The sequence below is a fragment of the Balaenoptera acutorostrata genome, chromosome 6, assembly GCF_949987535.1.
Source record: "Balaenoptera acutorostrata chromosome 6, mBalAcu1.1, whole genome shotgun sequence".
Taxonomy (NCBI): domain Eukaryota; kingdom Metazoa; phylum Chordata; class Mammalia; order Artiodactyla; family Balaenopteridae; genus Balaenoptera; species Balaenoptera acutorostrata.
The window spans coordinates 6,484,019-6,556,107 of record NC_080069.1 but is presented as its reverse complement, the minus strand read 5'-3'; the positions used below and the strand labels follow the sequence as shown (position 1 = coordinate 6,556,107).

The following is a 72,089-nucleotide window of genomic DNA, read 5'->3' as shown; positions in this document are numbered from 1 at the left end:
ACTTCTGGAAAGCTCTACCCTTCATAATTAACCACTAATGAAATTTTACTAGGAAAAAAAATTACAAGCTCTAGTCAGAATCTGTTTAAGTCTGAGGGAGCAAATTCCATGAGAATGATCGCCTTCCTATATGAGAGACTGCCACAGAAAGGCTCTGAAACAAATCTGTCCCCAACAGCTAATAATTCACCTATTATCAAACCCTCTAGAATCATAATACCTCAGTCCCAACTGTATGCCTGCAAATTTGTGACAAAACAATTGATGAATTGCAGTGACCGGCCAAATTGGTGATGTGTCCTGGGGTTTGGGAACTCCACCCACCCTACGTGTGAGAAGAATTTATGAAGATAACATGACACGCTAATATATTTTTACAGCTTAAACAAGATATTCCATGCCATTTTTGAGCACCACACGTAGTTTATCAATATAAATCCTAAGACCTTTATCCCCTTTTGTTTCTTTGCTGCTACACATGATATAATTATCAAAAAGGTTAAGACTGACGAGTGGGGGCTTCCCTGGTGGCGCAGTGGTTGAGAATCTGCCTGCTAATGCAGGGGACACGGGTTCGAGCCCTGGTCTGGGAAGATCCCACATGCCACGGAGCAGCTGGGCCCGTGAGCCACAATTGCTGAGCCTGCGCGTCTGGAGCCTGTGCCCCGCGACGGGAGGGGCCGCGATAGAGAAAGGCCCGCGCACCGCGATGAAGAGCGGTCCCCGCACCGCGATGAAGAGTGGCCCCCGCTTGCCGCAACTGGAGAAAGCCCTCGCACGAACCGAAGACCCAACACAGCCAAAAATAAATAAATAAATAAATAAATAAATAAGAAAATCCTTAAAAAAAAAAAAAAAGACTGACGAGTGGAAGAATTTCAATCCTGGACAGAAGCTCTCTTTTCCCTTTCTTTTTCTATTTTCGTTCATCGGTTCATTTCGACTTTTGTTGTTTTTGTCACAGTTGTCTTAATACAATCTTCAGCCATAGCAAAAACACGTAAAACACTTTGAATGGCTTCAATGTGACCTTTGAAAAACCTTATTCCTCTATCTGCATTTAGATGGGTCAGGTGGTGTGTCAGATCCTAAAGCAGCATTGGCTGGCATTCAGGTATCTTTCAGAGAGAAATCAGGGTCACCACCTCTGTCGGATAAAACTCTTAGTTCGTAGGTAGAAGGACATCAGCACTGTCCTCTGCACCAGCTGTTGGTGAATGTCAGGTCTGCGTCAGAGGGCTGTTCTCATTCTCTAAGATGGTTTGAGCAGTTAATTATGGAAAAGTACTCCAGGCGTCTCTGCTTAATCAAATTTTGTATATAAATATATAATGTATATGAGTAGTGGAGAAAATTCCTGTAAATTGAAAGAGTTAACATGTACCAGGCCTGTCACTGCTTATGATAAAAAAAGAACAAGCAGCTAACATTTGGTGAGTCATTAGCCCACGCCTGGCACTGTGTACTTTCCCTGCATTAGCTCACTCAGCCCTAATACAACCCTACGAGATAGGAACTATTACAATGCCCATTTTCTAAAAGAGGAAACAGGCTTCTGGGGTTTAAATAAGGTTTAAAAAATAAAAAAACTTCTAAGTGGAAGAGGAGGAACTTGAACTTGAGTCCAGCCTACTTCAAAATCCGTGCCCTTGAGAGCTAGGCTTAATGGTTTCTGTAAAATTCATACACACGTCACGTTACTTTGAAATTTCTCAAATAGAAAACATGCACTGGAATAAGATTTAACCATCTCACGAATCTTTTAAAATCAAATATGGATGAGCGACATCACCAGTTGTGAACAAAGTGATCTTGGAAAATTTACTTAAAACCTCCAAGCTTCAGCTGACTCATTTGTATAAAGCTCCCAAGATTATGAAGGGATATATGAGATTGTGTATGAGAGAACAGAGGAAAAAACCACAAATGGAAGCATTTTCCCCTTTAATCCATTTACAGAGTTTCAATATTTAAGATAACTCAATTTGAAAACTAACGAGTTTTCTCTCTTACACATATTTTCTCTCCTAATACCTCGCTTGTAGTGGGCAATTTCATAAATATTTATTGAAGGGAATGGAATGTTTCCAGTAACCCCTCCTAGGAAAACGTAGCCTGATTGGAACTTTGGTGATGGCTTCCTCCTATTGCATTTTGTCCATAGGCATCTGTACACCGAACTCCAAGTGTATGCTCTCATGTAAGAGCACATCGCATTCTGAAATTGAAACTGAAAAAAAACCAACATACCACAGGTAACCTCAGGCACCTGCAGAAGCACTGCCTGAAAAAGATGTGCAAATATAATACACTGCTTTCGGAGAAAGGTGTCTCTGAAATTCTCAACAGTTGGTCTAGAGCTGTCCCATCCACTAGCCACACTGACTACTGAGCATTTGAAATGTGGTCCAAAATGAGATCTGCTCTTGACCTTGAGCCCAAGCTCACTCTGCTCATCAAATGCAGGCTAATAAATCGGGAGAGGAGGCGTTGGGGCAAGGAAGAACGACTCTAATCGGAAAGCCCGCAGACTGAGAAGATGGCAGACAGGTGTGTCAAAGAACCATCTTCCCTCACTCTGAATTCGGGCTCCTTTTATACAGAGGAAGGGGAGGGGGCGGGGCCCAGTGCAATGCCAGACCAATGGCTGAGCAAGACCACTAAAGGCTGCTTGCTCACCGCCTACCCTATTACACTCTAAGAGTAAAATCTGAAGAGTTTTTTTTTTTTTTTCTTTTTTTGTCCGTGTCAGGGAATTCTGGGTGAGGGAGGAGGTGAGGGAGCTCCCTGAGTGTGAAGACTTAGGGTGGGAAAAAAACGAATGTAAAAGGTCTCATTAATAATTTTATTAATGGTGGTGGTGGTGTGATGAATTGGGAGATTGAGATTGACATATATACACTAATATGTATAAAATGGGAAAACTAATAATAAAATAAAATAATCACACATTTCTAAAGTTAAAAAAAAAAAATTGACCTTAGATGTAACAGGCAGAAAACAGAAATATTGTGTAGAGATTTGGTGAACATATTTTTGTGATGCTTTGAAAAAGTTCTGAATAAATTTGAATATTGTATTACTGTTTAAAAAAATAATAATAATTTTATGCTGACTGCATGTTGAATGGATTCTATTTGGACTATATCATATGTAATATTAATATATATATGATATAACATATATGACTATACAGTCATATAAAAATTAACTTCACCTGCCTCTTTTTACTTTTTAATGTGGCTACTAGAAACTTTAATACTGTGAGCGTTAATGGTTCACATTATATTTTAACTGTTCAGTGCTGGCCTAGAGTGTTTACCAAATCTAATCACTATCATTAAGCAATAATATAATTTATTACCGGCGAAAATGTAAAAGACAAGCAATTACAGAATCTAGGAAGTAGATTAAAAGTCATTCAGGGGACTTCCCTGGTGGTGCAGTGGATACGAATCCACCTGCCTGTGAAGGGGACATGGGTTCGAGCCCTGGTCCAGGAAGATCCCACGTGCCACTGAGCAATTAAGCCCGTGCGCCACAACTACTGAGCCTGTGCTCTAGAGCCCGCAAGCCACAACTACTGAGCCCACGTACCATAACTACTGAAGCCTGTGATCTGCAACAAGAGAAGCCACTGCAGCGAGAAGCCCGTGCACCACAACAGAGAGAGGCCCCCACTAGCCACAACTAGAGAAAGCCTGTGCACAGCAAAGAAGACCCAATGCAGCCAAAAATAAATTAATTAATTAAATTAAAATCTTAAAAAAAAAAGTAATCCTTATTCCTCGCTCCCATCCCTGGTATCATTGCTGTCATTCATCTCACTTGTATATATAAGCTAGCTATATCTATGATATACACACAAGCATAAATAATTGAATAAATTAAGCTTTAAAAAAAAAGTCATTCAGGACATCCTCAGGGCTGTTGAGAGACAGTAAACTCTAACTTTGCAATATTGTTTAGTAAAATGGAAATCATTCTACAATAAAAAATTTAATCATATTAGCTGTCATAACAAAACACCACAGACTGAGTAGCTTAAACAACAGAAATTTATTTCTCATGGATCTGGAGGCTGGAAGTGCCAGATCAAGTTATGTGCAATTTGACTCTCTCTCCTTGGCTTACACGTGGCCACCTTCTCCCTGTGTCCTCACATCATCTTTTCCACGTGTGTCTGTGTCCTAATCTCTTCTTCTTATAAGGAGGCCAGTCCTATTGGATTAGTGCCTACCATACGACCTCATTCACCTTCATTACCTCTTTAAAGGGCTCGTCTCCAAATACAGTCACATTCTGAGGTACTGGGGGATTAGGCTTCTACACAGGAATCTGGGGGTGGGGGGACACAAGTCAGCCCATAACAATCATTCAGCTACAGTATTTAAAGAAAAATCCATTATGAACATTGTTTCTTTTTTCTGATTATAGAAGCTTTGTAATATATAAATGGATTTCCTGAGTGAATCCTTGCTAAAGAAAAAACTCTCTCCAAATGATGAATATTTGTAATCCTATAGACATATATTTCTCTTTACAGAAGTAACTTGAACTTCCACTTTATAAATCAATGTCTTGCAAGTCTTTTTATTGGTTTCCCAGAGTTTAACTCCAGGGAGGTCATACTTTTCTCTCCGGACACAATGGAGGCGTTTGAGGCATTGTTGAACAGTACTGTATAAGACAGGAGGATTCACCCAACATTCACATAAGCTGAGCTTTGACTTTTCCCATTACACAAGTTCTTTTTATGATCTGTTGAAAATGTTTCTCAATGCTGGTTGGGTTGATGCACGTGGTAGTTAAGAGTACAGACAGTCCTCAAAATGGCAACAACCAAAGGTCAAACCCCCGATCTGCTAGTTCCTCACTGTGTGATCCGAGGAACATTGTTTAACCTCTTACACCTCAGTTTCCTCATCTACAATGTAAGAAAAATAAGGGTACTCTTAATCGCAGGGCTGTGAGGAGGATGAAATAATTAAATTCCTGCTCCAACAGATGAACAGCTAGTTTCTTTCATTGTTCTCTCTGTCACCACGTAACACCTAGGGAGACAACAGGTGATGGGTCTCTTAACACAGCAGCTCACTTTAGGAAATTTGTCTCCAGACACTGTGTTTGGTTTGTGACTTAACCACCTATAGCCATTAAGAAATATTATTTTGAGCTATGATTGGGAGAACAGTAGCAAAAAAGATTATTTTTTGGAAAGACGTCTTTGAACATGGCACAAAAATACATTATAATAGAAGTCGAGGGGACAGAAAACAATGCTTGGGAATATCATCAACAGGTGTAGGAAAAAGGGAAGACTTGTTGAAGAGGTAGATTATTAGAAATTTGCAGTCAGCAACACCAAAAGTGAAGTCAAAGCTTGGTTTTGATTCAAATAAGAATCCAGGAGCAGACATGGGAAAAATTGACCCTAAAATCACTCACTTAGGGGTGAAACCAGAGCCATGAGGTGAGCCCAGCTTTCCTGACACATTAGGAAAATGTATATGAACTAAATCTGAAAAAGCAAAAGCAAATTGTCTAACTTAATAGCAGGAAGTAACAGATTTTATGCCCCCCCCCTAATCCCTTTTTTGTTTCTTAGGATCCAAGAAGAATTCGGAAAAGTCTTGTCAACAAGACAAGCAATCAGGAATGAAAAAAATTGTTACTGACTATTCTTTCAGAGGGATTACAGTAACATCTGGTTGGGATTGCATACTTATTTAAATCTTTCTTGAAAAGTCTTTAACTTGGAAAAAGGAAACATTCAGTTGTTTCAGAAATCGAGACTATTAATTGACACATAATTATTTTACTTTGTGACATTTTATAAAAAAACATATCCCACTATGTAAATGTTGATTTTTTAAATTTTTATTGGAGTAGAGTTGATTTACAATGTTGTGTTAGTTTCAGGTGTACAGCAAAGTGAATCTGTTATACATATGCATAGATCCACTCTTTTTTAGATTCTTTTCCCATACAGGTCATTACAGAGTACTGAGAAGAGTTCCCTGTGCTATACAGTAGGTCCTTATTAGTTATCTATTTTATACATAGCAGTGTGTATATGTCAATCCCAATCTTCCAATTTATCCCTCCCACCGCCCTTTCCCCCATGGTAACCATAAGTTTGTTTTCTACATCTGTGATTTTATTTCTGTTTTGTAAATAAGTTCATTTGTACCTATAAATGTTGATTCTTAAGCCAATGGTGAAAACAGCTAATTAAATTGGTACAGGCTTATATTTCTTTTCCATGAGACTATTCCTTCTGGGTACTGTTTATAAGTTTAAAGTGATCTAAACTGCATTTGATGAAATTTTCAAATAACCAACACTGATGTTTTGAGCCAGATTTCAAAGAAACAATTTATCTTGGTTTGTCACACAGGGCATTGTCTCATCACTAAGTCTGTGCCAGAAATCTTGAAATTGCTGTAGAACAGTAATACATCAGGCCTCTTACCTTACTAGGGTCTTTAAATCTGTGGGCAAAAAGAGATTGAAGATGTTATTATTAGCATGTGGCTATTTGTGATGGCCATTGAATATAGAAATACTTTCAGTTGGGATCACAATTAAATCAGCTGATGCTCTTCCACATCCTCATGGTCCCTTTCTGTGTTAAGTGGAGTTTTATAAATATTTATGAGACATCTAGGGACCGGATACCTCAAACTTCTCTAGATGATAGATAAATAGATGATAGATAATGAGCTCTCAGCAAACAGTAAAAATAAAGAAGGTCACTTTGGTCCAAGACAAGACGAGCAGCACCCCCTAAAATTGAGAACAGAGCAGAGAATCCCAAAGACTATGGATCAGGATCCAGCCAAACTTTCTACCAAGTTCTGACATTTGCTTGTGCCCCTGAAAGGAACTAGCCATTCCAGTTGCCAGTACACAAGTATTCCTGTAATTAAAATGGCTTTTCCACCTTTTTTTAAATTGCAAAATTTTTTCCATCCTGTGTCAGTCAAATGATCCCCCAGGCATGTTAATTTACCCAAACCACACCTGAGCTCTCTGAGTAATTATTCAATGATTTTGACTGGTATGGAACTTGTCAAGGAAAAAAAAAAAAAAGATAAAAATAAACTGGGGGTTCAACCTTCCACTTTTGTGAGGTAGACAAGCTTCGCATCAATGGGTATAACATTTTCAGAAGAGTTCTCAGTAAACTTCTAAATGTCTGCAAGCATCCTAGATCTCTCATAGGATCCATACAATGTACAGAGATATTCCACTCCTACTGAAATCATTCCATCAGAGTCAGAATCGTGTGATAAATACTTTCAACAAGGTGCAGAAGCCATATTTCAAAGGCATATTTTCTGGAAATAAAACATATTTTTTGGTCAGAACTAAGAAAACTAAATGGAATCTGTGTAAATGTATAATAGTTCTACAGGTGCAGGTTTACAGAAATAACAACAAAGCAATGTCCAAAATTCTACAATCAAGGCAGGATGCTCTTTTATAATCAACTGATTGCAAATATTTACTATGCACCTACTGTGCTATATTGATCCTTTGGGAGAAAGTCAAATATGGAAAACAGTGACAAAAAAGAACAGCCAGTTGCTTAAAACCTACTTAGTTCATGAAGTCTTCCTGATTATCTCTGTCTACGTGAGAAAATAAACATTACTGAATCCTTACGACGTGTCCGACACTGATAAGCACTGGGAGTTCAGAAATAAATAAGATGCAGTCACTGCCACGGATGAAATCATAGTCTAATGGGACAGACGCTACAGTGCTCACCGTATAATGTGCTGAGCTCTGTCACAGCATGGTCATGAGTGACAAGAGGCCAAAGCAACCATTTCACATAATCACGTTAGTTTGGTGGGGTTTTTTAATTAATTTTTTTTATTGAACTATAGTTGGTTTACAATGTTGCGTCAGTTTCAGCTGTACAGCAAAGTGATTCAGTTATACACATATATATCTATTCTCTTCAAGATTCTTTTCCCTTATAGATTATTACAAGATATTGAGTAGAGTTCCCTGTGCTATACAATAGGTCCTTGTTGGTTATCTATTTTATATACAGTAGTGTGTATATGTTAACCCCAAACTCCTAATTTATCCCTCTCCCACCCTTTCCCTTTTGGTACCAAAAGTTTGTTTTCTATATCTGTGAGTCTATTTCTGTGTCGTAAATAAGTTCATTGGCGTCATTTTTTCAGATTCCACGTATAAGCCATGTCTTATGATATTTGTCTTTCTTTGCCTGGCTTACTTCACTTAGTATGATAATCGGTAAAGTTGCAGGATGCAAAAAACTAATTCACTCTAGTTTGAAAGTAAAAAGTTGATTTTCAGATTAGCTGCAGTAGATTTGGAATGACAGGGTTTCATTCCATCTCCATCACCCCAAATGGAGCTCCAGCTCTCTAACTCCAGAAGGACTGTTCTCTGTAGACTTGATAGCTGGGGAGAAAGAGGTTGTCTTCACTCTACAGACATGTGGTTCTACCACAGCTGCTGTGTTTGCAATTTCGAGCCCACAACAATGGAATTCCCAGTTACCCTGTTCCCCTCATGAAAAAATATGCAAATTGCTTCCGGCTGTTTTAAATTTCTCATTTCCACTGGAAGTATTCCATCTCTTACATCTAGCGCACCACATCCCAGTCACAACTTTTTCTTTTTACAGATTCCCCGCTCTCCTACTTCTATCAATACCTGTCATCAATCTCAGAGAACCTGCCTTTTCTTCCTCCCCTTCTCTCCCCATGTAGCCCGAGTCTCACAGTCTATTCAAATATTCAAACATTCTTTGGTTAGCATCTACTGGCTCTTGAATTTGTCAATCTCTCTTCTGACGCATAAGGACTGGAAACCCTTGGGTCAATCTAACCATTGATCTACTCCGCTTCTACATCTAAGTTCCGTGAAGACAATCACACAGCCATGAAATCTGGCATCAGGAAGAAACATGGCTTCCAACTCTGATCAAGCCTTTGGGGACAAGCAAGAGTCCCTTCTATATCCCTGGTCTGCTCCCTTTCCCGTTAGCACATACAATTTTTTTACCACTTACATTTACTCCTTGTCAAACTTTTTCAAACCCTATCTTTCTCATTTACAGTAGATTATCTTATCCTTCTCTTAACATAGAAAACAGAAGCTATTTAGGAAAAACTTCCTTAAAGCACTATTTTCCTATATGGTATATCTTCCAGCCTACACCCTTTCTGTCGCAGAGAATGAGATGTCCCACCTCCTGCCCAAAGCTAGTGGGGCAATCCACATCTTCCACCATGAATCAGCTCTGCTTTCCCCTATACTTGAACCTCTTCCTCTGTTTTGGATTTTACCCTCCCCATAGGATTCAAGCCTCTCCCATGTGAAAAAACAAGCCCTCTCTGCACCCCGTGTATCTCTTGAGCAGTCTCTCTAGCGTCCCCTGTCTTTTTCAACCAACTTTCTTAACAGTGGTCTTTGCAGCCCACTTAGTTCTTCACTCACTGTAATGTGGTTTCTTTCTCCGCCACTTTACAGAAACCATTCTCAATGAGACCAAATTGCCGTTCATGCTGTTCCCAAATTGCTATAGCCCTGGATAATTATCCACTCTATCCTACTCGATTGTTCTGTGACATTTGATGCTATGGACAACTTTTTCAAACTCTTTTCTCAACTGGCTTTTATCATGTCATATGTCTTTGTTTTTCTTCTACATAAGGAATGGATGGAGATGGAGAGTCATCTCCTATATCTCCCACTCCTTAAATATCTGAGTCCCTCAAAGGCTGTATCCTCAACCCTCATCAATTCAACCTGCTAACCCAGTGTTACGTCTTCAGGGTTTCAACTTCCCCCTATATGATAACATCCAAGCCCTGACCTCACTGTGGATCCAAGACTACAAATGCATCTGACTGAAGGACAATTCCGTATGGACGTCCCCAAAACACCTCAAATTTAGCACATTAAAAACTGAACTTGAATCTTTAGGATACTGTTTAGATATATAATGTGTAGTCACCAAACCAGAATCACTCTTGACATGTATCAGAATCTTTTGTCTTAACTTTAGAGGGAGATTTTAGGAACCAATATCCCTTATAGGAAAGAATCATCGATCTAATGTTGAGTAAATCCTGTAATTTATCTATCTAGTAATGAGTATTTCTGAGTTCTAAGATTTGGCATAACATCTAACTTTCATTTTTTTGCCTTCTTGTACTGCTCTAATTTTTATAATAAGCTTGTATGATTTTTCAATACAGTTTTTTAAACTAGTCTCCCCCCTCTTCTCTTTGTATTTCTTATTCTGATAATGGCACCAAACGGCGCCCTCTCCTAACTGGCTTCTCAGGTTAGACCTCTGGATGTCATCCTTGCCTTATCCTTGCACCCACGCCCTCTGGCATATGCCTTGAATCCATCCACTTCTTTTCCATTCTCACTGCCATGTCTTAAGTTAGGACTTCCTTCTCTCCCACTTTAACTTCTGCCATGGCTTTTTACCTCCAGTCTCAACCCCATTCTCCATCCTTGTCAGAAGTTTCTCTCTAAAGCCCAAACCCTGGCATGCCATAGGCTGTTTAAAATCAGCAGTGTTCAGTAGCCTTCAGAATAAAATATAAATTACTTGGAATGTCCTAAATGACTTACATGATCTGACCCATGTATTTTCAAAACGGTGACCTTAGACCTTGGGATCTGAACAAGGTTCCAATCCAAATTCTCTTTTCGCTCTCTGTGACTCAGACAAGTTAATTAACCACTTCGGGGTTGTTTCTTTGTTGACAAATTGGAGCAAATGATGCTTTGCAGAATCAGAGCGTTAGGGATAACTGCATTTAAGTAGGGAGCATATTTTAGGTGTCCAATAAATGATGATTATTATTTTGACTACTACTACTATTATTATTTCCATATAGCCCCATTCTAGAGGGGAGAGAGTGTCTTATTTATCTTTCTATCTCCATCACCTGTGAATGATGGTGAAGGGACTCAAGAAATGCTTGCTGAACAAAGAGTAAGTATAGGTGACATTTTGGTCTTCTTGGTAGGCAGTGGGCTATCATAGACTGGCTATGGACCTTCTAAAAGTCATCAGTCAAGTCATCTTGCCTTTTCCATCTGAATCCAATCATAAAGTTTTATGTCTACTGGCAGTCAGAGATTACACAAAATTCTTCTAGATGCACCCTCCATTGCTTACTTATAAATATCAGTGCCACAGTGCCTGTCTCAATTTTTACAATTCACACAGTTCTCATTCTGGGTCACACCTGATAAATCTAAGTATGTTTCTGTGTATACTTGACTATATAACATCATATCCTCTTATTTTTCACTTTAATATTTGTTTTCTCAGAGTCCTGAAATTAAATTGAAAATGCCCATTTCTAACATCAGTCAAGATTTATCAATCCATTTGTATATCGACCAGCATCTCTTAAGTTAAAAACCACTAACAAATACCAAAGTGCTTCAAAGGGCAAACCAATTACAACTTCAAGCAGTCATTAAAGTCAATGAAATGCATTGTTTTGACTAAAGAAAAAAGCATTGTTTCTGTAAATTTTTATGGAGTACCCCAAAGGCAGGGTTTTCTCATCATCCTCTGAATATACAAAGTCTTAAATTCCACACACCACAGAGTAAAATAAAAACAAAATTAAAAATTGACCACACACACCTGCCTGCTTAATTGTAACATATGTGATTAATATCATGCTTTAAGCCTAGGCAATAACGAGGTACACAAGGAAGACTTGGTAAAAGTTAGTAGTCCTAAATTTGCAGCAGTTTGATTTTTTTAACTGAAATATTGTTCTAAGTAATAAATAATTCTCCAAATGATAATTTAAATGCCCCATAAGCATGTTTTTCCTGCTTTAATAGTATAAATTCAATATTCACTAAGGCTAATTGAATAATGAGCTAGTCACACCAGTGAGACATACCATATATCTACAAATACAACTTCTAGAATTATTGAAATGAGATGATCAGAGATCATGATCCTTTCACATTAGATCTTGAAATTGCTGGCTGGCCTCCCCAAGGCTCTACCAAACCCCACTGAAACACACTGAATTGCAGTAATCTTGTGGGGAGGGTGAACTTCTAAATGTACAACGTTTGATTCTAGTGGACATGATGTTATAGTCAGGGGGCTTGTGTCCCCCCAATATTCATATGTTGAAATCCTAACCCCCAAAGATGATGGTATTAAGATGACTTAAGCATGACTCTGCTTAAGTCATGAGGGTGGAGCCCTCATGAATGGGATTAATGCCCTTAAGAAAAAGATTCCAGTGAACGCCCTTGACCCTTCCATCATGTGAGGACACAGCAGGAAGATGGCCAGCTATGAACAAGCAACAGTGCTCCCACTAGGACACAACCATGTTGGCACCTTGATCTTGGAATTCCCAGCCTTCAGAACTGTGAGAAATAAACTTCTGTTGTTTATAAGCCATGCAGTCTGTGGTATTTTGCAGCCTGAACAGATTAAGACACACAGAGTGATGGGAAAATCTATTTGGGTAATTTGAGATCATTATAATAGCAAAGAGTGAGAAATTACGTATAGAATACATGAGAATCTGAATGGAAAAAGTGAAATGATTGTAAATAAAAATATCACATTTTCTATGACCAATTCCATCATATAATAAAATATATGTTGGCAACTTTGCCTTGAAAATTTGAAGGAATAATTCACTCAGGAAAATCTACTTAAATCAACAGTAAATCATGTAACAACCGGTCTTTTAATTTTGTATAGAGGTTGTCTTTCAAATGATCCAGATTAGTTCACACTCGGCCTGGACTGGTCATCAGAATGAAGGAAATTATGTAGCTGTTTAAGGTAAAGAAGGTGACCCCCCCCAAAAATGACACTCACTACTCTGAAATGTGCTCAAAGTAATAACCTGCTCAAGTTAACATCACCAAAAGCAATATGACCAACTCACAACGCGGACACCTCAACAGGGCAGTCAGCAAGTATCTTAACTTCTGTTTAATGAAACAAAGGCTCCGTAGTAAGTTGCCTGCTCAAGTTCATGGAATCAATATAGAGAGGAATAAAGCCCAGGAACTACGTAGTATCATTTAATACTTCTTGACCACATTTGGTCATAGAAAATATTCCTTTTTGATAATGTGCAATAGTCCTGGTTTGATACAGTAAAAAGAACTAATTTGGACACCAATAAAGTCTGATTAAATTATAATTGGTTTGGGAATAATGAATTAGGCAACAATGGAGACAGATTCCTTAACAGAGCAGAGAGTTCCCAAAGAATGCAGGACGTGATGAAGTGTGCGATGGGGTGACCAGAGCCGGCTGAAAGGTGGTGATATATGATGAGGTGCAGCTGGGCATCCCAAGGAACAATCGAGTGAGATGGGCAGTGATCTTAAGGTGGTGGGCATCCATCCATAATGTAAAACACTTTATCTGCAAGGTTATTCAAATGACCAGTAGGAAAGTTGAAAAACCACTGCTGAATTTTGATGCATGGATGTTATAGATTATGAAGAGCAACAGTTGGTGACTAATTCTTTGAACCTAATATAGAGGATGTCCTGTCTTCAGATTACCCCCCATCGTCATGTGACTGTAGTGATATGTTGTCAGGAAGCAGTCCTCAAAGACTGTCATCTTCCATAATTTAACTTTCATGTATGGATTATTTTGAGACTCAATAATGCCATAATTCAATTTTAATGACTCCTGGAGTTCAAGGATTACTAATGCATCCTTACATCTCAGTGTTGGTTTGTTCTAAAGACAAGAGGGTAACTCCCCACGGACATTTGAAACACTTAGCACAATATCTAGCTTATAGTATGTGATCCAAAAATATTGAGTGAGTGAGTGAATGGATGGATGGAGTCTATGTGAATCTATGACCAAGCAAAGCGACGACCACACCATAGGTTTTCCACATTGCAGTGGAATCAATCAAAGAGCACCAGGCACTTCTTGGGCTTTCCTGCACCATTTCTGGTGCTGCTCATAAAGTCACCAGAGGCTGCTTAAGCCAGAGACCACATCTTAGTAACCGCAGTACTTTAACACCCAGCACTGGGCCTATACGTAGCACGAATGAAGACAATCCATCGATCGATCCTTCCAAGTTCTTATTTGTAACAATGTTAAATGAGAGGACTTCATCTAATACACAGCTCATCATAGACATGGGACTATTCTTAACTGTATTTTTCTTTCCTGAATCATCTTGATCACCTGCTGAACTAAACTGGCCATATTCAGTGTAGACTCAAAGCCAAGTTCTAAACTGTATGAATGCATCTATTTCACTTCGAATTGTGTAAGTACGGCCTATAAAAGTATAATTCCTGGTCCATCCCTGGTCTTCCTTTTTCTCACCTTAGCCTTTCACATCATTCTCTATGCCAAAGTACCTAAGAAATTTTCAGTCCAAGTAAACATTGATTTAATGTTCATAGGGATTAGAAGTGAATAAGGTGAAAATGATTCAAACATACATTCTTTAAAATCCGACATTCAACTTGAAATATTGGTAGGGCCTTCTATTAAAAATAAAAACTTTTGATTAAAATACAAATTTGCTTCTCTTTAAGTGTCTCTGGCTTTAGGTAAGCATAACCCTTCTATCTTATCAACTCTGTATTTAATGATTTCAGATCCTTCACCACCCCCTTTTGCTGCTATAAATGTAATCGTAATGTCTCTCCTTTGCACTTATTCACTTTATTTCTCTTTCCTCAAGAAAATTTTACCTTAAAAAGGCTTCTGGTCACCCCTATTCCTTTTCCACTTACACCATAAGTAGTAAATATGTTGTACTTTTGAAAAACAGGATCCAGTAGAGGGAATGTTAGTAAAGCATATCCATGCTTCCTGCTAATGAAAGAAAGATCCAGAGTGAGGGCGTTATCGGGGGAAAACTTTTAACTACTTCTTAAAGACTTTTAATAAAGATTTAAAAATTGTTTTTTGGAATAGCTTATTCTAGCACCATAAAGCAGAGGTGCTTTGGAAGAAAAGTCAGCAGATGGGCCAGAGTTGCAGAGGGCAGTAAGAAAATCTGTAATGGGCTAGACGCGGAGTAAAAGTTATCAAGGATTTGGAGTTCAAAGAGACCGTATCCTTTTTCTTCATCCCAGCCCTACACTTCACAACAGAAAAGAGAAAGTGAGCTGTCATAGAGATAGTCTTTGACATGTCACAGGCTGGTATGGGGGAGGAGGTGGAGGACACAGTGTCCCCTCTGGCCTATTTTCTTGTGTCATGTGTCACAGCACACAGGGCACAACAACCTGTGTGACCTGGGTGGAAATGTCACACCGCTTCTCAGAATGCTCTTTGGTTAGCAAGCAGTCAGAGGGCCAAGTAGCTCTGATTTCTGCCCTTTGGCCAAAAACAAAAGAGGAGAAAAAGTCCCCGCCATAGTCAAAGGACGGGTGGCCGGCTCTGCCTAGAGAAAGCAAGGATTTAAGATTTACAGCCTAGGCCGGTGGCCTTCATTATTTACAAAAGGCTGTTTTTGAATTTAAGAACGTGCCATCTTCTGAGACTCTAGCAAGCAGGTTGTTTGTTTGGGAGGGAGTCCTGAGAAGCGCCAGGAGAGAAGTCGGGATGAAACAGAAAAGGATGGAGGCCAATCAAGGTTATGTTCTTGAGCAGGTTGCGGCTGTCAGCAACGGGGGCTCCCATCGCCCTGAGGAACCAGAGAGGCGATGCAGACCATCCCTCGGGGACAACCCACACCGGGGATACTTAACCCTCCGACTCTCTCAGTCATTGGCCAAGGGCTCCTCCCAAGGGACCTTAATGCCTCAGCACTTCCAGCACAACCTCCCCACGGGCCAAAGGCACCTCACAGAAGCCAAAGAAAACCTCACACAGAGGCCCGGGCCTGCTGCACCAAGCAGCAGAGAGGATGGGAGTGGGGACGGCGAGGAGGGAGCAGATACGGGCCGGGCATCACCCACCCTTTGCTACACCCCATTCTCACAGGATTAGACTCCAAACGCCATCATATTTACCATCTGACCCGAAAATGAGGGAAGGGAGGGAAACGATTCTTGTATGTAAGAGATGACTAGAGCAACTCTATTTTAAAAGGGAAAGCTCCCTACTCTAAATGTCTTGGGCCTTTTAGAAATTAATATTGTATTAGCTTAGAGCAGGGGTGGCATGCTAGGGCCCTCAAGCCAAATCCAGCCTGCCAACTGTTTTTGTATGGCCCCCAAGCTAAGGATGGTATTGATGTTTTTAAATGGTTGGAAAAAAGTCAGAAGAAGACTGTTTGATGACACGTGAAATTTATATGATATTCAGATTTCATTGTCCATAAATATTTATTGGAACACAGCTACGCTTATCCGTTTACACAATGCCGAAAGGTTGTGCTGTGGATGGCGGAGCTGAGTAGCTGTGACAGAGACCATCTGGGCTTTGAGGCTGAAAATTTTCCCTCTCTGGCCCTTTACAGAAAATCTGCCAGCCCGTCATTTAGAACCAGACTCATTCTCATCAAATCTTCACGGTAGTAGTGATACCCGGGGGTGGTCTCTTCCTTTCTTTAAGGAGAATCGAAAGCCCTGATTAAGCCCCATCAGGCAGTGTCTGAGCTTCTTGCATAAGGATGACTGTTAGGCTTCCCATCCCATGTGGATCAGAGCAGAACAAATACTGACAGCCTCCCATTAGTGCCAACATACAACGTGTGGTTTCTTGCTGGTAAAGCATGTCATACGGAATGAGATTGTTACAAGCAGTGGTGAAAGTGGCATAAACTTTAGAATCCCTGTCTTCCCTAATACGAAATGTAACACTTTGCAAACACCTGCCCCGTGGAGAGTTTTTCCAGATGTAAATTCACACTGGAAACTCATGTTGGAACCCTGGAAAAGGAGCTAATTTTGAGAAAGGGGATGAAAAAATCCCAGACCAAGAGGTAACTCTGGAAAAAATAGGACAGGTGGGTGGTAGCAGGTGAGAGAGAGCTTCATGAATATTATGTCATCATCGGGCATCAAGCTAATAAATTTTAATGGAGGAATAAAGATTCGTATAAACCACTGGACGCAGAGCAAAAGAACTGGCAACTTTAATCAGATCCTAAGGGAATCCAGGGTGCCAAGTTTAAGCCAGCCCCTAGCCACGCGGTTGCTGGTTCAATCGTGGAAGCACAGACTAGATATGTAAACGAGGTCTTTTCCAGGCAGTGCTACATTGATCTATGGTGTGCTATAAATCAGCATTTTGTTCCTGAGAATGCCGCAGTCCGTTCTCGAGGCCTTGTTTACAGGAGAACATCAGTATTCTCTGGGCAGGCATGTCACTGTGAAGAGAACTTTAAATAGCACAAGAGAAAAGTGTTCTTGGTAGTCACACCGCCTGTGATAAACTTTGAAGTACAAATGAGAAGTGGAAGTGAACGTGAAACGTATGCCTCGTCCTCAAACTTGGTGAAAAATGAAATGTACAAGAAAAGTTGGATCCCTGCCATGACACCCATTACAGTGTAGACGAAGGCTCTGACCTTTCGTGTTATACTTACTGTGTTTTTGACACATTTAGTCAATTAAAACGGGTGAAGTGTAATTTGTTTTTCTTAAGTTTAATACAGCATGTCAATAGAAGTTAACCAAAATTTATAGTTGGAACACTAAAGCTGCCACATGCACTTAAACAAATGAACACAATTCATCATGGCTGAAATAAAGAGAACATCACGGGCATTTGACTTTATACTTCATGTAAGCGTGTAGCCAAATATAGGAAAGCAAGCTCCTTCTCACACTTCCAATGGAAAAGACGTTTTAGTTCACATTAAATATTGGTGTGAAAAACCTGGCAGGTATCCAGTCCTAAGGAGTGTTAGGGCTGGCACTTCCACTGTGTACTCTTAGTATAAATTGTTGTAGCGTTTATTTGACATGGAATACCCAAAGGATGGATGAGCAAAGAGAGGAAGATTTTTTTTATTGTGCTGTATTACCTTTTTCAGACATCTATACTGAGCCTTTACATCTTCAAAGTCCAAACAAGCAGCCACCTGTATTCAATCGGTGCAAGATATTTTTCATGAAACGATAGCTTGCCTTTTTATAAACCTATAAAAGCACACATTTTCCATTTTTATTAGTCAGCAAAGCAGTGGTGGATTTAATAATAAAACTTACAAATGCAGTTTCTTTATAGACAGTTTAACTTTTTCGCTTGTTTAAAATGTCACAAGAACAGCCAAACTGATTTCACAGTTTCTGTCTCGATCACATAGTAACAAGTAGCTACAATTTTGTACAGTTTTATATTTAAAAAATTGACCTAGCACTCAGACCATTTAGATTGCAACCCACAAACTCCTAAAGATTTAAGAGAAACATGATACCATGAGGGGGAAATTATCTACCTCAACCTAATACATGTATTAGATTTTGGCATCCATAACATGTATGTCATTTACATACAGCTACAGTAATCATGCACTCTGAATTTCTAAGAGCAATTACAGTGCCTATGTAAAAATATGAGTGGGACGTTTGAAAAGGCTTTTTTTTTTTTTTTTTTTTTTGGCCACACGGCACGGCTTGAGAGATCTTAGTTCCCTGACCAGGGGTTCAACCTGGGCCCTGGCAATGAAAGTGCAGAGTCCTAACCACTGGACCGCCAGGAATTCCCTTGAATAGGTTTTAAAAGTTGGGACTGGCATAAGTAAATCAAGCTGTAATATTTGCGGACTAGCATAATGGCATAAAGAAACAGTTTTGTAAGATTTCAGATTTTAAATAGATAGAACACATATGTAATAAATCCACAAATAATCATATTTGACAAATAGCTAGGCTGACCCCACTGTTCTCTTTAAACACCTAACCCAAGACTTTTACACTGGAGAAGACTGGTTTTAATGTTTAGCAAAATCAATTATGTTAAACATAATCAATGGTTTCAATACTTAAAGTTTATGTCTTTATACTAAGAGACTACCATTAGTCTGAATTATGACAAAATTATTTCTCTTAGTCTTTAGGTAAATTCACCTATGTCAAACTTACAGAACTAGAATCTTAGCCTCCTGAGACGGGCAATTACGTTTACCCTGAAAAGACCCGGCCAGATAGGTCTGGAAGAGCTTGCAGTCGACCCTTTTCCAAATTGACTGCCAAAAAGTTTAAGATTAAAGTAACCCAAGTATTTTTAAACATTGTAAAAATAGACAAATGTTTACTTTTGGAGTAATGGGATGCATAGCAAATTTTTACCTGGCAGTAGACGCTTACTAGTTATTTAGTCATCTGCTGGGTTTAAATAATAATAAAACAACCAGTTAATTAGGCAATTTAAATTTTGAAACTGCTTCTGAAAGGAAAAAGAGCAGTGAAAGGGTTATTTCATATCACAAGAAAAGTTGTACGCAGAATTTTTGAACAGCTGAAATGGCCTTCTGTAGACAAATTTAGAGTGTACTATGTGTCACTGAAGTACTAAAATTCATGGGTTTTGTTTTACAATATTTTTCAAATAGCCTAAAAAATACCATACACACACACACACAGAACACAGACACAATCTCAATGATTGTAAAATGAAAAGTTAAAGTAGCAATGAGATATCACTTCACAGATGATATTGGTAAGATTTAAAAGAGTGATAACACCTATTGCTGATGGAGATGTGGGAAAGGATACAGTCATACGCTGCCGAAGGAAGTATGACTTGTTACAGCCTTTTGGAAAAGCAACATTTAAAGCCACACACTCTTTGCATCAGCATCGTTGTTACTGGCGATCTAGTCTGTAGAAATAAAGTACTGGTATATAAGAATGGTTAATGCCGTTTTCCAGGGCCGGGACAAAAAAATGTGGGAAAAAAATGCATGCCCATTAATGGGTAAAAATTTGAATAAGTTGTGATAAAACCATATATATACCATGAGATCACATGCAGCAATTACAGAGAATAATTTCATTCTAAAATCAATGATTGAAAAGATTTCTACAACATGCTGTTAGGTAAGAAAGTTAAGAGGCAGAGAAATACATGTAATAGTATATTGCATTATAATTCAATATGTAATAATATATAACATTATCCCACTTTTCTAAACCAAACAATACCCAAGTATTTGCATATACATACAATTATACATGTGTATGAATATATGTAAATATATGTATGAATATAATTATATGACCATCAATTAAAGTAAGCCAAGGAACATACCAAAGTGTTAACATTGATTCCTAGGGTTATTTACTTAGATGGAAGAGAAAAGACAATGAACTAAAAGAAAACTGCATTTTTTAAAAGTTTATACAGTAAGGGCAGCATTATTATATGATCACCTTTTGATAAAATCTTTAGAAAACGGAGTGTATGTTTCTAAAAAGGTGTAGGAAAGAATAGTCATCAAAATGTTAATGATATTTTTTCTCAATGTGCAGAAATCTGGGATATTTCCCTTCTCTCTCACTGGCTGATTTTTTTAAAACCATGATCATTATTAGCTATAAAATACATGATGAAAGGGCTATTTTCATTGGAGGGAAAAAAACGTAACAACTATAGAAAGAATAAACTAAATTTCTCTCAATATAAATACTACTTAGTGTACGGGAAATTTTTAAGCATTTAAGTGCAAAGAAACATCCTTAGTGTTAATGGGAAAAAAATAAGAAAACAATCATGAGATAAAGGACATGGCATATGCCAACAGTTGGCCTCATTATACATTCTCCTCTTCTGCCATTACTATATATAAAATAGATAACTACTAAGGACCTACTGTATAGCACAGGAAACTCTACTCAATATTCTGTAATGGCCTATACGGGAAAAGAATCTAAAAGAGTGGAATACGTATAAGTATAACTGCTTCACTTTGTTGTATACCTGAAAATAACACAACATTGTAAATCAACTGTACTCCAATAAAAAATTTTAAAATTGTTTAAAAAAGAGAATTATAAGAGGCAGATTTAGCAGGAGGTAAGATTGGCCCTGTCTTCTCAAAACCATCACGGAGCTAATTGGGCCAGTCTAGTGGCAAAGATCAGGTAAGATACGGCCTTTAGCCTTCTCATCCAAGACTGCTGATTCAGATTACCTGAAAGTAGCCATAAACAAAAATTAGCTATAACTTCATTGAAGAAAAAGAGAGTAAGTATAAATACACAAAATAATAAATGACCAAGGGGAAATAAATAGATAAAACTTTGAAAATCATGATTCCATGTTGTATAATTCTATGCAAATAAATTTGAAAACCTAGCTAAAATAGTCCCTTTCCTATAAAATACATTTATCAAATTTGACCCTGTTTTCTATTGCTGCCATAAAAAGTCACCACAAACTTAGTGTCTTAACACAATTTTTTTAAAGCAATAATCTATGTATTTATTTATTCCTTTGGCAAACTTAGTGGCTTGACACAAAGTTATTATTTTATATTTCTGAAGGTCAGAAATCCAATGTCGGTCTCCCTGAACAAAAATCAAGATGTCAGCAGTCTGCTTCCTTTTCTGGAAGTTCTAGAGAATTTGTTTCCTACTCATTCGTGTGTTGCCAGGATTTGTTTCCTTGTGGCTATTTTCTTACCAGCTGTCAGTTGAGGGTCGTTCCCTGCTCCTAGAAGCCACCAGAAGCCTTGGCTGATGGTCCCTCACTCAATCTTCAAAGCCAGCAACAGTGGGTGCAGGTCAAGTCCCTCTCACAATGTATCTCTTTGACCCAGCATAAAAAAAAAAAAGTTATGCATTTTTAAGTTCTCAAAAGATTAAATAGTCTAGGATAATCTTCCCATCTCAAGTCCTTACCCTTAATCAGACTGGCACCCTCCCTTTTCCCATGCAACATAACATAGTCACCGGTCCCGGGGAACTGGGGCATGGAGACATTTAGGGGCCATTATTCTTTTATTGTAGACCCGTATAAAGATTTCTTAAAAAAAAAACAAACAAAACTTGGATCAATTTTCATAGAAGAAATGGGGAACTAGTCCTTAAAAATTACCATGTACAGATGGTTTCACAGAGGAATTCAGACAAACCTTCAAAGACTAGATAATCCAATGCTACTTTAATTTTTCCAAGCATAGAAGAGACACTTTAAAAAATTTTATTACAAAGGAAATATGCTATAGATACATAAGCCTGATAAAATAGCATAGTAAAGAAAAAACACAGACCAATCTCACTTTGAAATAGTGGGACAAAAAAAAAATCTTAAATGAGATATTAGGAAATAGACTCCAATAGCATATTAAAAAAATAATATATCTTGACCAAGTAAGGCTTACTACACGAAAGCAAGAGTGATTCAATATTAAGAAATCCATTAGTATGACCACCATTTTTTAAAAAATCTTTAGAAAATTTGACTATTCACATAGATACTGAAAAAAATTCAACAAAATTCAAAACTCATTTCTGATAAAACATGTTGTAAAATTGAAAACCATGGATTTTTCTTCAAATTGATAAAAATAAATTTACCTCATTTCTAAAACCAGTCAGTGACTTACTAGGTAAACACCAGAAGCATTTCCACCAAGATCCAGAACAAGGCAAGAATTCCTGCTATTCTATTGAACTATTCAGAACAGAATTGGATTTATTAGCTAATGCAATGAAACAAGAGAAAATAATTGAAGAGAATATTTTCACATGGTATAATACTTTTCTTGGAATATTGGTATCAGTGATAAAACTATCATAAATAAAATAATTCAGTAAGTTAGAAAGATACAAAATTATACAAAAATCTATAGCCATAATGTATATAAATAATAACCAGTCAGAAGATGTAAGGACAGGAAAAACACCAACAAAAACTAAAAAACATTTGGTACATTAACAGTAATGTACAAAACCTACATGAGGAACATTACAAACACTCTTGAAAGACAAAAGTGACATCGAACAAATAGACAGCCCTTGCTTTTCATCAGGATGACTCAACAAAAAGATACCAAGTATCCTTCTAAGTAATAGAAATGTAATGTGATTTTTCCAAAAAAACACATATATAAATGAGATTTTTTTTTTCCTGGAATTAAGCAAGTTGGCTCTAAAACCCATGTATAAATGTCAAATAGATGCAAAGTTACTGATAAGCCCCTTAGAAAGAATAAGCAAGAGAGAAGTGATTAGCAGTTCTCTGTATCAAAACATGGCAGACGAATAAACAGCCAGACTGATACAACAGAAAGGAAAGTGTCAACATAAATCCAACTGCCTATGGAAACATCAATTCTAGTTGAGGTAGCATATCACGTATGTGAGGAAAAGATGGACTTTTTAATAAATAGTGTCGTGCCACCTGGATAATCATTTAGAAAAAGAGCTGATCCCCCAAATATTAGAAGAACTCTCACAGCAAGAAAGAGCATTTTTTAAAAATTTACTTTTTTCCAGTTTTATTAAGGTATAACTGACAAATAAAATCGTGAGATATTTAAAGTGTACAAGTTCTACGCCTGGATTTGGGATTTGGGACGACGTTATGCATGCACATCTCCATTCAACGTAAGAAGATCCCCTCCGAGGCCTTTCCCCCTCAGTAGCAACCCCTTCAGCGGCCCAGGCAACTGCAATCCTAATTTCCTGCACGTGTTTTTCATTTTACTATTTGCCTTCTTGAAGATCCTGGAATGCAAAATAAGCCCATGAAAAGACCATAAAAATCCTTTGATATTTTAAGATAAGAAAACTATCCCTATACATCATAATATCTATTTGAAAACTTTTCAAGCGCAGTTACGTAAGATATTTTTATGAGAATATAAGGTCCTAATTTTAAAAGTAAATTTCAGTACCGTCTTTCGTTTGCAACCATTAAAGCAGTCAATTATGTGTCTAATTTAACCCTGATTTTAACTTGAAATATCTAATACGACAGTAATTGCGTTATTCTCAATTCAATATTTGGCTCTACTTAGCTGTAACTATAGCTGTCTAAGAATTCTGAGCATGGAGTTTTCCATTATTTCTCACTCAAACATACAGAGTTCAAGTTTACTTAATATTATGTTTAATAATTTTGTTTAAACAAGACTATTTATTTGCATTGGTAGCAAAATTGTTGCGTTTTTCCCCTAATATGTTATTCTTATTGTCATAAAGGGAATCCAGGAGAGAACAAGGGTGTATGTTTCCCATCTGACCAGAGAACTATACCCACTTTTGTATTATTTACACAATAATGATCAAGGCCTGGGGCATTTCCTGAGGATGGAGAGCTGACTGGGAGATTGCCTCAAGGCCATTAACCTGGGGCAGTCATTCATTTTCTTAGAAAACCTGGGTTGAAGTCATTATTTCTATTACAAGATCAATAACACACATTCCTCAGCATTACCACCACAACCAAAGAACTCTTTGGAAATGAGTTTTCTTCTGGAATTTTTCTTAAGTACATTCAATCTGTAGGTTATATTTTAAAAGAAATATCACTGAAATCCTGAACAACTTAGTAACATGACAGGCCTCATCACCTAGACATAAATGTCATGAACGTTGGTGACTATTTCCTCTCTGCCCTGACTTAGAAGTCAAGCTAAATATAGTCTCAGTCTCTCTCCCTCCTTCGCTCTCCCTCCCCCGCCTCTCTCTCTCTCTCTCTCTCTCAAGTTTTCAATGTTTCAATGGAGGTGTAAATCTACAAAAGCACCAGAGCGGGCTTCTCTGGTGGCGCAGTGGTTAAGAGTCCGCCTGCCAATGCAGGGGACACAGGTTCGAGCCCTGGTCCAGGAAGATGCCACAGAGCAAGTAAGCCCGTGTGCCACAACTACTGAGCCCGCGCGCCTAGAGCCCGTGCTCCGCAACAAGAGAAGCCACCACAATGAGAAGCCCACGCACCGCGACGAAGAGTAGCCCCGGCTCAGCGCAACTAGAGAAAGCCTGTGTGCAGCAATGAAGACCCAATTGCAGCCAAAAATAAATAAATAAAAATAAATAAATTAAAAAACAAAAAAAGCACCACAGGGTGGGTCACACGAATTATTGCAGGGTCAGTGGAAGTATGACTCTATAGTGTTTTCATTAGTGGCATTTTCGCAGAAATAAATGTGTGAGAGAGCTGTTCCTTCTTAGCAACATAACTGAGATGGATCGTAGAAAACTAGAGTTCACACGATTAAACAAGGCATCTTTTGTCTGTCATGGCTTTTTTGCTCTAAACATTGAGATCTGACCCAAACAGTAGCCTAGGAAGCCAGTGGCATTTGGAGCCCCTGAAAGAAACAAGAGGACATCTTACATAAGAAGTGTTAAAGAATCTTAGGAAATGCATGTTAGTGTCTAATAGTGTGTGGTTAAGGCAGCACCACACTAAACAGGGTGGTTCCCTCTGCTGATTCTCCAGTTCAGACATAGTATTTAAAAATATGGGCTAACCTGATGGTGCAGTGGTTAAGAATCCACCTGCCAATGCAGGGGACACGGGTTCGAGCCCTGGTCCGGGAAGATCCCACATGCCACGGAGCAACTAAGCCCGTGCGCCACAACTACTGAGCCTGCGCTCTAGAGCCCGCGAGCCACAACTACTGAGCCTGCAAGCTACAACTACTGAAGCCCATGCGCCTAGAGCCCGTGCTCCACAACAAGAGAAGCCACGGCAGTGAGAAGCCCGCGCACCACGACAAAGAGTAACCCCAGCTCACCACAACTAGAGAAAGCCCACGCACAGCAATGAAGACCTAACGCAGCCAAAAATAAATAAATAAATAGATAGAGAGAAATAAAAACACGAAAAATAAGTAAATAAATAAAAATTTAAAAAAATAAAAATATCGACTCTGTTCTGTCTCCCAGAAGTTCCTACATTCTTTTAGGCTAAGAGTGATGTACTACGAACTTCCTAAACAGTAAATAAAGGAATTAAAGAAATGTCATCAATCTATTTTCCTAATCTTCAAAATAGGGATACTGTGAATTATAATATGCTCTTCATGGGCAAGGTGTGATTATGCAATATAGTAAGGATGACTAATCACCTAGGACGCACCAGAAGAAGCAGAGGAGGCGGGAGTGAAACCAAAGCCCCCGTCGGCCTCCTTTTCCTTGATCTAACATCCATTCCAGTCACTCCTTACCCTTGAAATAAGGAGCAGTGATACTGTCATAGTCTCGCCTATCGATGTGTTTACATCACTTCCCTGGAGACAACTGACATAGCCCCAGTCACTGGGTACTGCCTTTCCTCCCTCCCTCATGTCCTCTGCTCCTACCCCACTAAACCGTCCCCACCACCCACGTAGTCAATGCACAGATCGGAGAAAGCCGTGAGTCATGGAACACAAGAGAAGAACAACTTTGAGAAGGAAGGGCACAAGGAATTGGTTGGTGCAGGAGAACACCTGAGGTTAATGGACACCCATCCTTTCCTCATACAAGGGCAAAGAAAAGCAAACGACTATGCTGATGAGATGTACAAAAATTAAATTTAAAATATTCTTATCTCTAAGAAGCTTACAATCTATTAAGGGAAATAAAACAAGAAGATAAATTATTGTAACATGAGTTGGTAGGTGATAAGAACCATGGGATATACACTAATATATGAGTGATTTGTGGAGTGCAGAGTTCCTTCTGGTTGGGAGAATCAAGGAAAACCTCATGAAAGAGATGACCGAATGGTCAGAGATTGGAGGAGAACACTTACAAGCAAAGAGAATGGCTTGCAGTGCTAAGGATAAGAACATGGGGGACAGTCTGAGAAGCATGAACACTTTGGTTTCTCTAGACTGTGAGATATAACTAGAGTGGAGGATGAGATAACATCCTAGAGGTCTCCAAAGGCCAGCGTAGAATTACAGGGGGGAGAGGGAAAGATTCTGCACAAGATAATGATGTGAAGAGAGTTGTATTTTAATAAGATCAACCTGGAGACTTCCCTGATGGTCCAGTGGTTAAGACTCCACACTCCCAATGCAGGGGGCCCCGGGTTCAATCCCTGATCAGGGAACTAGATCCCACATGCCACAACTAAGAGCCCGCATGCCACAACTAAAAGATCCCACGTGCCAAAACTAAGACCTGGTGCAGCCAAATAAATAAATAAATAAAATAATATCAGTCTGTAAGAGATGTTCAGAGAGTGAACTGGAGAAAAGAATATTGGCTAGAAGCCAATTATGAGGAATTTAAAGAGCCCGAAAGTGAGATATTTAGATTTTTAAGTAGCAGAGTAGAAGAGGGAATTGAAATAAGATTGATATGAGAGCTATTGAATAGGTGTAAGTTATTCTCAAGGTCCTCTCTCTCAGGTTGGGTAGGAGTTCACATTATTATTATTATTATTATTATTAATTATTATTACATCAAAACAGAAACACCAAACAAAAAGAAGATGGCTATGAATGAAGCAGCAATGAAAGTGTCTTGAACCAAGGATTATGATTAATCTAAATCTGTGTCCCTGATTCTTAAACATAATCATAACATTTAGGAGGTAAACTCCATAGATAGTACCAGTACTCCTTGAGAGGCAGAGTTTCCATCACTGGAAAAAATAGGTTTGGGAGACAAATAAACCAGGCCCTGAAATCTGGCTCTTTTGCTTATAAACTCAGTGACACAGAGTCCCTCATTTAACTCGCTTGAGCTTCTGTTTTCTCATTGGGAAAATGGGAATAATAATGATTACTTGACAGGATATTGTGAGACTTAGATCATATAGGGTTTTTGGCAGATATTAGATGATCAATAAGAGGCAGCTAGATTGGGTGATTGGTTAAAAATATTGGAGGGAAAAGAATAACAGATGATTCCAAGACTTCGGGCATAGGGAGGTGGCGACAAAAATAATCATGCTTTTAATGGAAATGTAAAAGTCAGACAGTATGAGACAGATTTAAGGAATGAGATTTTTCTGTTTCAGCAGTTCTCATTCTATATTGCCTGTTTGTAAATCCCACACCATCAGTAAAGCAAATCTATAAGGTACTCTCTCCTCGATGTCCGTAAATAAATTTCAAGCTACATTTTGCTTTGTGATGACTTTTTTTTCTGTCATTGCTTCTGTTGTTTATTTTTACCTGTTTTTGCTGTTTATTTCACAACAATATGCTATGGGTAAAATGAAATATAGAAACAGATTTAGCCTCAATAGGTCCTGAAGACCCAGAATAAGGGTGTCTCAGGTACTCATCACCATTCACAATCCTAGCCGAAAAGTATGACTGCTTGTCACCTACATGTACACTAAGGTATACAAGAATTTCTTAAAGATGGTCATTTCTGAAGCTCATATATAGTTCACCTGCTTTATCCAATTAGCAACCTATCAGCCAATTGAACTGGATATTTTTAGAAATCCTCTAAGGAAATGCATGATGCCTTGCTGAGTCAAACTTGTTATTAGGTTGATTTTCAGCATCAAGTTACAATTATTATTGTATCCTTTCGAAAGAAATTGAAGTCAAGATTCAATGAATAAAGTTTTTAAATGTATGGCCCTGCAGTCTTTTTTATGTGTGCAAAACGTCAAGTTAAAATTTAAATATGAAATCAAATTGATACCTATTTTCTTTCCCATTTAAAATATACTAAATGTGACAAGGCAATGGGCACTCCCATACATTGCTGAAGGTAGTCTAAATTGACACTAAACAATACGTTAAAACACAAAATATCACAGTCTATTCTGTAATATCATTACGGTTACGGTACTAAGAAACCTCAGCTTAACAAAAATAGAGATATTAAAATCAAGGCTATAATGGGGAAAGAGGGGAATGGACTGGAGAGTTTCAGAACTGCAATACCAAAATTATTTTCACTGCATGAAACTTCAAAAGATATTTTTATTCACCCAAGTACAATTTGTTATTTCAAGCTACAAATAAATTTATTCAATAAATGTCAAAAAATAAAATAAAAACTAAAAAAAAAAATTAAAAAAAAATTTAAAAAAATAAAATAAAATATACTAAATGTGATTTGGTTATGTGACCTTGTGTGACCCATGAAATACGTATAAATTCATGTAGGGAAAAATAAGATTACTCATCAACTGTATTATATCCAGCACCATGTAGAACAATGTATATATATTAAAAATGTATGTGTAAATTATTTCTGAAGAATATACAAGAAACAGGTAACAATTTCATCCAGAGAGGAGAGGTGGCAGGCTCTGAGACACAGAGAAAAAGGAGACTTCATTTATGCTGCACACACTTCTGTGTCCTTTAAACTGCACTCCTTATACACATATTACCCGGATTTAAAATCATGTAAGAAATTAAAAATCAGACTTGCCCTCAATATTAGACCTGAGTACGGAGCCAGACTAACAAGATGAAGCAAAGTTTGTATAAGGTTTTGCTTTTGACACTGGAAAAAGTAAGCAACCAAAAAATAGGAAATATATGATTTATCAGCAACCCTCATAAAAAAAGACAGGAAGATTTGGGCCCTCAGTTTAATATTTGTAAACAGAGTCATGTGGCTGTCACAAAAAAGACCCATGTTTGGGTGAGTTCAACATTTAATAAGAATCTACTGTGTGACAGGAACATAAAAATGAAAGATAAAGACCCTGTTCTGAAGGAGGTACATACCAGAAGAAAGAGGCATATTAGTACATAATTAAATAGAATGTAGTAGGAGCAAAGGGAGGTGTATGCAGAGTCCAAGAGAAGCAGGGCAGACAACATCCAGGAAGGACATCCCAAGGTCTTTAGAGCTTTACTAGCAGTACAACATGCCAAGCAAGGAGTTGGGTACCACACCTCTCCATGTGCTCCCCAAAGCATCTCTGGGTCTCAGCAATTAAATTTCTTGGCCTTTCTCAAGGGCCATCACAGAGAAGAAAAGAAGCATTTCTACGGGACTTCCCTGGCGGTGCAGTGGTTAAGGCTCTGTGCTTCCACTGCATGGGGCACGAGTTCCATCCCTGGTTGGGGAACTAAGATCCCCGCAAGCCGCAAGGCGCAGCCAAAAAAAAAAAAAAAAATTCTTTCTTCAAGGAGCCAGTAGCAGTAGGAGGGCGCTTCAGGAAAAGGTCTAAACCAGCTCGATTAAAACCTCTACACCCTTTACCCGTTGGAGACTAGAGAAGGCGTTGCATGCTCAGCGGAAAAACCGGGAGGTGATTCCTCATTTGATTCCTGATGCTGTGCCTAACCAGAGGGTTCCAGCACCTCATTATCATCTTCTATAAATTTGCAATAAAACAACCTCACTTTCATTGTGCTTTATGGCCCAAAAAACACTTTTGCATACATTATTCCACGTGAATTTCACAATAACCTTGAGAGAAAGGCCAGGCCAGGGTTCCCATCCCCTCTTCCCAGAGGAGCCTCAGAGAAACCCAATAGCTGACCCGAGTTGGTATCTCACCCCAACCCACGTCCCCTGATGCCAAGACAAAGGCATTTCCAAATCTGTCAATGATTCTCAACACTCTCCTGCTAGATGTCAATCCATGGCAAAGTTGTCACCCAAATGAGAAAAATAAGAAATGACTTCTGCCTAAGTTAAATTTACTCAATTTACAGTGCTGTTCTTCATTCATGCATTATATCTTTCTCAATTTGGGGTGTTAAAATGTACTCTCATTTTTTTAGATGATAAGAGTATTTTTCACACCCATAATGGGCAAAATCAAAAGTTGACTATCAACATAGGTCTCCCCCAAAAAAATTCTGGAGATTTTTCTGGTCCATGCAAACCACCAAAGGAGGAGAAATGGATAAGGTAGAGCTTACGGGACTGGCTACAGCAATCAGGAGAAGGGCTAGTATGTGTTCAGTGAAGAAAACACAGTAGATGGCTGTTCCAACCCCAGAAAAGTGCAGACTGTTCCAGAAGCCATCAGACAAAACTCGAATTACAATCCCACACATCCCCACCCTCAGCTGATGGAGTCAATTACCTGAAGCCATGAGGTATCTGAAATCTGCTTCAACTGAAACTTCCTGGGTGAATTTCCAAAGTGGCCTGAAATAACCTTGGTTCAGGAACTATCTAGAAGTCAAAAAGCAGAGTCATTGTGGTGAACAAGCCACATGGCAGATACTAACATCAAAAACTAATTGCTGGGCTTCCCTGGTGGCGCAGTGGTTGAGAGTCTGCCTGCTAATGCAGGGGACGCGGGTTCGAGCCCTGGTCTGGGAAGATCCCACATGCCACGGAGCAGCTGGGCCCGTGAGCCACAATTGCTGAGCCTGCGCGTCTGGAGCCTGTGCCCCGCGACGGGAGGGGCCGCGATAGAGAGAGGCCCGCGCACCGCGATGAAGGGCGGTCCCCGCACCGCGATGAAGAGTGGCCCCCGCTTGCCGCAACTGGAGAAAGCCCTCGCACGAACCGAGGACCCAACACAGCCAAAAATAAATAAATAAATAAATAAGAAAATCCTTTAAAAAAAAAAAAAAAACTAATTGCTATTTATACACAAAACATTAATTTCTGACTGGCTATCCGCATACCCTAAAGACATTTAAAGCACTTAAAAAGTAATGAAGCCAAAGTGAGCCATCATGTGCTATCATAGCCATGTGTGGTTTTTATAAAGTAGAAATCATTCATAATTCTGCTTTTACCCAGTTTTCATGAGCTCGAGGGATAATCTGGCAATGTGCAAAATCAACTGATTCCCCTGCTTTCTTTCTAATTTTAGGCCACAAATCCCTGGAGAAACGCTGTATTTACTTCCCCCCCACTTTACCTACAAAACAAATGACCACAGCACAACTTACTTGAACAACGTGGATTAGGGAATGGTTGTGTCAGTCCCCACAATGAGAGGGGATCCTCAGGTTTGCTGGATGGAATCCACCCTGAGCGCCCTCACCTGTGGGTACAGGGACACTTAAACAGCAGCACAGTTAAGCTGCAAGGCACCGCACGCACTGAAACCAGAGCCCTACCTCTGCACTCCATTCACAAAAGAGAACTATGGTAATTAATTCATGATTAGTTCATTTCAGCTAATATACGAGCCTAAGCTTTTGCTGAATGATGTAATATTTCAAAAGTAGGACCGTGCCATGAACTTTATTGGACTTCCTGAAATCACCAATGTAATTGTTTTTGCTGTTCACATATTAGGCACAGTCTCCAGGGGAAAAGCTGATTCTTCTCATATAAGACTCTTTCCCCCGAGTTTGAAAGTCTGTCATCTTTCTCAATGTACTCACTTCGTTAAATAGTTTACAGCTTGCAAGAGGGTCACAAAGTCTGGGTAACAAAATGACTGTCCTGACAGATTTAGACAATAAAACCACCAGATTGTTATATAAATGTTTTTCTCAGAGGCCGTTTCTGAAACACGTACTAAATGCAAATATTGAAACACCTGCATGCCAAGCACAATTCTTTTAACAGATGTTAATCCCTGTGCATTTAACCAATGGATTTCGATCACATAAATACAACTCACCCCCTTCAGACCGTCTTGGAAAACTACCAGTTACCTTATTTCACTTTGACAAAGAAACTATTACTCTCTACATCATAATTTTGATTTTATGGTTTAAAATGGGACTATCTTAAAAAGCAAGTAAAAAATACAAAAAGTCAACTTGAAACTCAGGCAAAGCCTCTATATGTAAGTTGTCCACTTTTAGCGTGGAAAATTTACAAAGATTGATAGGGTTACAAAATTTAATGCTTTTTCTTCGTGGCCCTGAACATTGAGATTCTTCATTTAATCCATCAGTAATCGGGACAATCCACTGAAGGGTAGTCATCTTTATTCCTCCATTTCTGAGTCCTGGTGGGTAACCTGGTTCATAGTTAAAATCGTCCCATATCCCTTGGGTCACTCCCTACTTGGGGGACACTTCTAAGGGCTGTTTTTTTTAAACAGATTTTATTTTTTAGAGCACTTTTAGGTTCACAGCAAAACTGAGTGGAAGGTACAGAGATTTTTCATCTAACCCCCTCCCCCCTGCCACACACAGCCTCCCCCATCATCATCCCCCACCCGAGGGCTACATTTGTTACCACTGATGAACCTACAACACACATCATAACCACCCAGAGTCCATCGTTTACATTAGGGTCCACTCTTGGCCTTGTATTATACATTCTACGGGTTTGGATAAATGTACAATGACATGTATCCACCATTATAGTACATACAGAATTGTTTCATTGCCCTAAACATATGCTGTTCTCTGCCGATTCATCCCTTGGCCAACTCTGCTCTTTTTAATTCTTCTTCAATCACCTCCCCACTTTTCCAGCCTCGAATCTTCCTTATGACTCAATTGTTTAATAATAATGAAAATTACCCTTTTGGGGCCCAACTATGTGTACCAGATGTACATGCACTGGGTGCTTGACACCCATTATGTCATTTAATTCTCAAATATTCCAAGAAGTGGGCTTTATTTTCCACATTTACTGATAACTCTGCAAACTCATGTAATTTAACCTGACTTGGTGCTTAAGTGGTATAAGTCCGGATTTTAACCAAGCCCCAAAGCCTATGATGCCCACTAGGCTAAAGTGCCTCTCACGCATCTATAAAATCATGTTCTATAGATGAGCCTTCTAATTCCATTTTAAAACATATTTTGCTTTTTTATAGATATGCAGAGAAAAAGGAAAAATATTTACTTAGGTTCCTGACTTATTTCAAGTACGCATGCTGGTCTCATTCTCTGCTTCTGTACCAGAAGCCAGGTTGACAAGACTCGCCCAGTGCAGATACCTAGCTAATTGTCAGCAAACATGGACTTGTTGCTTGATTAATTCATATCGACATCGATTGTGCTCACCCACAATTTTGCCTTCCACCATGCTGCCACCTGTCTTCTTCACACTGCTGGCCCTATTTAGGCAAAAAAGCTTCAGGATAAAAGTAGAGCCACCCTTGTCTCATGAGAGTCCCTTCCACCCCTTATGTTTAATCAGAGATAAATCAACACGAGTCACCAACACACCACGATTAAACTCCAGTAAAGCCAAGCCAAGATTTGGCTGTAGAATCTTGGCATGCTACAGCTATGAAATCATAAAAACTTTCAGATTCTTAGTTAGGAATTCTGTTTCTTTGCTCATTGTAGCATGACAAATTGGAAAGAATGGGCAATTATTTTTCATTTTGTTACCATGGACAATCTTTCCAACTGTGGCCCTTTCATATATATGAAAGGGCCATATATATATGGCCCTTTCACATATTTCATATATATATATATATATATATATATATATATATATATATATATATATATATATATACCATCTACAATATTGAGTGCTACAGTAGTACAAAATAAGTTCCAAAAGTGGTTTCTGCCCTCAAATACCCTAGACCCTCCTTGAGAAAAAAATGTTGACTCATATGAAACCATTAAAAACAGGGAAGTATGTATTAGAAGACTAATAACAAAATCTTGGTAGAGGTTACAATGAAAATCCAGAGAGAGATAAGATTTCTCTAAAATGCAAGGGTACAAATGAACTTATCTACAAAACAGAAACAGAGTCACAGATGTAGAAAACAAACACGGTTACCAGGGGATAAGGGGCGGGGAGGGATAAATTGGGAGATTGGGATTGACATACACACACTGCTATATATAAAATAGATCACTAATATAAGGACCTACTGTATAGCACAGGGAACTCTAGTCAATACTCTGTACTGGCCTATGTGGGAAAAGAATCTAAAAAAGAGTGGATAGATGTGTATGTATAACTGATTCACTCTGCTGTACAGCAGAAAGTAACACAATATTGTAAATCAACTCTACTCCAATAAAAATTCTAAAAAATAAAATATAGGCACCAAGAAGGCTGGAAAAAAAAAAAAAGTAGCTGTGAAAATTTTCATTTTCAGGGATGGATAGTACTTGAGTAGATATAAAGGCGTGACAGCACTGTTGCGAGACAGCAGGTCTGTCACATTTCTGCGTTTCTTAGAAGCAGAGGCGCTAATTGCCACTGTTCCAAACTGAGGGTGTTTGCATAACTAACAACCTTGGAAGACGGAGATAAATGTCTTTCTCTGGGGCGAAGGAGCAGCATGCTTACTGCCCACGATAAAATATTGAAATAGCCGGGCTCCTTAAGCTCAGGGTTCCTCTCCTGTAATGCAGCCCGTGAACCACGCGGGCATCCGTAGCCCTCTTTATGTGACCGGGTGGGAACTGGAGCTCGGGATACTTCGGCTGCTGCTGTTGTCGTGAGTCATGAACTAAGTCAGGCTCACTTGTCTGCTTGCCAGTAGGGTAAAACATCAGACCCTTCACAATTCCTAACAGGGAGGTCTGAGACAGCGGCCACAGTCCTCGGAACAGGAATACTCAGGAGGAAAGAGAAAAAGATGTGAGTCTGGCTCCCTGGAGTTCTAAACACTATCACTGGAGTTGGCCCTTATAACTGAACTAAGAGTGAACCAGCCAGATCCTAGAAGTGCATTCATTCCAGCCCAGATCTAAACTGACTACACTGTGAGAGGAATTTTTTTCCAGGTTCCATTTAATGGAATGGAATAATCCATTTAGTTATGTTACCTGTGGCAGGAAAGAATCAATTCACTTCCCTAAAAGGGACTACCAGGACAAGATGGGACTTACAAAAGCTTTGACCCTCTGTGACTTTTACTGCTCCAAATAATGGGGAAAAGGGCACCGAAATGTTTGTCTAGTTTCTTCTCGGTGAATTAAATTTAGACTTTACTAGTCATGATTCCAAGTCAGTCACAGGAAGTTCAGAGCCAAGTACAACTCGGCTTTATTCACTTTGGCCTGAGTTGTTCTGCTCTGATTCTCCCCGGCCTTGATCTCCATGTTATATTTCCTCTGTCTGGACTTCGTATCCATGCATACTTTTAACCTTACTTTACACATTCATGTGCATCACCTCAAATCTTTCCTGGAACGGGGTAGACTATGAACTAGTCAATAATCGTTTATTAATGATTGAAATCATTATGCAAGCTTTGCTGAATCTATTAACTGCTTGTGAAAAATTTCACCTCCTTTGCTCCCTATTCTTCCAAAGGAAGAAGTGGAAATTCAGTCAGATGTGCCCTGAGAGGGCAACGTGACTGCACACTTTGACTTCTAGATGCTGCAAAATAATTTTCTACTCATTCCACAAACAGTCCAGGAGCCAGGAGAGGGAAAAAGGAGGTCAGCGTGAAACAACCTCGCTTCTTCCCCAAAGTTTCCCATGATTGTGGAGGGATAGCGTGCCCTCCAGACCATGTCTAGATGCCGTAGACATCTAGACATCAACGACTGTTTGTACATAAAAGTGTACAGAGAAGGGGCTTCTCAATTACTTGTCATTATCCGGGCTGATGGCATCACATCAGTAACGTGTCCCGCTAAACTGTACTTTTCACCTTCAAGTCCCTTTACAGGCATTATCTAAAATTTGTTGACACAAAGTACCACCTGGTTTAATTAAATGGAAGTAATTCAGGGCAAGGAACGGTGCCTGGACGATTGGAAGATGCTTTCCAAATGTTGTTCTTCCAATGGGAGTATGTGGAGTCCGTAAAATAACAATAATTATTTCAGCACCATAAATCAAGCTAAAACCTTTGTTTCCAGAAATGTCCAGTAGGATGAACACCTTCCAGACCTAAGTCATCTCAACAAAGTCCAGCTGTCTGCCATAACACTGGAATTTCTGTGTTTCTCTTTTTTTTTTTTTAAATGAGAAAGCACCTTTGGAGGCAGGCATGATAGGTGAGATTTACATCATGTTTAAGAACCTAGGAAAAGGATAAAGAAGAGAAGGATGACTGTAATACTTTGAAAAAATCATTTTTTAATTTTACTTAGAATGATCTCTAAAATGTAATGGAGTATAAGGGATGCAGGGTTGAGGGTGCGGGATGTGATAGAAGGTAGGAAAGTACTCTGTTTTTAACCATTTTGTACAAGACATAAAAACAGATGTGAGGGCTTCCCTGGTGGCGCAGTGGTTGAGAATCTGCCTGCTAATGCAGGGGACACGGGTTCGCGCCCTGGTCTGGGAAGATCCCACATGCCGCGGAGCAACTGGGCCCGTGAGCCACAACTACTGAGCCTGCGCGTCTGGAGCCTGTGCTCCGCAACAAGAGAGGCCATGATAGTGAGAGGCCCGCGCACCGCGATGAAGAGTGGCCCCCGCTTGCCGCAACTAGAGAAAGCCCTAGCAGAGAAACGAAGACCCAACATAGCAATCAATCAATCAATAAATAAATCTTTAAAAAAAAAAAAAAAAAACAGATGTGAAGAGAGAATCCATTTAAGGTTTTTCCCATAATCAATAAGCTAAGATTACACCTACGGAGGGTAGTAGTACCCTGCAGAGGATCCAATCCCACAGACTGGCTCAGCCAAAACCGGGTGCCATCACTTCCTCTCTGTGTTCCTGACATGTTACTTAAACTCTCTAAGCCTCAGTTTCCTCATCAGCAAAACAGAGCTGGAAGGATCTCGTAAAGCACACATGACAGGATACCCAGAAAGCACACAGAACCGGCCTGGCACACGTGAGACTCCACAAGTGGTAAATTTTGTTATTAATACTTGATGATTTAAGGATAAAATGTACTGCAACAATGCAGTGCCAGGTACAGTCTCTATTTGTGGTTTAATGGCTATACAGTTAAACCTATGTTATAGGCAGAAGTCTCCTCTGTTTTCCAAGATGCCTACATAAATCTGACTGTGTTACGCTTACAGACCTAACTTTTTCAGACCACTAAAGTTGCATTGAACACTAAAAATGTGACGTGGCCTTGTATTTCCCAATAAATGTTGGAAGCCTGGGTTTGTCACTTTGTCTCTATTATACCAACTTCACTAATTTAAACAGATGACAAATCTTCTAAGTAGAGCCTTCCTGGAGATTCCCAAATGCAGGTAACACATTCTGAAAGTTTCTCGAACGTTCAACACAGTACTTAACTTTGATTATTTATCACACATCTCAATAGACATTTCAATATAGTCTATCTTGATATTCTACAAATAAGACACATTAAAGGTATAGGTGCTGTGTTTTTTTTTTGTTTTTTTTGTTTTTTTTTTTTTTTTTGGTGCTGTGTTTTAAGAAAATCCAAGAAGCAAGTTGTTTTCATAAAACCTGACTGGATGACCAAATTAACTACAACATTGATGCTACCTATTTTTCCACTGTGAAGTAGTTATGTTTAAAGAGATATGATTTCGTCAAAACTAATCACTGCAACAAATTTCAATCATATATTAAAAGATACATATAAAAAACAGGTAAATTATAGTGTAATGTGTGTTATAAAAATGCAGTGGTGCTTATTCTACAATAGCACTTGGGGCTTCCCTGGTGGCGCAGTGGTTAAGAATCCGCCTGCCAATGCAGGGGACGCAGGTTCGGGCCCTGGTCCGGGAAGATCCCACATGCTGCAGAGCAACTAAGCCCCTGTGCCACAACTACTGAGCCTGCACTCTACAGCCCGTGAGCCACAACTACTGAGTCCACGTGCTGCAACTACTGAAGCCCGCACGCCTGGAGCCTGTGCTCCACAACAAGAGAAGCCACCACAGTGAGAAGCCCACGCACCGCAACGAAGCGTAGCCCCTGCTCGCCGCAACTAGAGAAAGCCCACGTGCAACAACAAAGACTCAACGCAGCCAAATAAATAAATTAAATTAAATTAATAATACAATAGCACTTGATCTGAAAAGCTGCAAAGGAACTGCAAATTAGTGGCAGAAGTCACCGTTACTTGAAAACCAATCCATAATTAGAATGAAATAGTTCTGAATTTCAGTGTCAATGAGAATAAATGGTTTATGGTTTATAAATGGTTTATATTTACAAATAATGTAACAGGACCAAGCAATTGTACAAACTGAGAAAATATGTAATTGCCTATTAATTAATTAAAGACTGTGGCCACTCTGTGGATTATCAAACCTTTGTTTTCTCCTCTTCCACGTGGCTAACTGCCTTTGGCTGGCCTCCCCAACATGAATTGGTTGTAGCCTGATGTCAGGGACCCACACATTTTCTATCCAGGGCCAGAAGTAAATAAGTTAAGCTTCACAAGCCATACAGCTACTGTTACAAGTACTCAGTTCTGCTAGCGTAGCATGAATGCAGGTGTAGACAATATTCATAGACAACACATAACCAAAAGGACGTGGCTGTGTTCCAATAAAATGTTATAAAACAGGTATCTGACAGATCAGTTGACTCCCCATCTTCCTTCTGCAGAGAAGATGCCGTTCTTACTCTCTGATTAAGTCAAGGAAAGAAAAGGAAATACATATGCAGCCTAGACCTGACCCAGATGTTCTCTCAGATATCTGAAGATCAAGATGAAGAACTGGCTTAGACCAATTGAGGTCTCATTGAGGTGACCACCCACCTCAAATGTAAAAGTAGCCCTAATCTCATGATAAGTCTTGCTGCTGAAAGATTTCTTTGCTCTTTGGATGTGTAGATCCCACAAAGATATATTTAAAAGCTATCTCTGAGGCCTTTCCTCAAAGAGAATATTTCTGGAAAGCATGAAGGTTTTTCACTTTCTAACTCAAGGGGCTCCTTTCTACAAGTGACAGTCAGAAATCATTAAACTTGCACTCAATCTGTTATCCTTTTAAGCTTGGAAAAGACAAAATTCAAACACTGGCACCTAGAAAGGAAACACCATGGGCAAATGTTTTTACTTAATGAGAACTAAGTGTCGCTCTAACTAAAATTTGGATTGGAACTCGAGTGTTCTCATAAAAGCAATATAAGGTAGGAGTATGCCCGTGTTTTCACACACCCGTTCATTCATTTTCTCCACAAATATGTACATCAAGTGCTTACTCTGTGCCAGCACCATTCGGGCGCTGGGGACACAGTCACGTGAAAACAGACCTTACATTCCAGTTGAAGGAGACAGAAGAAAGACAAAGTGAAAATGTGAAATGTATGATGTATGAGATGATAAGTACCTAGAAAAAAACAAAGTAGGGAAGGAGAGTAGGAAATACAGCGTCTGGGAGCTACAATTTCACAGAAAACAGCCAGGGAAATCCTCATAGAGAATGTAATACTGGAGTCCAGACCTGAAGACAGTGAGGGAATAAGCCAGATACAGGAAGAAGAGTGGTCCAGGCAGAGGGAACAGCAAGTACAAACGCCCTGAGGTGACAGGGTCCCCGATCTGTTGGAGAAACAGCAAGGAGGCCAGTGCAGGGAACGTATAGTGAGAAAGGAGGGTGGAGGGAGACTCAGTGAGAGAGATGATGGGGCAGGGCGGGGAAGGAGAGTAGGCAGACTGCCTTACAGGGTTTTAGCAGAGGAATGACCTTTTCATGAATCATTCTGGCCACTGTGTTGAGAACAGACTGAAAGAGAGTCAAGGACAGAAGTGGGAAAACCAGTTAGGAGAATATTGCAGTAACCAGGTGAACTACACGGTGGCTTGGACCGAGATGCTAGCAGTAGAGATATTCCTGTATATTTCCCAGAATAAATACATCCTAGAGGGGACCTGGAAAGAAACAGGGAGATGGTCTAAAACACAATCTTGGTGCAATTCAGCATCCTTCGTTTAGTGAGGGATCCGAGAGGGGCTTTAGGGATGGCGAAGGGAGCGGGTCTGAGAGCCACATGCAGTATCTCGTAGGGTTTTTCTCTGCACTATCAGAAATTCTATGCTGATAACATTCAGCCTGAGCATGCGAGGAAAAGGCCCCTTACATTCACTATCAGTTTCTGGAGTGAAGTGCAGACTCCAGCATTTGTAATTCGATCTGCCTGGGTCCATCACCGCTTCACTTCTTCACCACCTGCTCTGGATTAATTACAGGGCTGATGAGCTTTACGTGGATTTCCTCTTCAGCAGAGTCAAATGATAGAAAGCTTACTTTTGGAGGTTGGCGGTAAGGAAAGGAGTGGGAAGTTCTCCATTCTCTGACTCTTCAGTAGACTTGATAGAGTCGTGCTACCCTAGAGCTGCCAAGGGCAGAGGCATTGCTTCGTGGAACGATCATGATCACCACCATTGTGACAGTGTCCTCCAGGATGCCTAGAAGAGGGGCCAGTAATTATTGGCTAAATCAAATTTGAGTTGCACAGCATGTTCTATTCATTTCTAGATAACAGATCTATTTGCTTCTTACAGTTTCGATGCTTTCTTATTTATGGTTGATGGTTCCCAAATTTAACATTTTTTTAAACTATGATACATATGTTTGCTTTGGTAAGATATGATTCTTGTACCATATTTATACTTTATCCAAACAGAAGAAAAAGCAGCAAAAGACAATAAAACCATACCTTGTATATGGTCCTTGAATAGTTGGTTTCTAAACACGATAGAATTATAAAATTTAAGATACATATAAACAAATATGTATATTATAGGTTCACTATACAAGCAAGATCAAATTATTTTCCAGTAGATTAATAACATGGCATAATGGTCATATGGTATCCTGATCACAATAACTATTCAAAGATTTGACAAGTGATTGATTGGTGTTCTGTTCTCATAGACTTCTGCATTTGGACTTTCAGGGATAGTCCATCCACATTCATAGGAACCTGGATGTTTCTGGAACTGTATAATTCAACTGCAATAGTAAAGAGCAATCTGTTTCGGAGATGAAATACTCATTCCCCAGTTAGCAGGTGCTGGTGGTCTTTGTCAGGCTCGCTGTAGAAAAAGGCAGAAAATTGAGTTAAGGGGGCCTGATGCAGCTCTCTATTTTTATACGTGAGAAAAGTATGATGCAGAGGGTCATTTAAGGAAAATAAAGTGAAAAGCATGGTAGGGGGGAGTGGGCTGAGGCCAAGAGCAAAGATGCCACGTGCCAGCCTGGAGAGGCGTGGGCCGATTTCAAATAGGTGGGTGACATGGTCGGATTTTAGGGCCATCGCTAGGTGATGTAGGACGGATCCCACATGCAGGCCATGAGTAGCAGCTGTTCCCTGGAGTCCGCGCTCTCACGTCCCGGTGCCTCGGTAAACGTCCTTCCCGCGGATGGAATGGCCTCCCTTCCTTGTCCCGCAGACTCATCCTTCTTTCAAGTCTCCGCATAGGCACGGCCCCTTCACGGAAGCCCCTCGGCGGTCAGTCCTTGTCCCTTTGCTCTCTCAGTAGCCTTCTAGAACACGGTACAAAGATTGTTAGAGTATCCGATTCCTCTGTTAGACTGAGGGTCCTCTAAAAGCAGGGGCTGAGTCTTAGTTATGCTGGAATTGAGGATGCCTCGCTCAGAAACCAGTCGTCAGAAAGTGCTTGTCACGACAATCGGCAAATGTATAAAGGGGGCAAAATTTTACCTACCTCCTCTCTCTGTGTCTCCACACCTGGTGTTGCCTCCTCACCCTGTCCTCTCTCTTCGGGAGCCCCAGAGCTCTTCATTTAAATGTCCCACTGAAGCCCGTCCCCAAACATCTCAAGGTCTAGAACTGTCCCTTTCCTCCGCCTCCCAAGACCTGCTCATTGCTTTCCAAGTATCAATACTAAAGCTGATCACTGGCTAAACTAATTCATGTTGGATTGTAAATGACACAGTTTTCCTTTGGGGAGCTAGTGCCTAAAATCCCAAGGAAAGAATAGCTAATGGCTGAATCTCAGACACAGTGGCTGTCCAGCAAGGGCAAGAAAGGCAGGTATTTCTCTGCTCTGGTGTACAGCCAGGGATCCCCCAAATCACATTCTGTAGGCAGCTATCAACAGCGTCAACATGTGGACATATGAGAACTGGAAAAAAAAATGTTTTCATTTCACAAACTCATGGTTATTTCAGGACTTCCCTGGTGGTCCAGTGGTTAGGACCCCGAGCTTCCACTGCAGGGGGCGCAGGTTCGATCCCTGGTCAGGAAACTACGATCCCACATGCTGCACGGAGCAGCCAAAAAAAAAAAAAAAAAAGACAGAAAAGAAAAAAAAAAGTATGTATCTGATGATATCCTGGGATCAAATCTCCCAAGCAAAAAAAAAAAAAAAAAACAACACAGTTATTTCCGCATTCCTCCAGCACATGTATTTCTTAAAAATAAATATGAGGTTTTCCTATTCAAAATAACTATAACTTCCTTGATGTTTTGGTGAGGAAATGATATTTTCCACTCACAAAGGAATAATTAACTGCACACATCAACATGAATGAATCTCAAAAACGTAGAGCTAAAATAAAAGGAAAGTCCCAGAAGAATATACCCAGTATGATTTCATTTATTTGAAGTTCAAAACAATCAAAAATAAAACCAATTTTTGGCTTCAGGAGGCACTCATAGGTGGCTAAACCATACAGAAAAACAAAGAAATGATTAGCACAAGATTCAGGCAAGCAATGACCTCCATGAAAGAGGCGGGGACAGAAGGAAGGCTTGGCTTCTAAGATGAAGCAATATTCTGTTTTCTCAGGCAGGCAGTGGCTATTCATTACACTGCTTTAAACTGGACATATGTCCTCCCTCAAATGTATGGTACGTTTCATAATAACAAAAGAAAATGGAGCACTCTAAAAACTGTACAAAGAAAACAATAATCACCCAACACCCACCGCCCAGGGTTCAGTATTAACAACCTTCCAGTCATCTTTCTTTTTATACACAAGCACCCACGTGCACATGCATAAAATTTTATGTGTATGTAAAATCATATACCATAAATACAGTTTGCAGCTGGCTTTTTATCCCACAACACCCATATACATTGTTGCAGAATGAACTCCATGATGCATAATTGAGTGAGAAGAAACACTGTGAGCTTACTAAGAACTCACACAAAAAGGGACGTTCTCACCCAACGTGATTAAACACATTTCCCTCAGATCTCCAGCATTCCCATGACGAGAGAATTTTCTAAGTTCCAAACAAATTTCCAGAGATGCCACACAAAACCGATCTTCCCCAAGACAGTGAATTTAGCTCTACAACATCTCTTTAATCCACAGTCAAAGCCAGACTTTTTTAGCTTCTAAACTAAATAGTTTTTTACTATGGAACAAACGTGCCAAAAATGATATTCATCATTTTCAACACAGAAAAGAATAACCGTATTACATCAGAGCCCATAAAATATGGAAAATGGAGGAGTGATTTTCTCACTTCTGACATACACATCATGTGTAAGACACAGACATTCGGCATTTCAATTCTGTTCCGTTAATGACAGAACTGTTTCCATCTAAGACCCCAAATAATGTCTCAATCATGGCAACGTTTATGAAAGTTAATTGCCTGCTACTAGCATGTTAGTAAACGATTGTTTTAAACTGACATGGCTTCTGGACCAAATTATTCCCATGATCGAACTTTTTGCTGGCCAGAGCCTCAGTAAATATTTCCTAGGAGCTTGAATTTTTCAATACGGCAATCCACAAGTGGTAACCATACACTTCACACTCATGGCTTTCTATAAATGTTTTAGTTTGAAATAATAAATGCTTTTAAAAATACCTCCACTTTGATAGAAAAACCCTATTCACCTCACAGCTCATTCCCACTTTTTAGTAATTTTTCTCTCATCAAGTTGACTCAAATAGAAAACATATCACCAAGAACCGAGCCACAGAACAGCCTGACACAGGTTCCAGAATTGGGAGTGAGGGGCTGACAAGTGGGCCCTGAGAACTTTCGGAGAAAGAGATTTTTCTTATCAAAACATGATCGTGTGTTTGGAAATGTGCTCACAAAAATAATTTTGGCTGCAGCAATTCCATGCTCTTCCAACCATCCCCCAAAGCATGCTTTTACCAGTCAGAACAATTGTAAGACTCCACACCTACAATGCAAGTTTTCTCATTTCCTCCTAAATAAACTAAATTGAATTTCTATAGCTGGAGCTGCTTGAGAAGATTTTCCCTTTTTAAGTGAATGCAATGTGCACAGATAGTCCCAATGCACTAAACCTCATAGTTCACAAAGCAGGAGACTTTCAGAGCAGCAAGAACACGCTGGGCTTTATGAGATTTGAGGCAAACACTGTGATCAGGGTAAGAAAAACACCTCCGTGCAATTAAGAAAACCCAGTTGAGGCATTAGAAATGGAACAGATTCACTTCTGGATTCAGGTGAGGACTGTAAAGTTTAGGAGGCCTTCTCGGCTCTGTGCTGTTCACCAAGAGTCTCTGCATCTGCCCTCAATAAACCCATCAATCCAAGGACACATCACCTGGGACAATACAAGACAGCTCATTGAATCCATTTTTTAAAATTGTCATACCTACAGATGGCCTACAGGCACATGAAAAGATGCTCAACATCACTAATTATTAGAAAAGTGTAAATCAAAACTACAATGAGGGGCTTCCCTGGTGGTGCAGTGGTTGAGAATCTGCCTGCTAATGCAGGGGACACGGGTTCGAGCCCTGGTCTGGGAAGATCCCACATGCCACGGAGCAGCTGGGCCCGTGAGCCACAATTGCTGAGCCTGCGCGTCTGGAGCCTGTGCCCCGCGACGGGAGGGGCCACGATGGAGAGGGGCCCGCGCACCGCGATGAAGGGCGGTCCCCGCACCGCGATGAAGAGTGGCCCCCGCTTGCCGCAACTGGAGAGGGCCCTCGCACGAACCGAAGACCCAACACAGCCAAAAATAAATAAATAAATAAATAAATAAATAAAATAAAAAAAAATTAAAAAAAAAAAAAAAAACTACAATGAGGTATCACCTCACACCAGTCAGAATGGCCATGATTAAAAAGTCTACAAATAACAAATGATGAAGAGGGTGTGGAGAAAAGGGAACCCTCCTACACTGTTGGTGGGAATGTAAATTGGTGCAGCCACTATGGAGAACAGTATGGAGGTTCCTTAAAAAACTAAAAGTGGAGCTACCATATGATCCAGCAATCCCACTCCTGGGCATATATCCAGACAAAACTTTAATTCGAAAAGATACATGCACCCCTATGTTCATAGCAGCACTATTTACAGTAGCCAAGATACGGAAACAACCTAAACACCCATCGACAGATGAATGGATAAAGAAGATGTAAGACAGATAGATAGATATAGATATAGATACAGATATATATACACAATGGAATATTACTCAGCCATAAAAAAGAATGAAATAATGCCATTTTCAGCAACATGGATGCACCTAGAGATTATCATACTAAGTGAAGTAAGTCAGAAAGAGAAAGACAAATATCATATGATATCACTTATATGTGGAATCTAAAAAATAGTACAAATGAACTTATTTACAAAACAGAAACAAACTCACAGACATAGAAAACAAACTTATGGTTACCAAAGGAGAAAGTGGCAGGGGGACAAATTAGGAGTTTGGGATTAACAGATACACACCACTATATATAACACAAGTAAACAACAAGAACCTATTGTATAGCACAGGGAACTATATTCAATATCTTATAATAAACTATAATGGAAAAGAATTTGAAAAAGAATGTATATATATGTATAAATGAAGCACTTTGCTGTACACTTGAAACTAACACAACATTGTAAATTAACTATACTTCAATTTTTAAAAAATTGTCCTGCTTAGAAATGAAAGATACTCATGGGTGGACCCAAAGCAGGTGAATTACAGAGCAAACTCAAGAGCAGGTAAACATCATATTTCTGTTGAATAACAGATAGCCACCCTTACTGTCAACCTGCATCCCAGTTCCTGCGTGTGGTCAAGGTCCTTCATGCTGAAGTGGTATAGATTTACACATAACGATGGCAGGTTACAAGAAGTCTATGAGTTTTCTGTGTCTTAGCTACTTCTCCTCTGCTCCCTGACTTCGCAGGATACACACCACAGTGAGCTGAACGACAGTTATGGATCTGCAGACAAAGGAACAGGCTGCAAGTAAGTCAGAATATATGTACAAAGAGAAGGGACAAAAAAGGACATCCACAAGTCATGGCAGGTGGCTCTGTTTCCCTGGCCAAGGAAAACATTTGTGCTATCCTTGTCACATCAATTGCTTTTACCTTAAAGTTGTTTCGCCCGTTCGATTTTTCTCTTTGCACTCTCGTACGTGGAGATATCAACTCCACCCTCTTCCAAAGAAATGATTGTTTTTTCTTTGAAACATTTTTAAAGCACGTGCTTGAGAACATGCTGCTTCTAACTGGTTTCTTTCCCACTTTCCATTTCATCCTGACACTGCTGTTGGACAAATATTCCTAAAATTCTCCCTTTCTTCCTGTGCCCCTGAACTCCGAATCTTCAGGGCTTTTCCATAGCCTGTAGAAGAAGGTCAATGTTCTTAATCTGCTATTCAAGGCTTCCATAGTATGGCCCATCTCTTTTTTGAAATTTTGCTCCTACACAAATCCCTGGACTAGACCAAATGAGATTTTTTCACGGCCCCTCACACATGGAGCTTTCTGTCCCCACATGGTTGCTCCAGTTGAATTCCTTCCCTATACTGGTCAGCTGTGCTGCAGTAACAAACAGTTCCCAAACTCCCAATGGATTACAACAACAAATATTTATTTCTCATTCACATGACATGTAGGTTTTTAGTGAGCTTCAGCCCCTGCTCCAGGATCCAACTATGTGTCACTTCGTTCTGGAACCCACACCCAAGAAGCTACCACTCTCTGGGACACACTGTGCTCCCAGAAGAGGACAGAGGGAAATATACAGTCCCATCTAAAGCTGCGGCTCTGATGGGGCATATGTCAGGATTCACTCCTATTTCATTGGCCAAAGCAAGTCACTAAGGCAAGCCCAGCCTAAAGGGGCCAAGAAATTATACTTCCCCTGCAAGTAGACATTACAAATCACACTGCAACTAGCAGAACTGTAAAATCCTATTTCAGGGAAGAAATAAGATTAATGATTGCAAAGAGAAATAAAATCTACCCCACTCCCTAAATCCTCCACCTCACCTCTCTGACAGGTCCGCCATCCATTCCAGCCTTGGTTCAAGTCCCATTGTTTATCCACCTGTCTTACCCTCAATCCCACCTGGTCTTCCTGGAGCACTACGGATCAGTATCGCACATCTGGCCCTTAGCTTCTGCTACCATATCTAACGTCATCATATGATCTACCTGTCTTGTACTCCTGACTAGACCATAACCTTCCTGAGGATAAGATTCAATCTTACACCTCTTGGTAACTCCACTGATTGTATAAGGTCCATTCCTGTATAATGGTTTGTTGTTGAAGGAGGTATTGGTGATAACATTTTTCTGTTATGGGAAACAAGTGACATCTTCAAAGAACAGACTTAGTCCAAAGGACTATTATTGCCAAATTTTAACATTTTCTCTCCATTATTTACACTACCAAAATAAATCAATGGAGAGAGGGGCTGTTTGCACACATATCTGGGGCCTGATCATTTGCCAAATGAAGCATGCGGTGTGCAATGGGGCCGTGCCATGGGTACACAGTGGTTTCACCCTCGTTCTAGCCCCCTGTACAAAAGCAGTAACCTGGACAAACTGCAATGTAATGGCCTATGTTAATGAGTTGTCAATAGTGCGCTAAAAAATGATAATTTTTAAAGATATCTTGGTATTTTAAAATAGTTCTCTTTCGATTCTTATTACATTTACAGACCTAGAACCAGATTCCCAAGTCACGTAATTCAATGGGATTTTCCCCAAAGAAAATCCCTTGCAACAAGCCAGCAGGAGGCATAGCCCCACTTACTCAGGGCGCTATTCCTACAAATTTTACTTTTAATGTTTTATTGCCTTTCTCCCAGCTCATCAGTACTCAGTCATTCATCCTGAGCATTCCATAGTCACTTCGCCATATTGCAAAGCAATGTCTTTCATATTTCTTCGTCAGCTATATTATTTTTTAAATCCCCACTCAAACACAACTCTCCTGTCAGGAGGTGACCTCTGTCACGTGAGATACAGTATCTCCATTCAACAGGTGATCAGAATCTCCCCGCACCTCCTCAAGCACACCTTCCCTGGGATCTCAGCTCTTCTCACATTCCTGCTGGGTTCTTTTCCCTTATTTGAAGTTACACTCGAGACTCTGAGCAACGCAATCATTGCCTCTCCTACCCACAAATAGAATCCATTAAGTGAAAATTCATTCCAAACTCATCTTAGGGTAGTAGGGAAGACTCAGTAAACCCCAAAAGGTCTAGAGGTTGAATTTCATTTGGAAAACTACCCAGAAGTTCAACTGCTTATCCAGTGCTTATCCTAACTCTGAGAGTGGCCTAGAGATGTGCTGACAGGAAGGAATTAGGGTTCCACCAGGCGCCAGGGAAACCAGTTCTGCAGCCCTTCGCTGCACCCTGCTTCTGAGGAGGAGAAGGGAGAGTGGGCGAAGATGCTGAGGGAGGGGTAGGTCAGGAAACCTCATCCCAGCCTTTCCAGAACCTCGGCGAAGGATTCTTCGTGCCGTGTTTCCAACGGGGAAGACCTACTCTACCTACTGCGAAAACATTGCTCCTGACAAATAAAGAGCTCATCTATGAGCAAAGTGGTGTTGGGACCCCTTTCCTAAAATTAATCTACTTTCCAACTTGAAGACCAAAAAGCTTTGGAAGGTAGCGAGGCACCATGATTGCCTTGGGTTTAAAAGGTGATGTTTGGAAATGAAAGAAAAGTACATTTGGAAAAAGAAATAGGCAAAGAGGGCTTAATTTCAAAGCCCCGAGGATGCCTATCAGATACTTAGGCTCTGAGAGTATGGAGCTGAAAATTCATCCATTTAGTTACTCAGTTGAAAACAAAGATTTATTTGATTTTTTAAATCAATGTGGCTGGAAATCTGAGCTTTAGTGAACATAAAATTACTCAGGTCACTACTTGAGTGAACAGTGAGGATAAGACAGGGAAGTGAGGAATTAAGCCTTAGAATAGAGCATAGAAATAGAAAAGTCCACTAAGACGCTTTCCAAACCACCTTTTCCTCCCCAGAGCTTCATTTTAATCATTCAAGAAAAAAGATAACTGTTATATTTTTAAACACATCCATAGCCGGCAGGGGGTGGAGGGGGCACTATATCCTATCTCATTGTTAATCACACTCATCAATGCCAGTAAATTGTTTCTTCCATGTGACCCAAAGGGACAACTTAGGTGATGCCCTAGCTCCCCCCTCATGATGACTGACAAGCTATCTCTAGGGCCGAATCCCGTTCCCTGGCCTCCCCGTGGAGTCCAGACCAGGCGTACGAGCCACTACAGAAAAGCTAAGGCCTTGCACGTGTCCTTCCTCCCAGAAGGGAAAAAAAGCTCTAATTCAACAGGCACATATCTTCCCAAACCTCCCAAAATCTGGATAAGAAGATGCTTTTAAAACCAACATTGAGGGGGCTTCCCTGGTGGTGCAGTGGTTAGGAATCCGCCTGCCAATGCAGGGGACATGGGTTCGATCCCCAGTCTCTGAGGATCCCACATGCCACGGAGCAACTTGGCCCGTGCACCACAACTACTGAGCCTGCGCTCTAGAGCCTGCGAGCCACAACTACTGAGCCCACGCGCTGCAACTACTGAGCCCGCATGCCTAGAGCCCATGCTCCACAACAAAGAGAAGCCACCACAATGAGAAGCCCGTGCACCGCAAGAAAGAGTAGCTCCTGCTTGCCGCAACTAGAGAAAGCCTTCATGCAGCAACGAAGACCCAACGCAGCCAAAAATAAATAAATTAAATAAATAAATTTATTTTAAAAAAACCCAACGTTGGCCATTTTGCTAATTAACAGCACTAAGAAAGAACAAAAAAGAGAGGAAGTTTGATGATAAGAAAAAGAAACTTACGTTTTTATATGTGGTTTTCTTGGATTTAAGTACACTAAACACATCCACGAATACCCAGATCTCTCAGGAGAAAAGGAAAACATTCCAAAAGAGGAAAAATTCTGAACTTCCTTTGAATGTAAAGTAGCAAATAATATAATGCCTACTTAGATTGTATAATTGTCCACAGGAAGTGGGCTAATTAAAAAAAAAAAGCTATTACATCTCCAGCGTTTTTGTGGTGTGTTGAATAAATGGGGTCTACCTTGCTAGATAATACTTCCAAGGCATTGAATCTAATTCTGATAGAAAACCAGGTGTCTGGGGAGACGCAATTTCTCCCAGAGCTCCTAGGAAGCAACTTTATGTAGGTGATGCAAAATTAGTTTTCTTCTGAAACTCACATCAAGATTCTTGTCATCCTTTCTCCCCTAGAATTACAAAATCACAAGAACCCAGGAAGTTATCTGGAAGGGGAGGAGAGAAGAACAAGTAGGAACATTACAGAATGACATTTAACACGGAGGGAAATAAGATAACAATACATGTTTCAGGAATAGGAGCAGCTTCAGTGCAAGTTGTGCCACGGTAACCCATCCAAGGAAGGACCAGGATCCTCTCCCATCAGCGGCAGCAACTAAGCAACCACTAAGCTAAGACTCCCTGGTGCATTGCCTCAATCTGACTGATGGTTCAAGAGCATGGGCTATAGTCACAGAGCCTGTGTTCACATACTGGCTCTATCATTTTTCTTTCATGACCCTGAGCAAATTTCTTGACTTCTATGCCTCAGTTTCCCCACCTATAAAGTGAAAATGAACATAAAAGCAACTTCATAAAATTGTTGGGAAGATTAAATTGCATAAAGCATATAAAATGTTTCTCGTAGTGCGTGGAGGATAGTAAGCACCCAATCAACGTAAGCCAGTGTTGCATTTTGTTTCCTCTCTACAACGGCCCTATTGAGGCCATCAGCATCATCTTCATTTATCAGGAAGGACACAGAGTTAAGGAGGAGATGTTACCTGTCCCGTTTCACACTGTCAGTTAGCGTTCCAGAGAGTACCTGTGTCCCCAGAAGCATCTGGCTCCGAATTAACACCCTTTTCTCTGAGCCAAACTCTTTCTCCACTCTCCCAGGACCCCCTGGGAAAATGCTGACTTCATTTAATGCAAACAGTCAATCAATGGCATTTGACTGAATAGCTAGCATTCTAGAGCTCTGGAAGAATGAATAATCTTCCCAGGCTACACAACTTTTAATACTAGAAACAAACATTCTTGGGCTATCTATAGTCAATCCCAGGCATTCAAAGACTCCTTAAAAGACACATGTCTTTACAGTGTGTGTGTGATCCCACTAAACTAGTAGTTCCTAAGTTTTATTGAGTCTTGGAACTCCTTGGAGGATCAGATCAAAGAAAACGACACTTTCCCCAGGAAAAAAAAATGCACATACACATACTCACAAAATATGCCTACAATTTCAGTGGGCTCAGAGACTTAGGGAAGTCTGTGAAATCCAGGCTAGGAATCCCAGTTCTAAAGTGCCTGGAGGTCTGGAAGGAGAATCCATTTACAAAGATTTTTTTTTTCTCTCTAGATATCCTCTCCCTGCTTGCTTTGCTTTGTTTCTGCTGGATTCCTTCCCCTTCTCTCCCTGCTTTCCTTCCTATCTTTACCTCTCTTATTCTTCCTTTCTCAATACTCCACCCCCTTCCTACCTTGGCGATCAGACAAAGCCACTATCAAAATTCCCTCACCGCCCCCCACCCCTGCTGTCCCCCGTATCCTTCCTGACAAACTGATTCCGGAGAGGAATCCGATAACTTATCAATAGGCATAGGTTTCTCCAAAGGAATATTGGCCAGCCTAGGAAACAGCCTTTCTTTGAAGGATAGCAGATCAGAACTTCTGACTCCATCGGGGAGTGTTTTCTCCGAATTCTCCAGTAAATGTGGCCACTTTCCATTAAATATACACAGATTCACTGTATCCTGTTTTCAAGGAAACAGATTCACTAACAAGTTAACAATGCTGGCATAGGTATCTGGGTACTCGTTTGTCCTCCCACGTTTGTGACTTTTTTTACGGTGCCCATCAACTTATCAGTTAACCAATCAGAAAAAGATATATTGGAAACAGAAATAGTCCTCATTTAAGCAATCCTTGCATTAAAATGTGTCCATCTGAACTGGGTCTCTTGTTTCCCTTCAATGTGTGAGTGAATTCCATTTATACCAGTTTTTTTTTAATTAATCTTTTAAAATTCACAATGCAATCCTTTGGGATGCTTGGTCAACTTTTATAATTTTATATTTAAGTTTTTATATACATTCTGCCCATAGAGTTGCCTAACATGAAAATCTGCTTAAGTAATTATAAGAATGGAAAACCTCAAATTGAAAGAAAGTGTAAAATACTGGACTAAAATATTTAAATGAAATATTGTTCGAAGGATTTGTCTTACAGCTTGCCTTTTGATGCATTTTATACCTCTATAATATTCCATCATCAAAAAAAGCTAAAAAGTCGGTATTTCCACTCCTAAGCAAATAAAAATGCTTTGTGTACACCCAAGAATTTTCCTGAAGGATGCTTTTCAAGAGAATAGTCCTTTGTATTTTCCATGTGGAAGTTTCCACAAAAACCAACTAAGATATGATGACCTTTTTTTTAATAAGTCAGATTTACCACCGTAAATGTGCCTCAAATTATAAACGGGACATTTTGTGAACTGCTGGGTACGCAAAATTCAAGGGGAGGGATAAATGCTTTATACGAATATTACACATTTAGTTCAGAGTTTTCTGAATATTTCATAGCAACTTCACTGGCCTTTCTGCTTACGATAATGATCGTTTAAGGTACCATTACTGTGAAGTCATTCACTGGACGGAAACACTTTTTTTTTTATTTGGAAAGGGAAAAAAAAAAAACATATAAAATGAATAGCATTGGCAAATGTTTCTAATCATTTCCTTAAAATACCAAACCACCAAACAATCTTTTTATTTACTACGTTTTGCTTTGGTACATAAATCAAAGGCCGATAACAAGCCTAATGTCAAAGAAACTTTTTGACACTTCATACATTTGAGCAAGCTTAGCCGATAAACAGTTTAGATGAAGTTATGGTTTGAAATATGTTTCCCAAGGGGACTGTGGTTCATAAATTGCTATCAGGCTACCTCTGTCATTATTGATTTGAGACGTACTCAAGGTACCCACAGCTATTACTAAGTCTAACATTACTTGACCTGCTTTTTCAGAAAATGATATTTAGTTATACAAGGACAACTAACCATCCACCCTAGAAGAAACACGGAGTTTGCTTGTCATCATGTATAAAAAAAGATTGCATTCTCTCTGAAATTTTGATGAACAATTAAAAGAGGAGGAAATGTAATCCTTTTCCACAGATTAAATAATTTTCATAATCCTGAGCTGGTGTTAAATGAGTTGTTTTATAACAACTGTACCTCAAGAGCTTAGAAAAATGAGTTTTTTTAAAATACGTCAAACAAAAGAAATTTACATCTCAGCATTTTGTGATTATGTAATTTATTACATCTGTGTCTTCTTGGCAGTTAAGTGTTTTTGATAAGCTTATTAAAATTAAACCCACAGTCACATCAAATATTAGTCGCATAGTATGTGCTTATTCCTTTCCCTGCCCACAGAAACCAGCCTGCCTGTGAGCGTGCAGCGAGGGCCATGAGTATGCAACAGTTTATGTGCTCCAACCTGTATCGTGTCCTCAGCCTTGGGGATTTGGGAAATGTCAGAAAAAGACCAGAGCAAGGATCCTGCTACTTTTTATTCAGGTCCTCTGGTCTTAACCTTCAGGAAAACACTTAAAAGTTAGTTATGACTTGATCGCTCTGCATTACATATATCATCGGTGACCCGGTTTCACGAAAGCACAGAACCAAAGCGTTTTAGAAACGGACCTGACGAGTGTCATCCACCTCAAGAGATGTGACAAATTTATGAATTTTATCAGCCTTGCTTTTAGATGTGCTGGTAAGTTAAACAGTCAGAGGTGGAAGTTCCCTGTGAGCCCCTCTTAATCACCTGAGACGCTGCCTGACAGCACATCAGAGGAGAGGGGGACACATAAAAAGCTGGACCACGTCACTTCCACGCGAAGAAACCTGCCAAATGTAGAGGAAAATGTTTGGCTTTCTTGTTTAAAAAAAAAAAAAAATACATCTGTATCTCCCTGGAACTGAGTGATCTGAAGCACTTTGGATAACTCATTCAAGGAAACACCACTGGCCCTGGTCTCCTACACTTGTAGGAAACTTTCCAGAGGATTCCATAGTAACCTTTGCTAATTTTACACAATCACCTAATTCAGCTATCTGAAGGAGAAAGTAGGTTTTGCCAAAGCAAACTTGAATTCACCTTGGTTTTGACCTTTGGCTGGCATCGCTTAGGAACCAGAATGCCTACGGAGAGCAAAGATTCCTCTTCTCATTCATAATTTACCCGTTACGTGGCACTGAACTTGCAGAAACCGTGAAGATCCTGGGGAGCAATTGAAAGGCTCCGGAAATCACTGTCAGTGGCTTCACTCACCCCCTCTTTTCACCCAAAATAAAAATCAAACCAGTTTGTTTTGGATCCTTTTAAATAGGAAACACCAGGCCTTTCCTAGTGCATTGTTATTTCCAGTGAAGACAGAGCCTCTAGTTGCAGAATATCTTTCTTTTAGGTTTTAAACGTAGAGCTCTTCTTTCACAAAGACCTTGGGAAACTTCCCCAGAACTGGTTTACTTCTCTAAAAAGTATCTAAAAACGCACAGGGCATTTCACTCTGATAAAGCACTCCTGACACAGAACTATTAACCTTTGAACAAAGGGTCTCCATCTCCTTCTCTCTCGACCTCTGGTCCCACAGTCCTGTCCTGTGCTTCTGGCCTCACTTCAAAGACCCGCAGCCCGAGAGGGGCTGCACTTATTCTATGTATTTCCTTTTTCCTCCCCCACTCCTTTGCCGGGGCTCGCTCCCTCTCTCTCTCCCTCTCTCTCTCTCTCTTTCACTTTCTTCTTACAACTTTCTTGCCTTTGATAGAAAAACGTCTAATCTCTCCATCTTCCCACAACTTTACGGCTCTCCTGACGGTGTGCCCTGCTCTTTTATTTCCTTGGTTCCAGGAAAAGTCCAAAATCTTCCTGTTGTAATTAAACGGCCAAGTTAGTCTCGATTTGGGAGCTATCTCTACCTTGCAGCTTGGAATGATACTATTTTAGGCAAAATAAAGAAAACTTGACCTCAAATTAGTAGACAGATCGGATCATTACTTGATACCCAAGACAATACTTTCTTTGAATCAAAGGATATAAGAGCTGGAAAGAATGCTGAAGGCCTGCCCTAGCTCCTCTTTTGAAGATAAGAGGCCCACAGAGCTACATAATTTGTCCAAAGCCACGGGGCCCTTTGTGACAGAGGCAGAAACCGCCCCTGCAGTCCAGCACTGTCTGTGGTGACACCAGCATCTCCCTGTGGTGTACAGAGACATGGCCTTTGCCCTGGGCGCTGGGCGCTGGTGGAACAGTGCCGGGCCCACCTCTCTTTCTTGGCTGGGAGGACATGAACTAGGGGGGCCTGCACCCCGAATCCACTCAGAGGCTCAGCGTTTAGGATCAGAACGGTCTGCTTTGACACTGCATTTCTATTTCTTTTCCCCCTCGTTCTGAGAGAAGAGAAACGTAATCAAACAACGAAAGAGGGCTTCCCTGGTGGCGCAGTGGTTGAGAATCTGCCTGCTAATGCAGGGGACACGGGTTCGAGCCCTGGTCTGGGAAGATCCCACATGCCGCGGAGCAGCTGGGCCCGTGAGCCACAATTGCTGAGCCTGCGCGTCTGGAGCCTGTGCCCCGCGACGGGAGGGGCCGCGATAGAGAAAGGCCCGCGCACCGCGATGAAGAGCGGTCCCCGCACCGCGATGAAGAGTGGCCCCCGCTTGCCGCAACTGGAGAAAGCCCTCGCACGAACCGAAGACCCAACACAGCCAAAAATAAATAAATAAATAAGAAAATCCTTTAAAAAAAAAAAAAAAACAACGAAAGAGATAATAATAACAAGATTAAACGTATGCTTTTAGGACAGTGGTATTTCAGAGCTGATAGGAAGCTTGTGGTCTCAGCGTCCATGCCCTTTACCTCATATTCGAGGTAACTTGGCCTCAGGTTCGTTAGCTGGTTAGCTGGGAGCAAAGGGCCAGGTTTACGACTTGACAATCACATCTCTGCTCACGTGTCACTGGGAATATGCGTGTTACTGGACATTACTAGTAATGCCTTTAATTCACTGTGTGCATCACCTAATTACTTTTGTATTTCAAGGATCTATGATACATCTCATAAATTCACTCTCAATCATTTAATTACTCAAAATCTTTTATAAATACAACTCCTTATGCCGTTCCTACAACAGTCTCACATATCGTATATCACATTTATCACTCTTCTGGGCAATGGCCTAGATGTATAAAATTTCTTTTGTGCTGGATTTTTAAGGAAAATGTCCACTTTGGCTTTTTCACTTTTTGGTTTTTTTTCCTGTGATAACCATAGGCAATACTGATTTTATTTTAAGAAACGTTCTGATAAATGGTTTCAACCAAGGGTTTAAGGATTTTTAAGGAAAACAACTTGTCTCCTATTCATGTTTGTTTTCACCTTTAAGAACAAAGTCCCATGAGTCAAAGTTTATAGTCAATCAAAAAAAGGCACATTACTCTCCCTTTTTAATGGTAGAACAGGGACCTTTAACTTTCCTTTGCTTTGGGGGGAGGCTTTGTTTTGGGGGTTATGTAGAGCAGAACTTCCTTAATGCTGGCAATCAGACCTGCAGGATGCATGTTAATTGTTCCCGACATGTAAAACTATCTACAGTATCTCAGCTAATAACACCGCGGCCGACCCTTCGCTTCTGGAAAGCACAGTATTGAAACCAATTATGTGTCTGTTGATTGACCCTCCCCTGCCTCCCCAAAGACATTAGTGTAGCTCATTCCAATAATGTCAAAATTTTATCTCCAAAATAGCAGCAAAGAGGCTGAACTACAGAACCAAGTTAAAAGGTATACTCTCACTGGCTGGTTAGAGATAATACATTTGGGCAAAATCGCATTGTGCAATCCTACAAAAGCATATAACTGCTACAGTTTCACAACAGCTAACTGCTTCGAAGGAAACATTACTGAAAGGTAAGTTACCATCAGCTGCATTGATAATTCAGTGTAAAACATTGACATTTATTTCTATGCAGGCTTTGAATATTGTTGCACCAATGAAAGTTCTTGTTTGCAAGAAATAGAAACCTACTCTGATTATCTTAAGGGAAGACAAAAAAAGGTGAGGAAGGGGATTGAACGGAAGTACACAGAGGCTTGCAGAATTGGTGGAAAGCTGGAGGGCCAGGCTGGGAAAACGGTCAGGAACCCAGAAGCCCGATAGAGCTGGGCATCCAGAACCGGAGCAGGGGTCTGGCCGAGCCGGCTGTTCCAATTCCACTGCCAGAATGCCCTACATCTGCCCCCTGCCTGCACACTGCTTGCTCAAGAACCAAAGTCCCAGAAGACAACGTGTGATTCCCGATTCTAAATCACCTGGCTACTCCAGTGTTCATCACACTATTTACAATAGCCAAAACATGGAAGCAACCTAAGAGTCCATCAACAGAGGAATGGATAAAGAAGATGTGTGTGTGTGTATGTGTGTGTATAATACACAATGTAATATTACTCAGCCATAAAAAGGAATGAAATATTGCCATTTGCAGCAACATGGATGGACCTAGAGAATATCATACTAAGTGAAGTAAGACAGAGAAAGACAAATATATATCACTTATATGTGAAATCTAAAAAATATTACAAATGAATATACAAAACAGAAACAGACTCACAGACATAGAAAACAAGCTTATGGTTACCAAAGGTGGGGGAGGGATAAATTAGGAGTACAGGATTAACAAACTCCTATACATAAAATAGATAAGCAACAAGAATTTACAGTATAGCACAGGAAACTATATTCAATATCTTGTAGTAACCTATAATGGAAAATAATCTGAAAAGTATATATATAACTGAATCAGTTTGCTGTACACCTGAAACTAACACAATATTGTAAATCAGCTATGCTTCAATACAAAGAATACAGGCTTCATTTTATGACTAGCAAAAAAAATTATTACTAGGACAATTGGAAGAATCTGAATAAAGTCTATGGATTAGAAAAAAATTTCAAATAAAATAAATCACATGGCTACATCCGGGAGAAGAGAGAGTCTGGCCCCCTTAGCCAGCTGTGCGGCTACCTGGGACTCCACACAGAGAGGCTTCATGGAAAGTGGACAGGGGACTAATAAAAGGGAAGTTGGATGACAGACTCACACACACACACACACACACACACACACACACACACACACACACGACAAAGCTTTACTATAAATGTGCTAGTTTCATTTGTTTTTTTTTTAAAGCCTTTGAACTGGGGGAATAACTTTCTATTTCTGGCAAAGTCCACTTTGAGCTTTGGAACTTAAATGCCTCGAGCGGGAAACAAGATAGATGTGTCCTCACACCGATGTCTGTGCTGCAGCCAGTACGGGTATCAAATGGTTCCCGGGTTGTGCCTGACTCCCATCATAAAATCATGGCTGTAACAGGGAGCAAAATAACCTGTCCTAAGTTCTTTGACCCTTACGCTAGAACACAAGATTCAGTCATTTCTCAACTAAAAAGGGTATTTTCAAATTGGGTTCCCATGTTTGGTGAGTCGAAGTCTGATCTTTCTCGGTTTTTTACTTTAGATGATTCTCTCAGCTTATATGATTCTCTCAGTCTAATATTCTTGGTACAAAATATGAAATGTAAAAGCATTGTTTGCACATACAAATTTCACTAAATGATGGCCAAAATGCAATTCAACATGGAACTTTACTCTTCGGGATATTTTTACCATTTGAATAAAATAAAGATCAACTTTTTAAAAGGTCAAAATAATATTTTATTGCATATTTGCTTACTGAAGTCCAGATGCTGCCCTTTAAATTTTTTTTAAAAAAGTGTTTGTACTGATAATTTTGCCAGATATGAGCACATTTTCATCAGATTTTAACTCTTCAAAACCTGACCCTCTCTTCAGGGAATGAAGCAGTGAGAATTTGAAATCAGGTTTATTCCCTTAAAGAATTGTTTCCCTGAGAGGCCGGGGAAATAGGGAGGTGTTGGTCCAAGGGTACAAACTTTCAGTTGTAAGAGGACTAAGTTCTAGGGACCTAATGTACAGCATGGTGATTACAGTTAACACTACTGTGTTGTATACTTAAAAGTTGCTAAGAGATTAGTAGATCTTAAATTTTCTTACCACACACACACAAAAGTGTGTGAGATCCTAGATATGCTAATTAACTTGATTGTACTCATCATTTTACAATGTATATGCATATTAAATCATCACATTGTACATCTTTTTAGAAATCACATTGTACAACCTAAATATATATAATTTTTTTCAATCATACCACAATCAAGCTGGGGAAAAAAATAATAAAATAAATCAGTTAAAAAAGTTTCCCAGGGCTTCCCTGGTGGCGCAGTGGTTGAGAATCTGCCTGCTAATGCAGGGGACACGGGTTCGAGCCCTGGTCTGGGAAGATCCCACATACCACGGAGCAGCTGGGCCCGTGAGCCACAGTTGCTGAGCCTGCGCGTCTGGAGCCTGTGCCCCGCAATGGGAGGGGCCGCGATAGAGAAAGGCCCGCGCACCGCGATGAAGAGCGGTCCCCGCACCGCGGTGAAGAGTGGCCCCCGCTTGCCGCAACTGGAGAAAGCCCTCGCACGAACCGAAGACCCAATACAGACAAAAAATAATAAATAAATAAATAAATAAATAAATAAATAAGAAAATCCTTTAAAAAAAAAAAAAAAAAAAAAAGTTTCCCAGGACTTCCCCAGTGGTCCAGTGGTTAAGACTCCATGCTACTTAACACACCATTGTAAAGCAATTATACTCCAATAAAGATGTTAAAAAGAAAAAAAAAAAAGACTCCACACTACTAATGCAGGGGCACAGGTTTGATCCCCAGTCAGGGAACTAAGATCCTGCATGCCCCACAGTGTGGGAAAATTTAAAAAAAAAAGTTTCCCATAAAAGATAATAATAACGGAGGAGATTAACCAAGATGGCGGAGTAGAAGGACGTGCACTCACTCCCTCTTGCGAGAGCTCCAGAATCACAACTGGCTGCTGGACAATCATTGACAGGAAGACCCTGGACTTCACCAAGGAGGATACCCCATGTCCAAGGACAGAGGAGAAGCCACAGTGAGACGGTAGGAGCGGCGCAATCAGAGTAAAATCAAATCCCATAACTGCTGGGTGGGTGACTCACAGACTGGCGAACACTTATACCACAGAAGTCCACCCACTGGAGTGAAGGTTCTGAGCCCCACGTCAGGCTTCCCAACCTGGGGGTCCGGCAACGGGAGGAGGAATTCCTAGAGAATCAGACTTTGAAGTCTAGTGGGAATTGATTGCAAGACTGTGACAGGACTGGGGGAAACAGAGACCCCACTCTTGGAGGGCACACACAAAGTAATGTGTGCATCGGGACCCAGGGGAAGGAGCAGTGACCCTGGGGGAGACTGAACCAGACGTACCTGCTGGTGTTGGGGGGTCTCCTGCCGAGGCAAGTGGTGGCTCTGTTTCACCGTGGGGATAAGGACACTGGCAGCAGAGGTCCTGGGAAGTTCTCCTTGGCGTGAGCCCTCCCAGAGTCTGCCATTAACCCCACCAAAGAGCACGGGTAGGCTCCAGTGTTGGGTTGCCTCAGGCAAAACAACCAACAGGGAGGGAACCCAGCCCCACCCATCAACAGTCAAGTGGATTAAGGTTTTACTGAGCTCTGACCGCCACAGCAACAGGGAGGGAACCCAGCCCCACCCATCAACAGTCAAGTGGATTAAGGTTTTACTGAGCTCTGACCGCCACAGCAACAGTCAGCTCTACCCACCACCAGAGCCTCCCATCAAGCCTCTTAGATAGCCTCAACCACCAGAGGGCAGACAACAGAAGCAAGAAAAACTACAATCCTGCAGCCTGTGGTCCAAAAACCACAGTTACAGAAAGACAGAGAAGATGAAAAGGCAGAGGGCTATGTACCAGATGAAGGAACAAGAAAAAACCCCAGAAAAACAACTAAATGAAGTGGAGATAGGCAACCTTCCAGAAAAAGAATTCAGAATAATGATAGTGAAGATGATCCAGGACCTCGGAATAAGAATGGAGGCAAAGATTGAGAAGATGCAAGAAATGATTAACAAAGACCTAGAAGAATTAAAGAACAAACAAACAGAGATGACCAATACAATAACTGAAATGAAAACTACACTAGAAGGAATCAATAGCAGAATAACTGAGGCAGAAGAACGGATAAGTGACCTGGAAGACAGAATGGTGGAATTCACTGCTGCAGAACAGACTAAAGAAAAAAGAATGAAAAGAAATGAAGACAGCCTAAGAGACCTCTGGGACAACATTAAACGCAACAACATTCGCATTATAGGGGTCCCAGAAGGAGAAGAGAGAGAGAAAGGACCAGAGAAAATATTTGAAGAGATTATAGTCGAAAACTTCCCTAACATGGGAAAGGAAATAGCCACCCAAGTCCAGGAAGCGCAGAGAGTCCCATACAGAATAAACCCAAGGAGAAACACGCCGAGACACATAGTAATCAAAGTGGCAAAAATTAAAGACAAAGAAAAATTACTGAAAGCAGCAAGGGAAAAACGACAAATAACATACAAGGGAACTCCCATAAGGTTAACAGCTGATTTCTCAGCAGAAACTCTGCAAGCCAGAAGGGAGTGGCATGATATACTTAAAGTGATGAAAGGGAAGAACCTACAACCAAGATTACTCTACCCGGCAAGGATCTCATTCAGATTCGATGGAGAAATCAAAAGCTTTACAGATAAGCAAAAGCTAAGAGAATTCAGCACCACCAAACCAGCTCTACAACAAATGCTAAAGGAACTTCTCTAAGTGGGAAACACAAGAGAAGAAAAGGACCTACAAAAACAAACCCAAAACAATTAAGAAAATGGTCATAGGAACATACATATCGATAATTACCTTAAACGTGAATGGATTAAATGCCCCAACCAAAAGACATAGACTGGCTGAATGGATACAAAAACAAGACCCATATATATGCTGTCTACAAGAGACCCACTTCAGACCTAGGGACACATACAGACTGAAAGTGAGGGGATGGAAAAAGATATTCCATGCAAATGGAAATCAAAAGAAAGCTGGAGTAGCTATACTCATATCAGATAAAATAGACTTTAAAATAAAGAATGTTACAAGAGACAAGGAAGGACACTACATAATGATCCAGGGATCAATCCAAGAAGAAGATATAACAATTATAAATATATATGCACCCAACATAGGAGCACCTCAATACATAAGGCAACTGCTAACAGCTATAAAAGAGGAAATCGACAGTAACACAATAATAGTGGGGGACTTTAACACCTCACTTACACCAATGGACAGATCATCCAAAATGAAAATAAATAAGGAAACAGAAGCTTTAAATGACACAATAGACCAGATAGATTTAATTGATATATATAGGACATTCCATCCAAAAACGGCAGATTACACGTTCTTCTCAAGTGTGCACGGAACATTCTCCAGGATAGATCACATCTTGGGTCACAAATCAAGCCTCAGTAAATTTAAGAAAATTGAAATCATATCAAGCATCTTTTCTGACCACAACGCTATGAGATTAGAAATGAATTACAGGGAAAAAAACGTAAAAAAGACAAACACATGGAGGCTAAACAATACGTTACTAAATAACCAAGAGATCACTGAAGAAATCAAACAGGAAATAAAAAAATACCTAGAGACAAATGACAATGAAAACACGACGACCCAAAACCTATGGGATGCAGCAAAAGCGGTTCTAAGAGGGAAGTTTATAGCTATACAAGCCTACCTAAAGAAACAAGAAAAATCTCAAGTAAACAATCTAACCTTACACCTAAAGAAACTAGAGAAAGAAGAACAAACAAAACCCAAAGTTAGCAGAAGGAAAGAAATCATAAAGATCAGAGCAGAAATAAATGAAATAGAAACAAAGAAAACAATAGCAAAGATCAATAAAACTAAAAGTTGGTTCTTTGAGAAGTTAAACAAAATTGATAAGCCATTAGCCAGACTCATCAAGAAAAAGAGGGAGAGGACTCAAATCAATAAAATCAGAAACGAAAAAGGAGAAGTTACAACAGACACTGCAGAAATACAAAACATCCTAAGAGACTACTACAAGCAACTTTATGCCAATAAAATGGACAACCTGGAAGAAATGGACAAATTCTTAGAAAGGTATAACCTTCCAAGACTGAATAAGGAAGAAACAGAAAATATCAACAGACCAATCACAAGTAATGAAATTGAAACTGTGATTAAAAATCTTCCAACAAACAAAAGTCCAGGACCAGATGGCTTCACAGGTGAATTCTATCAAACATTTAGAGAAGAGCTAACACCCATCCTTCTCAAACTCTTCCAAAAAATTGCAGAAGAAGGAACACTCCCAAACTCATTCTATGAGGCCACCATCACCCTGATACCAAAACCAGACAAAGACACTACAAAAAAGGAAAATTACAGACCAATATCACTGATGAATATAGATGCAAAAATCCTCAACAAAATACTAGCAAACAGAATCCAACAACACATTAAAAGGATCATACACCACGATCAAGTGGGATTTATCCCAGGGATGCAAGGATTCTTCAATATACGCAAATCAATCAATGTGATACACCATATTAACAAATTGAAGAATAAAAACCATATGATCATCTCAATAGATGCAGAAAAAGCTTTTGACAAAATTCAACACCCATTTATGATAAAAACTCTCCAGAAAGTGGGCAGAGAGGGAACCTACCTCAACATAATAAAGGCCATATATGACAAACCCACAGCAAACATCATTCTCAATGGTGAAAAACTGAAAGCATTTCCTCTAAGATCAGGAACGAGACAAGGATGTCCACTCTCACCACTATTATTCAACATAGTTCTGGAAGTCCTAGCCACGGCAATCAGAGAAGAAAAAGAAATAAAAGGAATACAAATTGGAAAAGAAGAAGTAAAACTGTCACTGTTTGCGGATGACATGATACTATACATAGAGAATCCTAAAACTGCCACCAGAAAACTGCTAGAGCTAATTAATGAATATGGTAAAGTTGCAGGTTACAAAATTAATGCACAGAAATCTCTTGCATTCCTATACACTAATGATGAAAAATCTGAAAGAGAAATTATGGAAACACTCCCATTTACCATTGCAACAAAAAGAATAAAATACCTAGGAATAAACCTACCTAGGGAGACAAAAGACCTGTATGCAGAAAACTATAAGACACTGATGAAAGAAATTAAAGATGATACCAACAGATGGAGAGATATACCATGTTCTTGGATTGGAAGAATCAACATTGTGAAAATGAGTATACTACCCAAAGCAATCTACAGATTCAATGCAATCCCTATCAAATTACCAATGGCATTTTTTACGGAGCTAGAACAAATCATCTTAAAATTTGTATGGAGACACAAAAGACCCCGAATAGCCAAAGCAGTCTTGAGGCAAAAAAATGGAGCTGGAGGAATCAGACTCCCTGACTTCAGACTATACTACAAAGCTACAGTAATCAAGACAATATGGTACTGGCACAAAAACAGAAACATAGATCAATGGAACAAGATAGAAAGCCCAGAGATTAACCCACGCACCTATGGTCAACTAATCTATGACAAAGGAGGCAAAGATATACAATGGAGAAAAGACAGTCTCTTCAATAAGTGGTGCTGGGAAAACTGGACAGCCACATGTAAAAGAATGAAATTAGAATACTCCCTAACACCATACACAAAAATAAACTCAAAATGGATTAGAGACCTAAATATAAGACTGGACACTATAAAACTCTTAGAGGAAAACATAGGAAGAACACTCTTTGACATAAATCACAGCAAGATCTTTTTCGATCCACCTCCTAGAGTAATGGAAATAAAAACAAAAATAAACAAGTGGGACCTAATGAAACTTCAAAGCTTTTGCACAGCAAAGGAAACCATAAACAAGACGAAAAGACAACCCTCAGAATGGGAGAAAATATTTGCAAATGAATCAACGGACAAAGGATTAATCTCCAAAATATATAAACAGCTCATTCAGCTCAATATCAAAGAAACAAACACCCCAATCCAAAAATGGGCAGAAGACCTAAATAGACATTTCTCCAAAGAAGACATACAGACGGCCACGAAGCACATGAAAAGATGCTCAACATCACTAATTATTAGAGAAATGCAAATCAAAACTACAATGAGGTATCACCTCACTCCTGTTAGAATGGGCATCATCAGAAAATCTACAAACAACAAATGCTGGAGAGGGTGTGGAGAAAAGGGAACCCTCTTGCACTGTTGGTGGGAATGTAAATTGATACAGCCACTATGGAGAACAATATGGAGGTTCCTTAAAAAACTAAAAATAGAATTACCATATGACCCAGCAATCCCACTACTGGGCATATACCCAGAGAAAACCGTAATTCAAAAAGACACGTGCACCCGAATGTTCATTGCAGCACTATTTACAATAGCCAGGTCATGGAAGCAACCTAAATGCCCATCAACAGACGAATGGATAAAGAAGTTGTGGTACATATATACGATGGAATATTATTCAGCCATAAAAAGGAACGAAATTGAGTCATTTGTTGAGAAGTGGATGGATCTAGAGACTGTCATACAGAGTGAAGTAAGTCAGAAAGAGAAAAACAAATATCATATGTTAATGCATGTATGTGGAACGTAGAAAAATGGTACAGATGAGCCAGTTTGCAGGGCAGAAGTTGAGACACAGATGTAGAGAATGGACATATGGACACCAAGGGGGGAAAACTGCGATGAGGTGGGGATGGTGATGTGCTGAATTGGGCGATTGGGATTGACATGTATACACTGATGTGTATAAAACTGATGCCTAATAAGAACCTGCAGTATAAAAAAACAAACAAAACAACTAATACTAAACTTTCATTGGGTTATTTGTATGGAAATATGTTAATATAAATGTTTCAGACATTACATGAAATTTCTAAAAATCTTATATTTGTATTTGTATGGAAATATGTATGGAAATATGTTAATATAAATGTTTCAGACAGTACATGAAATTTCTAAAAATCTTATATTTGTATTTGTATGGAAATATGTATGGAAATATGTTAATATAAATGTTTCAGACATTACATGAAATTTCTAAAAATCTTATATTTGTATTTGTATGGAAATATGTATGGAAATATGTTAATATAAATGTTTCAGACAGTACATGAAATTTCTAAAAATCTTATATTTGTATTTGTATGGAAATATGTATGGAAATATGTTAATATAAATGTTTCAGACATTACATGAAATTTCTAAAAATCTTATATTTGTATTTGTATGGAAATATGTATGGAAATATGTTAATATAAATGTTTCAGACATTACATGAAATTTCTAAAAATCTTATATTTGTATTTGTATGGAAATATGTATGGAAATATGTTAATATAAATGTTTCAGACATTACATGAAATTTCTAAAAATCTTATATTTGTATTTGTATGGAAATATGTATGGAAATATGTTAATATAAATGTTTCAGACATTACAGGAAACGTCTAAAAATCTTATATGTTCTGGTATAATGTTATAAGTAATAATCCTAGTTATTACTTTAAAATGTATATCTCAGAAATAACTAATTTTCTTGTCAACTGCATTATTATGAACTTTCATCAAATCTTTAACCATGGTCATTTTTAAGTCTTTTGTCATTTACAGACAGTTCTGGGTGTACTCTGATGATTTTGCAAATATGTTCCTATAAAAGAGTTTCATCTTCAAGAAATTCATGGAAAAGACTCTGACAAGTACAGGTTTCTGGTAACTGACTGTACTGCTGAACTGAATGAATAAGCATTTTCAGAACTCTAATGAAAAACTGATGAACTCATAAAAGTGCTAACAAAAGATCAAGATGAAAAAAAAGAAATTAATTACATGGGACTGAGTGAACTGATGAGGATGAGTATAATTTTTGTGACTTTCTGTCTGAATTAAAAAAAAAAAAATCCCACAAGGACTCAGAGGAAAAGAATATACAAATCAATTTTCACTGCAAAGTAAAGGAGCTGTTACAGTGGAAAAAAAAAAAAAAAAAAAGATAATAATAACATAGAAAGTTAATGCAGATGAATAAATGCTAAATATTAAAAGCTCTTAATGCATATTTACTAATGAACTGAATAACTACATTTATATAGCACTAACTGTGCCAGGCACTATTCTATTTACTTGTCATATGTTACCTCGTTTAATCCTTACAATGGCTCAATGAACTAAGTATTATTTTTATACCTGTTTTACAGATGAGGACACAGAACAGTTAAGTAACTTGCTGCGGGTTCCTAGCTAATCCAATAAGCCTGGCTCTAGAGTCTGTGCTCTTAATAATTGTTATAACACCTCTTTGGATCAGTTTTTCAACAAAGGTAATGGAAGTTCTCCAGTTAATGTAATTTAAAGATTAAATATGCAATCAGTTGGGATCATTGAAATAATCCTCCACCTCTACTAAATTTTAGATCAAGGTGTTACAATTTCATCCTCACATATTAAAGCCTATAAACCTGGAATAGAGGACCCCTCCTTCAAAAAGTAGATATATTTAGACAACTCTCCCCAAGGTAATTGTGCATTCCCTATCCCGTAACCAAGTATGTATGCTTCCTCCAATATTACTTTTGTCAAGATATGACCTGGGAAGGTTTTGCTTGGGGTGCAAAGGTAGTGTCTGTTGATGGACACTTAGCTTGCTTCCAGGTCTTGGCAATTGTAAATAGTGCTGCTAGGAACAATGGGGTGCATGTATCTTTTTGAATTAGTGTTTTGGGGTTTTTTTGAAAAAAGAAAATGAATGAGTGTGTTTTGAAAGGTGGACTGAACAGCCTTGAAGGATACAGTGACTACTGAAAAGATCTGCAGACACACTAGACCTAGTGGACCCTGTCACAAACTATAACTTCCGCCCTCAGTTCCTGCGTTCACTGCTTCCACTGAAGCCGCTCAGAGCAACTGGAGCAAAATGATGTTTACATTTTACCAGTGTTTTATTTTCAATTAAACATCTCAGCTGCTATTTACATAGTTAAATGGCATGGCATTTATTCCATGCAATTTGATGTTATTTCTTTGTAAATATTTCTCCAACGGGGGACCTAAGTTCAAATTAGTTGTGAAAATGTCACCAAAAGTAAAACAAACTCTAATTTAACCTTGATCACAAATTACTGTTAAACTAAAGCTGAAAACCTGTAAAAATTATAAATGGAAGGCCAAAGGAATTAACTGAGATGCACATGGCTCAGAAAGCAACTTGTTTTTGCACTGCCTGGGCCTTTGAGGACTTAGGTCGACTTACTTCAACTAAGGGCACGTTCCAGTGGAGAGGGAAGGTTCAGAGGGCTCAGAGCAGTGATGCGGTGAAGTCAGCTTCTGCCTGCAGGTCCATCCTGGAATAAGTCACCACCGGAATGCTTCACGTTTCTCACTAACACTTGCTGTTACCCGACCAGCGCCTCTGTCCAAGATCATTCATCATGGCTGGAAATCTCCACTCTATCTGCGTCTGAAACTCCCAGCGCCAGGCAGGTCAGCATGAAATTCAGAATGGGAACAGAAATGTAAGAGGGTCTGCCAAGCTCTCTTTGCGCTGCTACCCCAGAACCTTCTCTTCCTGTCCTCTCTTTAATGCAGAGAGAAGCCTAAGGAAACAGGCAATGTTTCAGACTTGCTTTTTAACATTTACTGGTTGATTTCTTCCAGTTTTCTAGATTCTGACATAGAAATCTGAATATAGCAATATAGGCTTCGGGGTGGGACTTGCCTTATATGCTATGCACGCAGTGTAAAAGCTAATCATCACAACTATATAATGTGACTTGAGAGATTCCAATCATGCCATTAGCCAACCCCCCCCAAGAAAAAAAAATTCCATTGGCTTGGCAGATACCAGAGACGAGGGTGGGGTTAGCGTTTTCTTTTAAACTCCCAGCAGCTGTAGAGGAAGAAACCATCATACTGGGGCCAGCCATTCCCAATTCCGTGTGGATTCCTTTATTAGATTACTTTCCTCTGAGAATGCTAAATGAAATAAATGTATAAGACTTTGACAGGGAAAGGGGAGAGATCATTTTTGGGCAGGGGTGACATGACGTCAAAGAAATTCAAAAATTTACCAATTTTGCCAATTTACCAAAGTTGCCTTGGTTTGGAGAAATAATCCTTCCCTCTCTATTTCATCAGCAAACTCAAAAGCCTTCAGCAGTTAGGCAGGTAATGTAAATTACACAAAATCAACTGTGTCAAGCAGTGGAGGGTGCCTCTGATGATCGAAGAAGCACCAAGCTCATCACAAGAATTGCAAATCCAAAAAGAAAATTAGGAAACAACGTGGCCGGCCAATTAAGATTAGCTATAGGCAGCTGCTAGTTTTTGATCTGTAATGTAGCCCAACCTGAATGAAGTTCTTATGCCAGAAGGATATCATTCAGGAATTAAATTAAAACGCCATTCAGTACCTCGTGAATGCTTGTTAAATCAAGAGGACCTAGAGAGAGTCAAATCAAGAGGACCTAGAGAGACTCCAATCAAGGGGCAGTCCCAAATCGTGCTCTCCCTGATTTGTGTACATTTTTCCCATGATGATGATGGCCATTAGTGTGATGGCTCAAGGAAGTCTCACGTTATGTGGACTGAATTGGCAGCAACTGCCAGAGATGTCAGGGAAAGGCAGCAGCTTGGACATTTGGGAGCTCAGAGCCAGAAAGCAAAGTGCTTATCAGCGGCATCAAATAAATACCACCCTCAATTCTTTTCTTTTGTTTCCATATCTGAGAAAAGAAGAGCACTTCCAGTGCCTACCTCAGAGTGGTATTATGAATATTAATCATGTAAATGCCTTGCAGGTACTTTGAAGATGAAAAGGACAAGTTAGTATCAAGCCTCAGAGTGGCAGACAAGACATCCATAATTATTAGAGCAAAACAGGAAGGAGGCACCCCTGAGAAACTTGGAAGCAAGACAGCAATGTATTTGTTTCTGGGCAAACCTTTTAATAACAAAAGCCTCTGAACTCCTCTTCACATGAAAAGAGGCTCCACTGTGTCTTTAATTAGATCATTCTATTGGAGCACAATATAGTGATAAAGAAGATTTAATAAAGCATTTTGTCTTTTTATTACTGTGATTTGATGCAACATATCTCCTCATCCAGGCAAGATGTTTAACTTCAAAAGAAGTTCTGTCCACCCTCCCCTCTGGCCAATAAATAACTCCAAGGGGGAAAAAGCACAATATATCTGGAGCATCCCATGATGCTGAGTGATGAAAAGATTCATCATTTTTTTCTACTGTGGGTAGAAAAGACATGGGTCTTTAGTCCTTTAATTTTCTTCCATAACTAGTAGAATGTGTAAGACTTTAAACCTTACTAGTTATTGATTAAAACACATGGTAATTTCGGAAAAAGAAATCTAATTTGTCAACAACCATGGTAAAACTTCCCTATTTAAATGATCTTGGATATGTCCATTAGACTGGCTATTTTAGGAATAAACAAAATCAAGTCATAAAATGGTGGGCGTAGAATCCTCTGTACTATGACAAACTTATTCTAAACATCGTTTTTATACATAGATCTATAATTAGGTTCAATTCTTGAATTTAAAATTATGGCCAGGCTAAGACTGAAAACATAAACATAATGTATAAGGGGTTAAGGAATTGACTTTTGGAATTAGTTTGCCTTTTTTTTTTTTTAAGTCATCTTAATTATATTAGTATAGATGATCAGATTAGCCAGACAGCCATCCTGAGTCTATACATAAGAAAACTGTATTAACACAACATTGTAAATCAGCTACACTTCAATAAAAAAGAAAGAAAACTTTAGACAAAACCATATAAACTGATAGACATTGATTGAGCAGCCTGGATAAAAATGAGAAGGAAAAGAAGGACAAACAACAGAGGGGAAACTAAAAAAATATCAGCAAAGACAGGAGGGAGAGGAAGCAATCCAGTCAATCAATTGTCTTAACTACACTACGTCTCAAAGCCACTTGGACTTCTTTGCACAAAAGTTTGGCTGTATTAATGAATCAACTGAATCTCTTGGAAGTAGGCTTAAATCCTCAGGTGAACAAACAGAGAGGAAAAAGAAACTGAAACATCTCAGGTGAGTCTGCAGGCCACAATAGTTAAGCAACGTAAAAATTTCTAAGTGGCTTCCTAGAACCTAATTTTTTGCATGACGCAAACAGATAAAAACAG

At 39.6% G+C, this 72,089-nt stretch overlaps 1 long non-coding RNA gene across 1 annotated transcript; it reads right to left on the bottom strand.

The window, feature by feature from the left end:
* Positions 1-17,097: 17,097 nt before the first annotated feature.
* LOC103020938 (uncharacterized) lies at positions 17,098-69,661 on the bottom strand. Its single transcript, XR_451998.2, has 5 exons — positions 69,178-69,661; positions 30,872-30,963; positions 21,590-21,714; positions 17,988-18,102; positions 17,098-17,327 (listed from the first exon to the last, which is right to left on the bottom strand). It is a non-coding gene; the product is annotated as an uncharacterized LOC103020938 (long non-coding RNA).
* Positions 69,662-72,089: the final 2,428 nt, after the last annotated feature.